Here is a 61,644-nt window from a genome sequence, read left to right on the forward strand (position 1 = left end):
GTGTTTATGGTCCGATTTTAAAAACTTTTTCAGTTTTAGATATTAAAATTAAATTTCCTGACGCTTTAAGAAATAAATCAATGGCGGTCAGACTGCCTTTCAGCAGGTTTTTGGCTTTTTTTATATGCTGTACATATTTCCTCATATCTTTGGTATTTTTGGTCCGATTTTCAAACTTTTTTGCGATGACAGTATCAACTCTATTTTTTCCATTGTTATGCGCATACAGTATGTATAGTAATTTACTTTAACCGTCGTTATCATACAAAATAAAACAAGGTTTCGTGTTTTTTTTTTGCAATAAATCTATTCTTGATTTTAATAAATACACTTTAAATCTACTTGTGCATATTCGATCCCATCCACGATTTTTTGTGCTTCGCTACTTATTGATGTTGTCATCCTTGTTTATACTAAAGCTAACTGTTAAAATAGAAAACAAACATATCCTCCCCCAAAATTTACAACCTAAACAAGCCCGAAAACGGTTAAGATGTGTAGATGTATTACATTTTACCTATTTCTGGCTATTTTTTATTTTCGTGTAATGTAATGTATTTTTGTCGTGTAATGTGTATTTTATTTTTTATTGCGTTATTTCTAAAAGCTAGTTTTAGAAAGAAATGATTATTATTTTTAGGTAAATGGTATCAGAAACAGTAAAAAGTTTTCTCGTATTCATTTAAATCCGGTGGATAGAAACCGGTTCTCATCCATACGAAAAAACTATGTCTAGCATCGTATAATATCCAGCTTTCTACGAATATAAAAATGTACAATCATAAGATTTAAACCAGTTTTTTTAGCCGGTGCCTTCGGAACGTAGTCGCTCTTGTTTGTCTATCATTGAGTTGTTATATCCAAACATAATTAGTTTTATTAAAGCACCAGGTTTCAAGTTTTGGTGATTTAATACCATGAAAAAAAATAAGTGACACTGACTATACAATATAGAGTGGTCAAATATTCTTCATGGTTAAATACTTTTAAACCATTCAAAGCCGTCCCAAGATGGCTGTAAATTCTTGTTTTTTCTCTTGGTAGTTTGAACATAAAAGTCGTATTCCTAATGAAAATATTTTGAAAATTTATACTGAAATTCAACAGTTTTTAAAGTCTCATTTGAATCATGTTACTCAAGTTTTAGATAGAATCATAGTACAGTTATTTGTCGCAGCATCAGCTTTCCGCGGATATTAAAATGAAAAATTAAAACATTAAAACCCCTCGGGGCTAACAAAACTGGATTTAATTTCAGTATTACTGTCAACATATTCTAATCCAGAAGATATTATTCGGTTTCTAAGTCATACTGGAAAGTTTTATCAACTTTTTTTGCTGCGCTACCTATGATCATTATTGTCCTTATAAAATAATAAATAAAACTATTATAATTATATAAATATATTTGTAGATAAATATTACTACAATATTAAATCTTACAATCTATGATATGTTCCTGTATGATATGATTTGGAAAATAAAACATTTTAGCAATAATTATTAAATGAAAATAGATTTTTTGAGCTTTGGAAAAGATTTCATCTAAAAGATTTTTTAAACATTTTTTGGATATGATATTCTCTTGTGCTTTTGAGCTTTGAAATGTTTGTAAATATTTCTTAAAGTGAACGTTAACTTTAAAATTAAAACATAGCTTTATATATTGTGTTGTTTTGCTAAGATATATCTTGAAGTTTTTTTCTTATTAAATATAATATTTACTATAAGCTACAGTAAAACAGTGCTTTTTTACATGAAACTGGTAAATTTTTATAGAATGCAATGAGAATATATTTAGATATACTAATAGTATAAAATCACTTTTATGACTGTAATAGTCTTTTATATATTTACAATTAATTTTTTATTGGAAGTTAAGATATGTTGTTTCATATTAGGTTAGGATATTTCATTGCTAGGCAAATTAAGCAATGCGGCATGATACCAACGATATAACTTAGGTTTTATCATTAAAAAAAATCCAAGAATTTAATATCTAAAATAATAATTTTGATTTTAATTTATTATTATGAATATATCTAAATACCCAAATTTGCCTAGCAAACTAAAAATATCCTTAGATAATAGTCAGAAATATTTTTTTTTCATTCAGAATGATAAATGACATAGGATACAACTGTACAACAACCATTTAATTTAGATTGGTCGGTCGATATGGGGTAGGTAAAGCTAAGCTTGGTTTTCCCAAAACAACGGTTATGCTCCTGTAAGGTTTAAGCCTCTAGGGGCTTGGTTGTTGTTAATTTTTGAAGACCCATGTGGGTGGAGTCTTCAGTCTAGAACCAAGGTTACAATTGGCTGTTTATTACATTAGTCCCCAGTGTATTACGTTTTATTATTCGTTGGCTTAACAACTTTGTGAACTTTTGTTGTATTTGATAGGTGTTTCAAGTTAAATGTCCAAACGTTTCAACCACTAATTATAATCTACTCAAGTATCCCATATCTAGAACATGGGAGCAGACAGGCTGGTATAATCAGGTGATTGTGTGGATTTCTGCTCCTCTGTCAGGAACTTTTCTTCACGTTTATCCTCTTCTATTTGGAACTCAGGACATCTGAAATGGATAATTCTATAAATTTTATATTTCATTAAGAACATGCATGCCCATAAATAGAACAGCATTATAAATGAACAATATTTGATTTTAAAATTAACAGAAAATAGTATATTACGCTTTGAAGCCAAAAACTGGATTTAGCGTATTAAGACTTCACTTATTATGTTATGCCAAACTGTCCTAGTAATCACCATAAACATATAGGCATGAGTATGAATTAATAAAGTAAATAATAATTTTTTTTAATTAGGGTGTTTGAAACAAAATTTGGATTATAGAGTTGATATGCTTTCTAAACTCACCATGAAAAGATTGAAATTTTTACATACCTAAATAAACGATTAGAACTTATCGTAAAAGACGGACGGACAGACAATAAATAAACCAAAGATTCGCTGTTTAAAAATCAAGGAACAAATTTGTACTTGAATGAACTATTTCTTTTAAAAAGATAATGTATTTTACTTCCTTAAGAATTTCCAAACTAAAAATAAGTACAGAAAATATTTAGTTTCTCATTAAATAGCACAACAATGAATGAAAGTATTTTTTGCAAAAATGTCAAAAAAAATGGATAAAGTCAGAAGTGTATTTTTCAGGTGTAAGGAAAAAATTGGGCCATTTATTACACTAGTCACTAGTTAAAGAAAGTTTTCCTATTCGTTGGCCTTAACAACTTTTGGGACTTTTATTAATTTTGATTGTCCAAAGTTGAGTGTCCAAATGTTTTAACCACTAATTATAATCTACAGATGGGGTATTTTTGTGTATCATTATTGGAGATATACATCAATTTAACTTCCATTGTCTTATCCCTTTAGATCCCTGCTTTTCTGCTTTAACATTAAGATCTCAATTATACCAAATTGTTTCCTAATCATTGAACATTGCTTTGTAGGAAAGCCATGTGTAAGTTCAACTGTTATTATTAATATTTGTAAAACATTCAAATGATATATTTGATACATATTAGAGTTTCTTTCTAAATTGAAACTATACCTTTTATGTTGATAAAATTACAGCAAAAATGTGTTTTTTTTTGTAAAATGATAAATAAGATAGTTTTGCTTTTTGTACGCCATTTGTACGGTATTTGCATTGTAATACAAAAATGATAAAAGTACTTGCATTGAAAAGTAATCAAAACTTTTTTTAGAAGCGCTGATGCTCTACAATCAATTTTGTTCCGCCTGAAACTGTATTGGATTTTATGAGAAAAAAAAGATTTCTTAAAAATAAACTAAATTACTAGCTAGAATATTAAATTAAACTATTTTTATATGATTTTCCCTAAAAGCTTTTGAAAAAAATGTAAATATCATAGAAAATATTTTTATACAGCAATAATTTCTCTTTTAAAATTTTACTACTGTTATGATTTAATAGTAGGGATAGGACAATGGCTAATAGATTGAATTACATTCCCAATAATGATACACAAAATTACCCCTTCTGTAGATTATGATTAGTGGTTGTATTGTAACGCTTAAACACTCAAATTAATTAATCAGCCAATCAAGATTCATTAAAATCCTCAAAGTTGTTAAGCTAACGAATAAGAAAATGTATTTATAAAACTTTGGGGACTAGTGTAATAAACAGCCCATTGTCCCCTATCTCAATTAATTATCTTTGTTATTTTGAATGTAAAAAAAAATAAAGTTCTGTTGATAGAGGGTGCAATTACGTTCGAAATAATAATTTAAATAATAAACTTATGGATCGATTTGAAGATAAATAAATTAAAAAGGTATTTATATAGATTAGATGAAACTTAACTGGAACTTTTCGAGAAGGAGCATATCTGAAAGTTTATCTGCTATCTGTAGTCAGAATACTTTAATTTTCATTAAGTCAGTTTTTGTTTTGTTAAATTCCCTTTTAACATCTCTTCAAATTAGCATTAAGCAGTTTCCTATAAGTGCCGAGTCGAGAACAGAAACCCCCCCCCGCACCCCATATTTAGAAATAAATTGAAAATATGGGGTGGATAGATTTCTTATATTTGTTTAATACTTTAATTTAGGTTATATTAGGAACTAAGTATACCTAATGTGATTTACTCCCCTCCTTTTTTTCAATAAATTTACAAATAAAAAAGAGGTTTAGTGATCGCTAGGTACTTTGAGGGGGCGCACCTAGTATTTTTGGTGAAAGTGCGGCTTTGTTAGTGTAGGACAATTTCATCTTGTATAATTATAACCTTATATAAAAGTAACAGAATATTTGTGTGTCTTTAGCTTAATACTTCGCTCGCAGCTGGGTCGCCTTGAATCTGCTTTATAGTGAAGCTCCTTATAGGTCCTGTGAAGGTTTATTCTGGTGTGTGTTTTATAACCGCCAAAGCCCTACCCCCCTCACCACCAAATAATAAAAGCATTGGATACCCCCCCCCCCTTCATCAAGTGCTTCTAGAGGCATCTAGGGGCGTAGCTGCTAGTACATAATATGGTAAATATATATTAAACTCTTCTTTTTATGCACCATTTTCACATGAAACTTAATTAATGAAAAGTAAATGGATTTTAACAATTAGTGCATTAAGTTTAAATCAATTTCTAGAACACAATTTTTAAAATTATTGTTTGGTAGCTAGCGAGAAATGTGTCAGATATTCAACACTATAAACTACTAATGGTATGTCCAACCGACGTACACCAAGCCTAATAAATTTCACTCAAAATAAGATTAAAAGACATAAACAACCTTGAAATAAAAAATATTTCTCTGCTGATTTTTAAAATCTTGTTATACAAGTTTTTGTGTTTTTATTCTTTTTTGTTGTAAAAACATTTCCAAGAAATTTTTAAAAAACTTTATAATTTGGGTCTAACAAACACAACTGAATAAATTGTAGAGTGTTTTTATTTTTATTTTTAACAGTATAATGTGTTTTTTATTGTTTATTCAAAAGCTACGTTACTCAATACTCATGACTATAATTGCCCTTGTTGTGTTGCAATAAATACACAAAAAGTTTGTTAACAAAAATATGTTTCCATTAAGGCGTCAGGAAAAAAAACTTTATTTACATTTTGTGGTTGATAAAAAAATATTCTTTTTGTTTATGCTTTTTAGAACGAAACCACAAAAAAAACTTTTTGTGTATTTTAGCATTAAAAAGATTTGAGATTAAGGATACTTTTTAGAAAAGTGAACAGCAATATTAAGTTATCTTACAAAACAAAAAGATATCTCCAATACACAAAAAATTCGACGAAGTTTCTGGTAAAAGTAAAATTATATTAATTAATCAATAAATTTGTTTTGCGTAATTTTTCCTCTTCTAAATTCTTTTAAAGAGTTTATATGTTAATTGTATCTTATTGTATTATTATGAGAGTGTGTTAGCAAATTTGGGCTGTTTGATGTATGCTTCAGGACAGCAAAAAGAGACAGCATTAGTTAATGCATTTGCTTCAGCTATAATTTAAATTTTTACTTAAGCAGGGGGGAGGGAGGTATAATGAGGTATAAAATTTGCAAACAATTGTTCATCACTTTACACTATAAGACTTTTTTCAGCTTTAAGATATTGTTTTAAAAAACTGTTCTGATAAGGTAAAAATTAAGGCTAGTGGGTGCCCAAAACTTATTTAATGTTCTGATTTTTTTGTTGAGTGTTCATTGACTTCTCTCCCCATTGTCTTTTGTATACCCCCTAAAGGGAAATTTTATGGAAAACTACCCTTCAACCAAATCCCGGCCTAGAAAAGTGCACACACAATCCCCTTCCCTCCCCCCCCCCCCAACCGCTTTTTATGTGCACGCTAACGTACCAGGGAGGGAGGGGTCATTGAGCTGTTTATTACACATGTCCACAAAGTCTTATAATAATGTTTTTTTTCTTGTTGGCTTAACAACCTTGGGAACTTTTATTGAATTTTAATTGGTTGGTTTATTTTGATACAGAATGGGTAATTTGTGTATCATCATTGGGGATATACATCAATTTATTGACCATTGTCTTATCCATTTAGATCCCTGCTAATGTAGAAAATTGTTGCTGGGTAATAAACAAATTTATTTTGCATAAAATAATAAATACCCATCATTTTATCATTTCAAGCTTTGCATTAAAGTTATTAGAATTTATACTTTTGCTAATGAAAAAGTAAGAAGCCCAACCAAAAATGCAAGATTAATTGTTTGTTTCCATGCTGAATAACATATTTTAATCTTATCTATCTATACATCTAACTGTGTATCTCGCTTTCCATCTATTATTTATCTATGTATTTATTTATCCATCTACTTGCGGCTAAACCCCTAGCATCTAGGGGCTCTGTATTCAAAGGGGTAGGAAAGGACCGAAAAATAGACTAAAACCGTCCCAACTTTCTTATTTAAATATGATATAGCCTAAAACAATCCCTGGACCTATGTGAAGCTTCCGTGAAAAAGTGAACTAAATCGGATTAGTAGATATAAAAATCTTAAATTCTATCTATGTATCTATCTATCCATCCATCTAATATCTATCCAACTATCTCCACAATCTATCAATCTATCGATCTTACTTGATTAATAATTGATATGCTTCATGTATATCCTGTAAATGTTCCGTCATTCTCGGAGGTCTATCTGGATCTACAGCCTTTTTACCTGGAAAATAAAAATATCACGTGGTTTCCATCAAAGGGCCTAGTCGAACACGAAACCCTTCCAGCCTTTTATTTAGAACAAAATAAAGAGAAAACAGATAGATAAACTGAATAGCTGAAAAAATGACTTGCACGTATTCACTCCTTCTATAAGATTCTCCTTTACAGTGTAGATCATCATAAATCCTGGAAAAGGTTAATAACCAATTTGGAGGAAGGTACTAATTTCCAAAGTGAAATTGCCCCTAGAAAAAATATCCCACATCAAAAAAAATATTTTCTCAATATTTATTTTGTAAAGCAAACATTTTACGTAATGGTGTTCAATTCACTACCACTACCACCACCCGCCCCCTATCACCCTAAAGGCTGTAAGGATGTAGCCGCCAGTAATAGTAATGAATAATGATACCTTTTGGTAGTTTGACATTCAATGAATCGTGCATGGTACTCACAAAAGCCATATCTAGATCGGCCCTGAAAAAATTTATAATTAAAAAATATTTTTTTGTTTCTTCTTATACAAGAGCTGCATTACATGCAATTTCACTCCAGGTGCCTAGTTGAGCATAGAAACACCCCCATATTCCATTTAATTTGAAATAAATTGAAAATAAGAAGGAGATTTTTTTTCTGTTTTAACTTAGGTTAGGTTAAGTTAGATTATATTGGGTACAAGGTATTAACGCAAGTAAAGTCTTCTTATTTTCAATTTATATTAAGATTAGGAGAAAATGAGTCTCTTTGCTGGCTAGTTACTTTGAGTGAAAGCACCATGTAATTTATAATGGCGATAAATTTAATTACCAAATAAATATTTTCCCTTATTCATCACTTGCAATCATTATATACAAGTTTTAAATTTGAAGTAAAATTATGACTTTTAGACATTAACAAAGCGCTTAACCTTCAACGTCGAATTTAATCAATTTAATCCTGAGGGAATGGACATAAAATTTAATTAACATACCCAATGATGAGAAACAAAATTACCTCTATTGTATATTTTAATTATTAGATGAAAATTTTAGACGTTTCTAGTTTTAGAATAAGAACAATCTAATTAAATCATTCTAATTTAGATTTATGAGAGTTAACAAAGTCTAAATTCTCTAGATGATCATTAACAAATCGAAGGAGAATAGCGCCCTTAAGAGGTAAAGTATCAAGCCTTCTTTGTTAGAAAAAGAAAAACAGTTGTTTTAAAAATGTAAATAATACCTTTGAAGGCTTCTGATGTTTTTTGTGCCGATACTGATACCAAGCTTCGATAGTGCTGAAGTTCTAAAAAATATTATTGATTTATTAAGATTGTAGCGACTGTGCCCTTTGCATCAGAGGCTTTGTATTCTAAGCGGTAGGACTGGGACGAAAAATACCCTAAAATCACCCTAAGAATTAAATCTTGAAATCAAATAGCGTAAAATCATCTTAGGGCATATATGAAGCTTACCTTTCATAAAGAATGTAATATACATTACTTTAATTATGTATGGAGAATAAACAATAATTTAGAGAAAATCTGTGAATTTAATGGATAATATATGGAAAGTGTCATGTGTGACGTCATAAAAATATGTCTTTTATTCATCTCTTTTTTTCGGGGATTTCCTTTCCCAAGTTTCCTCTCATCCTTTCTTTTTAGGCATATCTTTATGACGTCACACATGACACATGACACTTTCCGCTGTTCCAATTTAATAAATTCCACACGACTAAATTTCCTTCTGTTTTATAGAATCGTAGTCATACAGATATTAGAAGCGTCGCTGTTATACAACTTACTTTGGGTCCATGCCGCCCTTCCCCTTGACCACTCTGTCGGGCATGACGGTTTGAAACGGCATGATTTTGAGTAGATTTTACTGGGAACTAAAAACGAATATTCAAAGATTTTTATTTTTATTATAATGGGTTAGTTTTGATGTCGCTTCAAATTCAAGTCTGCTTGAAGGTTAGACTGTGATTTTTAGTATAGCTTTGTATTGATTGTAAATTAATTGGCTTATTCCCGTATAACCCCCAAAGGTTTTTGTTATTACGCATCCGCTTGCTATTGATAAGGTGTCGGGTTCGAGTAAGGAACAAACCACGTCGTACCAAAGACACCTAATGTAACTATGTCTGATTCTTTATGTGTTTAGACACACTGTCTATGATAATGCCTTGGCGCTAAAGCATTTACAAGACAAAGATCATGCAATTAAAGAACTGTTTCAGTTTGTCTATTCGGAAATACACTATTAAATAATCTAAAGTGTCATCGACAGCATTTTAGCACTTATTTTGTCAATAACTACCCTCTCTTTCTTTTCTTATGTATCTGAATTAATAAATAAAAATTCTTGAAATTCCTTGTCAAAAAAATTTAGTTGATATGTTTGTGGTGATTTGTTGAAGGAAACAATGTCCTGGTCTGTACAGCAGCTTTGAATCATACTGAAAAAAAAACAATTGTAGCATTTTATGATTTTAATAACTACAAGGATGACAATATCAATAAGTAGTAAAGCACAAAAAATCATGGACAAAGTGAGTTATAAAGTAGATGTTCAAAGAAAAAAGAGAGAGAATATGCAAAAACAATAAATCACAAAACCTTTAAAGAATAACCTTTACCTCTTTTAAAGCATGACCGTAAAATAGACGGACAAAACAATGTATAGATTAGATATGCACATGTCATAGGAATCTTCACTTAATTCCCCCAAGACTGATGGACAGACAGTAAATTATAGAGTAGCTTGCTTCCCTACTAAATATCTTTAAGGGAATATTTTTTTTATTAATGCCAAGAATGTAGGACAAAGGTTGCACAATCAAAGGGTTAGTGTAATTGCATTTTTATGTCTCTTTTATACCTCTTGAAATTCTTTAATTTACCTGTAATGAAAAAAAATTATAATGTAAAAGTCACTAAACACGTTGCTATCAAATTCATTTTTAAAATCTGTACATAACATATATACGTTATTTATTTATAAAGATAATTTGTAAAGTGTGAAGAAATGGAATTCGTATGCGGAATTTTTAATTATGTATTTACACATTGTATTTCTTACTGTTCTTTCATGATTAAATATATTGTGAGCTGGTTATTTTTGTACACACATGTCTTTGTTTAATCACCATTGCAGTATAGTTTATAATTGCCAAACATCTGTCTAGCAGGGCCCGGCAGCCGCAGCCGCAAGTCAACATAACGCAGATTTGGTAGCTGTTTTAAGAAAATTTGATGGCAGCCAAAAACTTTTTAAAACTCCAGCTTTTTTCATCTATTTTTTTACTAATCTAAAGCCTTAAACGGCCGCAATGAAAAAGCGACTGCCGAGCCCTACTGTCTAGAACTTAAACTTTTAAGGTCATTGCATATTAGAATATGTATGTGTATGTGTGTGTGTTTTATTTATAGTTTATTTCACATTCCCTTATGGGTTGTACACATAATAATTAAAACAAGGATCATACATGTTCATAAGAGGGGCATCATTAACAACACTTTTGATAAAACTAAATTTAAAACAGTTGGAATGGAAAATGGTGATCATAAAATAACGTTCATAAAAGTAAAATTAAAAGGATAAGAAGGTTTAATTTAGCTGTAGAGTAGGTACGCTTTTCACTTTCATTTAAGCGCTTTAACTAAAAAGCCACTTTAAGTTAAAAATTATACTGTCCATTTTTCTATAAATATAAAATGTATGTATACTGTTTTATTTTTGCAATTTTCGTGATTATGCTAAAGTCATTAACAGGCATTGTAAAGTAATATGCAAATTTATAACATTTATATTCATATACATGTAGACTTTTTTTTGCCAAGTTTGCAGCAACAAAACAGTTAGTTTTGAATCTAGTTACCTATATAGTATTGAATAATGAACCGTTTTGATGATATGACAAGTCAGATCATTAAACTTTTGAAAATGTTATTGGAACTGTTTTTTCACTATTGTTGGACCGCAATTACTCTAAAAAGTTTCTCTTTTTAAATCTTTTTGGTTTACACATTTGACAATAACATATAGCATTATTTGCTTCTTAGAAAATGACAGCGTCACAAGATAAATGTTCCTTTATAAATAAATACATCCATCTTTGAGTTGTTTAATAAGTGAGATTAGCCTTTATGGATGGCATTATTCTTGTTAGAAAATTAGAGATTATTAAAATATAAACTTTAAACTGATTTACTTGTATATTTAAAAACTTTTTAGGAATTAAATATAATTTTGTTCAACTCTATTTGATCACTGCAAACAGGAAAACAGGAAACACAACAGAAAATTACAATTTTACAACCTTTACATGTTGTTACCTTCACCAGTACCAAACAACTAACATGAAAATTAAAACGGAATTAATATTACTCCGTGCACAATTATTGGGAACCCAAAATGTGCATTTATTGTGCACACCCCCAGGGAAGGAGCGGACATTGGGCTGTTTATTACACTAGTCCCTAAAGTCCTAAATTGACATTTTTTATTTTGGCTTAGAACCTTGGGTACCTTTAATGAATTTGATTAGTTGGTTCATTTAGTTGAGTGTCCAAACGTTTTAACCACTAATTGAAATCTACAGAAGGTGTAATTTTGTGTATCATCATAGGGAATGTGCACCAATTTATAGTTCATTGTCTTATCCCTTTAGATCCCTGCCACACCCCTATTTTATCTATCTATGCACTACTGCAACCCCTATCTGCACATTAATTGTTTCGCAGCATTTGTTATGATTGTGGTACTTTGGTTATTTAGGGTTGCTGGAAGTTTGTAAGATGATTATAAATGCATGTTTTATCTGAATTTTCCAATCTTTATATTGTACATTTTTATAGATTTCTTGTCTTTGATTCTTATTATCGCAATTACTCTATATTAACGTACATCTAACACTCTATAAATAAAAGTAATGCACATATTTTACAATTTTTATTTCAATGAAACCTTTACATCTCTCCAGTAATGTTTCATAGTAAACTTGTATAAAACACTAGTCTTTTTAATAGCCAACATCTTCATGAAATATATATTCATTTTTTCACTTTTCTTATAAAATTTTCATCTAAAATATTGTGAACTTCTAGAGCACTTAAAGAATGAATTGTCCTTTCTTTCTCTCCCATTGTCAATTGACACAATTTAAAAGTAATTCAGGATTTGAAATTAACAACAATTTAATTCAACAAACAAACAAAAATATTTTTTATGTTGTTCATTAAAATTAATCCAAGCTAATAAAAGTTAATTTGATAGACATTGATGTTTAGGTTTAGGCTCAAAATAACTTCTTAATTTTGTGCAAATTAGATTGAAGGTGAAATAAAAAAAAATATGCAATATCCAAATGTCCAGATTTTAACCCCTCTCTTTTTATATTCATCACCATTGTCATTATCTCTTGGTAAAGCAATCATTTTCTGATGGTCTTTGGAAGTAGCATGAATTGAGACATTGCTTATGATTGAAATTTTCACCAGCTCAAGTTTATGTAGGAGTTTTCTCATCAAGATTTTTATTGTTTTCATGCTACCTGGGAAATAATAATGCTTATGATTCTGTAGCAAATAAGTGAAAAATAAAGAGTCAGTTCTTTTCACTAAAAGACTTACTTTTATCAAAAGTAGGACTTCTAAATTGCAATTCAGTTTAAAGATTTCAATCAGTCTCATATAATCCTTGTCAACCTTCAATGGTCATTTCTGTACTCAAGTTTATTGTTATTTAATGACAACAATACTATGTCTTGACCACTGATTCAACCCTTGAATGAAAACATGTGCAGTTAAATGTTTTAGAGGCATATATACAGGTTTTCATGCAGCAAAAGGATGTTACCAAAAAGTGCTTGTATTTTATTCCGTCATAAATGCTTTACCGGATTCATTTAATATGCAAAGACATTGCATGCCAAATTGCAAATTAACCAAGACTTCTTGGTCAACAATATATTGTATATTATATTTTGAGCTTCTTAGTTGGATTTGTACAAAATTTTATTATTGGAAACATGATAAAAATATTTCAACCATTAAATAAGATTTCTTGGATTCCTTTCATCCATTCAGAGTAAGTAGATAAATAATTATTAATTATAGGTTCTAGCTAACAGACAACATCCCTTTAATGTTAATAACAGATATCTTTCATATCATCAGGAATTTTTCTTATTTTAAGTATAATTATGTTTGGGCATCAAATTGTAACTTTAATACTTATATTTTCAATAGTTAGAAGTAAAAATCTTGGTTTGAAACTAGTTAATTCAGGATTTGTAATTAATAAAAGAGAACAAAAACTGATGGGAAAACATTAATTCCACTCCAACATGAAATATTCCCATACATTGTCTTTTTAATTGAAAAGTTGCAAGTGAATAATGTGCATTTCAAATTGCAATATAAAAAAGTAAACTTTTTAAATTGAAATGTATATTTTTTTTCAATTAGGGTGTTGCCAATATTTTTTAGTAAACAAATGTAAAAATCAAAAATTGAAGGTTGAGTATTATTGACAGTAAATAGTAATAATTTGAAAATAAAAGGAAATTAGGAAAATATGCATTTTTTAACTGAGCTCTCTTAGATAACACTAATTAAAATAGTCTAGAATGTACGTACAATGATTTTACAACACCAATATATTTATATTACTAATTGGAAATTGGATAGAAGACATAAAAATGGCTTTTTTAAAGAATTACTTCACAATCCTAAATCCCTAAGTTAATGCCTTTAATTTGCAAACAGAATTGGGTGCATAATATGCAAGTAAGGTTGGAAATTTTCAATATATGTGTTGTTGTTGAATAGTAACAGTTTCCTGGTTTTGCAACTTTTTTATGAAATATTATTGTATAAGTACAATATTTTAGCACAAGCAGATTCCAACAGCTTAATGTTTAGATAAATTATTTTTCTTTTTTAATAGTGACTTAATCTTTCTTTAAGAGCTTGAAAACCAATAACAATAATACATATTTTTTACCTTCAAAAAAACAAAAATATATAATTCTTTTTATATAAGCTAACTAAAGTTATTTTTAATTGTTTATATCTATTACAACTAGCAATTGGATTTGGACCTCTGAGTTAAATAAAAAAATATTTTTTGCAGGATATATCAAATGGCAAGAGGCTCTGTGTACACCATTGGCATTAGTTTAAAGCATGCCAGGTCTAATAAAAACCATCATCAAGTATAAAAATGTTTGATAAGAGATATTTTCTTATCACAGACTAAAGCATAAACACACATGCAAATCCCTAACAGTTTTATTTAATAAATGCTAAAACACCCTATTCCATATGATATTTTACCTAACTCACTAATTAAAGGAAGAATAAATAAACTAGACTTTTCTCTACAGTTTTTTATGTGTTGATAAAAAGAACTTACCAGTCTGACTGCAAGGATATCATATACATTAGCAATAACCACATTTTAGGTTTCACCAAACTTTTCCACTCAGTCGTAGTGTTATGCTTTTGCAGTAAAAGAGAACTAAGACATTCATGTTTTCAAATTTTACCTGTTAAGATTAGTTAATTTCTTCAATTGAAAATGAAAATCCTAAAATGCTGTATTTGAATGTGTGTTTAGTAAGATTTCAGAATTTGTTGGACTATTTTGTTCGGAATACAATCTTTTTTTCAGGTTTAAATCAACTCACATTAAATTCAAGGCTAAAGAATCCACTAATGATATATTAACCCTTACTAGTTTTTTCAATGTCATTTTTTTACAGGTAAGAAAGAGAGTTGTGACTTCATGACTTTTTAAGTTTAGTAATTATACATCGGCAAGAGTTGATCTTATAAGGATATCTAGTCTGTGTCAGTCGTGGCGTCCTGTCAAAGTCGGTTTGGTGGCACCAAAATTAGATAAAATTCTAAATAAATCTTAATTTCTACATTATGACTGTTGTGTATAAGATAGAGACCTAAAATTTGTTGAATACTTCGATATCAATGAACATCTGAGAATAGTAGTGTTATGACCGTTTGACCGATTGCTGACCAATTTATGACCAATTTTTTACTATAGACATATATCATGAATATCGTGGCTTCTATTACAGCTAGAGACCTAAAAATTTTTGTAGTAAATCCTTGAGCAATAATACACTTCTGTGAGTAGGAGGGTCATGACCAGTTGACTACTCCTTGACTAATTTTTGACAGATTGTCGATTTCTTACCTGTAATTTTGCCATTTGTAAGCTGCCAGCAGCCAAATTTCAGAACAGCTATAGTCCAACCAAATTTTTTTATAAAGTCTTTTATTGTGAACAGAAACAGATAAAAATATTAAATGGCGCTGCCAACCGCCGTTTTACTGCTGTAACTGCTGAAATTGGCGGTTTCCATTATTTGGCATTTTTCAGCTATGGTCAGAAAAAGTTATACCTAAAATTTGATGATCCTAGCTCTAAAATTGGTTGCTCTACAGCTGTTTTAATATTTTATCTACAAATGCACAGGAACTACCACAAAAAAATGTATGTCTCTAAGTTGTAACAGGAGCCAAGATAGAGGGGGGGGGGGCTAAATTAGCCCACTCCTTCCAATCTATTAAGGTGGGAATTGGGGCCCGTTCTGTAAGGGTTAAGAAGGGATCTAAGGGGAAAATTACTCAAAAACAATATTACGAAACTTAGGGGACTAGTTTAATAAATAGTCCATTGTCCCCTCTCTCTGTATATAAAAGCTTACTAACAAAATATATATTGTGTTATCTATTCCTATTATAATCATTTAGATGCAGGCTAAAACACAAATTAATGGCGCTACTCTTTTATTTTGTATCTCCCCAAAGACTTACATTGCCATTAAAAAAGGATATATCAATTTATTTTGTACGTCTAGTCGCTTAAAAATGTAGGAAAAAGTTGCTTTGGTTACAAAGAACAATGATTTTAAAACAAAATTTTTGATTATTGTGTTTTTCTGCTTGATAGACATGCATGTAAGATTATTGTCTATAAAACTCTCCCCACTCAACAAATATAATTCTAACTCCATTTGCTTAATTTGAATTACTCTTTTTTGGCCATATAATAATATCAAACTTATGCAGATATAAGAGTGCTTACAATACAAATGATCGAAAAAACATATAAAAGCAAATTGATCTTGTTTATGTACAAGTAACAACCCTGTCAGAATTGTTGACATTCTATCGATGTGATATTTCGAAAGGGTTTGTCTCGACTTTATAACTTTAATAAAAAGTAGCCATCGACTTGTCATTATGTACATATTTCTTTATAGATGTCCAGATTTTAAACAATTTTATAACATTTATTTACCTATTTAAGAATAATAATATTCTGTCTCAACAAAGTGATGTCTTTCCAGATGTAGTTGACTTTTGTTTGTTCTTGTCAGATATTTAATTCTTGAAATCTTGCGTCGACGTTGCTACTGACAATAATATATATCTACGCATTTTCTAACTTTTTAAATATTTTTTGGTTGTATTGCTTTAGCATAACCGCAGACAACCGCTAGTTTTATACGGATATAAATTAAAAGGTTTAATGCAAAACTTTTCCCCCTATACGTACATTGACCGTATCTTTACAACTTTAGACTGGGTACTTGTACGAACTTTTATTTAAAGGTATTGAAGAATAGTCTTCCCCCTTCGATCCTGAATAAAATAATCAATTTGTCTGGTATGGTACTTCATTACTTAGTACTAGCGGCTGCGCCATTAGCATCTCTGGGCTCTGTATTCAAAGTGATATGGAAGGGCAGAAAAATAGCCCAAAACCTGACTGTGACTTTTTATAAAAATAAAATAGCCTAAAACCATCCCGGGGCCTATAAGAAGCTTCACAGTAAAGGAGGACCATATCGGTTCAGCGGTTAGCAAAAACTTTACCTACAGACAAAAAAGCTTACTCCTACCAGTAGCATATTTCTTAATAAAACCTTAATCCAAGAAAGAAAAAACGCCACTGGAAAATTCATTTTTGCTTGGAACTGGTGGATTTAATATTCTCCCCACCTCTCTATAAAGTTCCCCTACATGAGTCAAGACCTGAAAGACATGGATGATTTATCTTATTTTTTGTGTGTAATAAATAGAAGATCATAACTGTAGGGCACAAGACGCCAGCAAACCTAGATGGGTCATTCTGGTACAGGAAAAAAAAGTTTTTTTTTCTTTTTGACTTTAACAAAGCCATTGAAAACAAAAAAATCTAAAATAGCCAATAATAAAAATTTTGGTTTAAAATGAAATAGTCCATTCCAACTTTTGGTTCCAGGTAAGTTCCTCTATGTCCTGATTCTCAGGGTTTCCAAGAAACGTTAAATAGCTTCTTAGCTTAGTAAGATCGGGGCTGTTCTTTTAGAATTAGGGGTTTGCCATACTGGTTAAAAATTAAAAGGAAGCATGAACATTATATTACAATTTACAATGAAATTATTCATTATAAATAAAAAGTCGTCTTATTTTACTTTACAAATAAAGTTTTATTTTATTTCTAACAAGTTGCTCAATAGAATACAATTCAATACTCTAGCCATTTTCGTGATCTTAACTTATGGCTATGGGGAAAAGTCTTTAATTTCCTTTTATCATAATATATTTTTTTGATAAAATCTGAAGGGAAAAGACAATGACCGATAAATTGGTATAAATTCCAAATGATGGCACACAAAATTACCCCTTCTGAAGATTAAAATAAGTGGTTGACACGATTAAACACTCAACTTAAATTCAAAATTTATTGTGAAACTTAGGGGACTAGTACGTAATAAACAGCCCTTTATCTCATAAAAAAATACTTTAAAGCTTTGTAAAACATTATTAATTGTTATGACTCAGGAATAGAGTTATTTTATTTTAGATGAACTCTGGCCGCAGCGCTCGGCTCCTTAACCTGCCTAGCCGCAGCGCTCGGCCCCCTGGCCTGCCTAGCCGCAGCGCTCAACCCTCTGGCCTGCCTAGCCGCAGCGCTCGGCTCCCTAGCCTAAAACTTAACCTTACCTAAAATAGTTGTTCGTCGTTGTCGGGGGGGGGGGGGGGGGGAGATAACGCCCAAAGGGCTTTCTGAATAGTAACGTGAACCGTTCCTTACGGACGGACATAACCTAATTATAGAAAAGCTTCGATCTACAAAATTAGTCTAAACTTCACCTAGATTATCTCTGAACAATTTGCTATCTCTTTTTTTTAGTTTCTTTCAAATCAGGAATATAGCATCAGCCAAAAAATATATACATATTGAAAAATACAAGTATATATACATATGTGTCCATACGTAACCCACTACGGTGGCTCAACACATACTGCATCCACTTGGCCTGAAACAACGTCATAACAAAAGACGTTAAAAAATGTTCCTACTGCTGCTATTTCAAGTGCACGACATAAAGAGTTAGAGTAGGGGGAATACCTTGGCCCTTAAGCAGGCATAACTCATCAACATGCACAGTTGGGACTTCTCAGACAAAGGTCGCGCAATCAAAGGGTTTGATGTCAATTAACCTAATATTCTAACCAGCGGCGGATGGTGCTGTGAATTCTTTAGATGATTACTTAAAAATCGAAGTAGTATCGAGGTAAGGTAAGGAAATGTCCATACGTAGCGTGCAACAACACTTTAGATGAAGAACATAGGAATAAAATCATACAAAAGAACTGTTTAACTTGTATGGCTTCTTCATACTGAAAAAACTTGTATTGTAACGTAGTGTAGACAATTTTTCACGAATAATAAAACAAAAATCATAATGATATTAACAGGTTTTTTTGTCCAGGGCATACGGCCACTTGGGGTTGATAAAACTGGAATAAAGCCTTTAACTTTTCATTTTACTATTCGTAGAAAAGTGTTTTTAATATCCCCTTTGCAATATCCCTCCAATGTGTGTTTAAATCATGTTATAACTTTGACAATATTTTACCATTGTTCATATTAAAGTTATAAAGTTTGATAGGATAATATTCTTTTGCTTGTCTGCCTCGGGCCAATATCATGGCTGTTAAGGGATAAGACAATGGACGATAAATTGATCTACATTCCATATGATAATAAAAATTATTCCATCTCCTGATTAAAATTTATGGTGGTTAATTTTTAACTCTCCAATGTCATAAAAGTAACCAAAGTCAACAAATGAAAGAAAATATTTTTGGAACTTTCCTCTTATGAAATGTCCCCTGCCTCCCTCACCAAAATAAAGTTAATATTTCCATATATTGCAAGGATATTTATTCTATTATGTAAAGAAGTAAGGCTATTTTGTTTCAAGCTTAATATCTCAATAAGTAATAAACTGATTGAGTTTTCATTGCAATTCTTATAGTTTCCATTTCGTTTTAGATTTAATAATTGGAATGGGTTTAGGCTATCATTCCGGCCCTTTTATACTCCTTTATTTAAAGAGCCCCTAGATGCTAGAAGCACAGCCGGAAGTGTCCAAGACCAGTATAGCTTTTTCAAGAAATGGTTTAAACATGTTAAAATCGATATATATGATTCGATCCTGTATATTATGGTGAAATTTTGTCTTTAAGTTGTCTGTATGGTCGTTAAAATCTCGCAAATTACCAATCGCTGTACAACTGTCAGGCAAGGATAGAAATATACCAAGGCAAATTTTACGCTGCGACGGGTTTGTGATAACTTACAGAAAAAACATTTACTAGGCCCATCCAAAACTAAAATAAGAATTAAACATGCATTTTACTCAAGAAGATTTGTTGTTGTGAATGAAGCTCTTGCCTATAAAAAAGAGGAAAAATAATATAAAACCTTAGGCAGAAGTATCCCGAATTACGTTATATTAGAACAATAAATGGAAAATGACGTCTTTCGAGATGTTTCGACCATTTTTTAAAATTTATCCTTTTTTTATAGGCACTACAAAGAGCTTCTGGTTAACATTGAGTACATGGGAAATTTGAATATTGTATTTTTGTTCCTGCTTAAAACACAATAACTTAAACAACTTTTTCTTCTGCATACTACATTGTTTTAACAATACAACTGAAAAAAACAGTTGATATAATCTGTAGAGAACGAGGGAGGAAGTTTTACTGGCGTTTGCTCCCCTAGCCTCAAGTGGCTCTGGAAAAGGAATGATAAAAAAAACAGAAAAATATCCTGAAACTACCCCAAGTCATAAATCGAAAAATTGAATCACATAAAACCACCCCAGGACCTATGTTAAGATTCTCTAAAATGGAGAACCAAATCGATTCAGTGGTTAGTGAGATCTTAAGCTACAGACAAAATACCATACTACTTTATATGTTTTAATAGGATAGCTTAGTTTCATATATTTTATTGAAACTACAATCAAACAAATGACATGATTTTTCTAAAATCGAAAACTAATATCGGATCTTTTTCAAACTAAATTTTATTTTTGTAGGTTAGAAGAAACATATTTAAAAGAATGCACTGCATAGGTTATACATTTAAAACTTTAAACTAAACTTGCAAGAAAAATAACATTTAAATAAGATTTATTAAAATTATCATCGATATATTACAATTAGATTTTTTTGTTTAATTGTTTGTATGTCACAATATGTAATTTTAATATATTTATAAGTATGACAACTTCCATAAGAAGCAAAGGACAAAAAATGTAAATGTTGGCCTATAGAGAAATACAATAGAAGATAAAAAAATATCTCCATACAAGTTTTCATTTTTGATTGGTTAATGACGGACGGACAGACAAGCTTTCAAGTTAAATTGGATTCAGAAAAATATCGTGAATAGGAACCAGAAAAAGTTTCTGTCGGACGCACAGACATTTGAAATAATAGAGTGCTTTCACAATTGATAATCAAAGATATTTTAAATATTGTAAAATACAATTACAATGTGCGTAATTAAAAATTTGCAATAATATTAATAATTTGATCATTGGTTATTAGGACTGTATTTTGATCTCATTGCTGTTTTTAGTGTACTAGCGGATACGCACCTAGAGGCCTCTAGTGGCAATTCAAATGTTTTTATTTTATTTTAAATATCTAATTTGCGAAATAGTTTGTCTATGTTAAGATAAGTTTTCTGGCGATTTCATTAGTAAGGGTGTTGGTACTCTCCCCCAAAATAGTTATTAACCTTCACAGGACCTATGAGAAACTACCCTATAGGTTCAGCGGTTTGGGAGTTCTTTCTGAACAGACAGACAGACATTCTGAATGGTGTTTTCTGAAACAGTAAGGTACGAATACGAAAGCGTATCAACTCTATAACTGATATTAGAAAGTCCGTAGGTCCATTTAAACTAAGTTGAGTTGATTCTTTGACTTTTGATGACAACTTTTTTACTTTTGATAGGTTTCACGCCAAACGTAGGAGTCCAAAACGTAGGAGTGAAAAAACATCGGAGTGGACAAACGCAGGAGTCCCAAACGTCGGAGTGGGACAAACGCAGGAGTGGACAAACGCCGGATTTTTTGAACAAACGTCGGAGTGGACAAACACAGGAGTCCAATTTTTTTTTTTTAATTCTAATTTTTTTTCTTCAATTTTTTATACAACATCCCCCCCCCCCCCCTTGGTCCCGTTATTTTTCTTAGTTAGGTTAGGTTAGGTTATAGACCAGGGGGCCGATCGCTGCGGCTAGGCAGGCTAGGGGGCAGAGTCCTGCGGCCATAGTCAGTATTTCGTAGACAGGGATATAAAAAAATTTCAAAATTGTCATATTATTAAAAAAGCGGACACTACTAGGTTTTACTTAAGCAATGTCCACTCTGACGTTTGTCTACTCCGACGTTTGTCTACTCCGACGTTTGTCCACTCCGACGTTTGTCCACTCCGACGTTTGTCCCACTCCTACGTTTGTCCACTCCGCCGTTTGGGACTCCTGCGTTTGTCCACTCCGAGGTTTGGGGCTCCTACATTTGGGGTAGGACCCAAATGATAATGTAATTTCACTGATTTTTTTAATGTTAAAATAGTAAAATATGCCATTAAACAGTATCCTGCATTTCATTAGTTTTATTTATAAATACATTTACTCTGCAAGTGTCTAAATAAGTTACTGTTCATCCTTCCCTGCCATCTAGTTTTAGAGCCTTGGTTTTTTGGATGTCGTCATCCTTGTTTCAATTGGGGTCTTCATCTCCTTTTGTGGAATTACGAAAAAAACATATAATAATCAGGATTCAAAAGTTTAATGATAAATTTTTGATAGCATTACAATTGTTTAAAAATAGTAAATTTTATATTGCCTATACCATATACAAATATTTCATTAAATTATATAAGTTTATACTTTTATTGGTATGATTATACATTCTTAACATTTTATATTTATGCAACCTAACTTAATATTCTAACCTATAAATAATTATCATTTCATATAATTATGTAAGAGATCATATTTTTATTTTATTTGTATGATTATAAATTTTTAACATTTTATTTTTATGCAACCCAACTAAATATTTTATATTACCATGTTATATGAATTTTATTTATCAATCCTAATTGATTATTTTTGATGATGAATATTTTGCACAAATTTCTCTTGAAAATATTATACTTCTCAGCAAAATTTGTAAACCTGCATGAGATACTTTTGTTCAAAAAAATGTCTATGGTCAATACTTTAACTCTCAAAATTAAGATTTATATGTTAAACTATGACTAAGAAAAACAGACAAAAGATTGCATAGAAAATGGCGGTAAAATGTCCAAATTTCGTCTTTGCACCATGAGATTTGAAATTATTGTGCTCTGTTGAAATGAATGTCTGCGGGGGCTGCTTCTCTCCCAGAACAACTATGTATACCTAAATAAAAAGTGAATTGATTATGTCTTAATGAATAAACTAGAGGCTAGGTCCCTGAAGGCTTCTAGGGGCACTTGAGGGGAAGGGGGGAACCCAACTTAGAATTTTAATTTTAAAAGAAAAAGTAGAATTTTTTTAGGGCAATTTCTCTTGGAAGGGTGGTGATAGCTTCCAACCAAAAAAGTTATAAACCTACCCAGGACCTATGAGAAGCTACACTGTACGGGAGAACCATTTCGGTTTAGTGGTTAGCGAGATTCTTTCGGGCAAACAGATAGACAAACAATATCCTGTTACTTTTTTTAAAAAGATAATAGGTACTTAATAATGGAGGATTTCTAGCTCAAACACCTAAAAATTAACTTCACGTTCCAGCCTCCATTTTTATACCTGAGTCTTTTGACTGTAGACATCCAAAATCTTCGCTTCGCAATCAACCACAAAACCTAAACAAAAAATATAATAGTGCAGTGGTAGGCTTTAAAAAATTGTAAAAGAAATCCTTAATATTAGTAACAAAACCGAAAAATTATGGAGTCATTCAATTGGTATCTTAATTCCAAAGAATTTGATTGCTCTGTTCAACAAGTCCATCATGACTGCCCCCCTAAAAAAAAGTTGGGCTAGCTATGTAGAAGGTGATTGACATAAAATAACCATATTGGACTAAAAAGAAGGTTTCTAAAAGTAAAGAACAAAATTCTTATGAAGCTTATTTAAAACCTTATTGGTTCAGTACTTATTAAGATCTAAAGCTTGAGACAAAAATCATATATTCATTTTATTATTATTAAAAAATTTTAAAACCTGCAAAAAAGAATAAATATAATAAATCACGTTTTTAAAATAAATTAAGTACAAAATACTGTTAAATAAAATCTTCAAATATCAAGATAAAGGGCAAACTATTCATTTTTATCATTCATGTCATTCAAATATTTTGTTACTATTTAATTTTCAGTAAAAAATTATACTATCTATAATACAAAGTAGCTTGATGTCTGTCCGTCTCTCCGTCCGTCTAAAGCTTAAGATCTCGGTAACCACTGAACCGATCGGATTCTACTCTTCAAAGAATATACCTACTGGTCCTGTGGTGGTTTTAGGCTATTTTCTTGGGGGTTGGGACACCTCCAATCCCCCAAAAAACAATTTTACGAATTTAACCGTAACTTTTTTTGATCACCTCTTGGGGCAAAGCCCCTAGAGGCTAGGGGCGAAGCCGCTAGTATAACATGTTCGGGTAAGTATTGTATTTAAAAATTGTTAAGTGACTTTTGGTAGCAAATCTACTATTTAAAGCATTTTGTCTGTCCGTCCGTCCGTCTGTAATTCCGTAATTCTATGAGATAAATTTAAAAAAATTATTATTTCAAGTTAGACGGCTGCAATTTATTTGTGAAGATTCCCTATATCAACGAGCTTCCATTATGTAATTTACATGATCTATCAGTCATGCTATAAAAAAAATATAAAAAGCATATATGAAAGGGGTTTCTTGATTTAATACCATTAAACATGCTCTTTATATCTTTTTGTCTGTCTTTCCATCGATGGTTTTATTGTGCTTCGCTACTTATGGATGTTGTCATCCTTATTGAAGATAAATAAGTTGATTAAATACTTTACCTCCAGAAAGGGATTTATCAATATCAGTTACCAGCCTCTCACGTGATATTCCCCTACAAATTGGCCTTTAGTAGATTTTTAAAAGCAAAGCTTTTCTATAATTAGGGTCGGTCCGTCTGGACAACAAATTTTTGTATGTTAAAATCATTCTATTCATCTGTTTTTTGAAACACTGATTTCTAATAATACAAGGTACAATACTATAAGCGAAACATCTCTATAATCAAGTCCTAAAAATGTAAGTATGACCTTAACAGAATCCTGTATTTAACTAGTTTTGCAACAAATTTACTTACAATTTTATTAAAACTTGTACATTTCCATTCTGCTTTACAGTTTTGAAACTCTACAAGTGTTATTGTTCGTTTGTCCTTCCGTTTCAGAGCTTAATTTTATAGAATGTTGTCATTCTTGGATATAGAAAAAATTTACTTTTTTAAATGTAAAAAGCAATAAATTAAAGTATTTTCAAATAATTCTTTAGTTAACATTTTTTGTAGACAATTTTATATAACTTGATCGATGCAATTGATTTTTTAAGAAGCTACATACAAACAACATAATGCTTTATAGGATTGACTAGCGACTTCGCCCCTATCCTCTAGGGGCTTTGCCCAAAAAGGTAATTTAAGAAAGAAAAAAAATGAAGGATTTCTGGTGCTGCCACTTACTTTGAAATAACTGCTTAATTTTTTTTTTTTCTGGGGGGATAAATTTAAATTTTGGGGTTGGGGGTGTCTCACACCCTAAAAAAATAGCTAAACCACCACAGGACCAATAGGTATATACCCTGAAGAGTAGAATCCGGTCGGTTCAGTGTTTACCAAGATCTTAACCCTTACAGCTCGGGCCCCAATTCCCACCTTAATAGATCGGGGGGGGGGGGGTGGTTCATGTGTATTTTTAGAGAAAATTACTTTTACTAGTCATAGCGGCCAGGCCGCTCCTTAGCCGCTTTTTAGCGGCCAGCCGCTAAATTTTAAAACAGCTGTAGAGCGGCCAATTTTGCAGCTAGGTTGACCAAATTTTAGGACGAACTATCATTTTTTATGACAAAAAAATTACTTTTTCTGATCATCGCCGATAAACGGCAAATAACGGAAACCGCCATTTTCGGCGGTTACGGCGGTAAAACGGCGGTTGGCGGCGCCAATTAATATTTTTATCAGTTTGATGTTGCTCAAGGATTTACCAAAAAAAATTATAGGTCTCTAGCTGTAATAGAAGCCACGATATTCATGATATATGTCTGTAGTAAAAGCCGGACAAAAATCGGTCATAAAGTCGGTCAGGGAGCGGTCAAACGGTCATAACACTACTTTTCTCAGAAGGTCATTGATATTTAAGTATTCACCAAAAAAATTTTAGGTTTCTCCTTATACACAAAAGTCATAATGTAGAAATTAAGATTTATTTAGATTTTTTTTTCTAATTTTGGTGCTACCCAACCGACTTTGACCGGACACCACGACCGACACAGACCAGATATCCTAATAAAATCAACTCTTGCCGACGTATAATTACTAAACTTAAAAAGTCATGAAGTCACAGCACTCCATCTTACCTACAAAAAAAATGAGATTGAAAAAACTAGAGGGGGGGGCTCTTGGAGCCCCCCCCCCCCCCGATCTGTAAGGGTTAAGGGACAGACAGACAGACGGACGGACGGACAGACATCATTATACTTTGTATTATAAATATAATAAAATTACCTGAAAGGACCTTTGTACGACTGAAAGATTGGCTCCAATTTCTGACAAGAAGAGAAAAAAAATTAATTACTAATGAAAATTAAATGTTTCTTTGACAAAAATCACCCCCCACAGTTCATTACTGTAAAAATTTAGTTTATAATTCCCAATCTTAACCAGACCACTGCCATCTAGCCATACAATATGCGTAGATTTCATATCTTGCAACCAGAAAATCCAATTAAATCTATTTTTTTTTTAAATTAGATTTGAAAATTTCAAGTTTAATTTTCATCCCCTAGGAGTTATCATGACAAGAAAAGCAAAGATTATTTATTTAAAATTTTGAACAAGTTTGCTTTTATAAAGTTCTTCATAAAACCACTCCTGAAGGGAGTTAATCAATAACCATTTTTATCAGTTGCTTTGCTAAGGTCACAGAAATTCATCCTTCAATAAATCATATATAGAGTGGTTTTATGAAAGACTTCATAAAAGCAAAGTTGTAAAGAATTGAAAAAAATGCATATTAGTTTTTCTCATCATGGATGAGTGTTAGCTCCTTGGGGATGAAATTTGAACTTGAAATTTTTAAACTTAAATTTTTCAAAAATTAGATTTCGTTGGATTTTCTAGTTGCCAGATATGAAATCTACGCATCTTGTATGGCTAGATGGTAGTGGTTTGGTTAAGATTGGGAATTTCAAACAAAATTTTTATAGTAATGAACTGTGCCCCTCCATGCGATCTTATTGAAAATAATAAAGTAAAAGGTTCTCTTTATGGTCCTACCCCAAACGTAGGAGTCCCAAACGTCGGAGTGGACAAACGCAAGAGTCCCAAACGCAGGAGTCCCAAAAGTCGGAGTGGACAAACATAGGAGTGGGAAAAACGTCGGAGTGGACAAACGTCAGAGTGGACATTGCTTAAGTAAAACGCAGGAGTGTTCGCTATTTTAATAATATGACAATTTTGAAAGTTTCTTATACCACTGTCTACCACTGTCGGCCCCCTAGCCTGCCTAGCCGCAGCGCTCGGCCCCCTGGCCTATAACCTAACCTAACCTAACTAAGAAAAATAAGGGGACCGAATAAAGGGGGGGGGGGGAGGTGGATAAAAAATTCAAAATTGAAAAAAAAATTCAAAATTGAAAAAAAATTCAAAATTGAAAAAAAAATCAAAATTGAAAAAAAAATCAAAAATTGAAGAAAAATTCAAAATAGAAAAAATAAATTGGGACTCCTGCGTTTGTCCACTCCGACGTTTGTCCCAAAAATCCTGCGTTTGTCCACTCCGACGTTTGTCCCACTCCTGCGTTGGCCCATTTCGACGTTTGGGACTCCTGCGTTTGTCCACTCCGATTTTTTTCCACTCCTACGTTTGTCGTGGAACCCTCTTTATGTATGTGTGTGTATCGAAGGATCTCACTAACTGCTTTACCGATATGGTTCTCCTTTAAAGAATATCATCTTAAAGGTCCTAGGAAAGTGTACAGCTATTTTTAGGGAAGGGTACAGCCACCCTCAAATAGAAATCGCCCCTAGAAAAGAATTAACCCCCCCCCCTCAAAAAAATCTTTAATTTTCATTTTTTAAAATTGTGTTGTCAAATACAAACCCACCATTCCCAAGTGCCACTTGAGGCTTCTTGGGGGCGAAGCTGCTAGTTGAAAACACAAAAACATAATTCATAGATAACAACAGAAAAAAAACTCCATGAAAAGCTAACCTGAGATCCAACTGTTATTGTATGTCCTTCAATTCTCCAGATTAGGTCAGGAGGAGGAGATCCTTAAGATTCAGTATATTATTCATTCATATATGTCTAATTCATATAATTTGTTTCATACATATTTTCTTTCATATAAATACATACTTTCATTTCATAATTATTTATTCTTTGTGCCTTACCCCTGCCGGGAACCCTAACCATGTTGATATATAAATCTGTAATGCAAAACTAACAAACCTAGGAGATGCTGTCCCCCCAGGCATCATAAGTGTTAAGACAATGATTATAAACAAAATTAACACTTCTAGTGGAAATCAAACAATTTATATTTGCTAAAAGTATATCAAAATAATAAATTTTATTTTTTAATTGTGCTTTTTCCCTAAATGCTTTACTATTCTGTACATCATTTTATAAGTCAGTGTTTGGCTTTCATACATAAAATCTTACCAAGATCACTTTCACATGTTATATTCAGTACATCTCCTTAAACATTTAATATAATTCTTAAAATATTTTGATTAACTTTTTTAGAAGCTCTTTATAGTGCCTATAATTTTTTTATTTAATTGGCTAAAGTATCCGGAGTGACATCATATTAGAATAGTTAATTATTTTAATGTGACAATATTCAGAATATTTCGGACTCTGTTTTCATAGGAACTGTAAAGAGCTACATTCTTAAATATAGGATTTCACTTATTAGAAGATTTTTACTTTCAAAAGAAAATATAAAATTAGACATATCGCTAGATAAGATAAACAATAAACATTCTGACAGGAAGAACGGTCATAATACCCATACCATAGAGTAGCTGCAGTTTCACCAAATCATGAATTTCATTTCCTTATTACCTGGTTTATACGCCGGGCGAACACCATAAATTCTTGGGGGCATTAATGGCTCTTCTAAAAGTAAAGTTCTCTTCAAAAAAAATCGAATGACCATTTGACATATTTTGACATATCATAGGTATCCCTATTATATCCTGTTAGCCTATTTAGTTGGGATTTTTCTGAACTTCCCATTAAAAATACTATTGGTTGTGTGGGTAACTCTCTCCACCCTTCACTTCTATCTACAAGGGATTAAAATGGAAAAATTAATCAAATAACCAAAAACTTGTTGCATAAATGGGGATGGGGATTTCAAATATGATACTGAATTAATCCCTCTCCCCTCCCCCTTCAAAACAAAAAATATAGCCCATCCCCCCCCCTCCCAAACAAAAAAAGAGTTATTTAACTTACCTACTACTGTTATGATGGCATTTTTTACAGCAGTGATAAAGGTTGGAGGTCCACCTGATACCTAGATACAAAATTATAAAGTTCAGACAAAAAAAGGTAATTCTTCTAAATAGATGTTGGGAGTCCCTTTCGTGGCAACGCCCCTTAAGGGGCGATTCGTCGTAATTTTAAAATGTTTTTCATAGGTTATTTTAGGATAGGTTAGGTTATATTGGGTTAGGCTGTTGCCTCAAAGGGTTAGGCAATTTGCCCCGCAGGGTTAGAGCCCCCCGCAGGGGCTAGAAATAGGAGGAAAGCTACTGTGAAAAATACGAAAGGGATTATACTCGGTTTTGAAATATTTTATTGATATATGATTTATTTGTGTCCTCTCTCAAAGAGCCTTGTTAAACACAGAACCTTCCCCCTTCATTTTGAAATTTGTTTTATTATTATTTTCGGTCATGATACTTAGGAGAAATGCAGGGTTGGGGCACCCCACTAGAACCCAGTAATAGTGTCGGACTGATTTTGACGCAAAAAAAAAGATTAGCCAATGAGAAGCCATTATTGACCAATGGTAAAATTTATAGTGGCCTCTCATTGGCTAATTATTTTTTTACGTCATAATCAGCCCGACACTTTTACTGGGTTCCCCCACTAGGGTTAGGAATAGGAAATAACTACAATGGTTGGACAACTTCATAAGGTATTATAGAAAAGCTTTGCTATATACTAATCAATTTTCTAGCTCACCTCACATTTATAATTTCCAGAGTTTGAGGGATCAACATTTTCAAGAATTACATTGGTTGGCTTAGAATTATTGGATATCTTAACAAACAAAAAATATTTTTGATCTACCAGAATGTAATTAGAAGCGGAGAATAATGGTTTTAGAAGACGAAGAAAGTTTCTCAATGACGTCATAAAAATGAGGGATGAGGAGAGGAGGAGTGGGAAAGAAAACCATAATTCCTCATTTTTATGACGTGACATGCTGATTTTTTGAGGGACTTTCTTCGTCTTCTTGGTTTTATCCATTTACAAAACAACTCCCTCAAAATTTATTAATTGCTAATGGCAGAAGATTTTTAAAGATGATTATTTATCCTGAAATTTTATTATTAGTTTCAAATGCTTTTCTTAAGTTAAAAATACATTAATTACTTAAAGAATAATGCATCAATTCTAATCCTATCATCTATATTGAATATAAATTTGAATATAAGGATATTTTTTTGGATAGTAAAAAAATCAAGAAAAGAGGGTGAACAAATTGAAATTTATAAAAAAAAATCAGTAATACATAAAATAATATTTCTAATATTACATATTGGCAGAATATATAGTTGCTTCGCCCAATAATATTATAATATTAAAAATGCCAAAACCTTATTTTAATAATTCCCCTTAGAAAACTAATACATGAATTATATAACACTTTAGCGCATAATCAAATCAGCTTATTTCGTGATTATTTCATAACACCATGTTGATAATTGGCCTGTAACACTTATTTTAAAAATAGCGTAACTCAGGGATCTAAAGGGATCAGACAATGGCCGATATATTGATATGTATCTCAAATATATACATAAAATTACCTCTTCTGTAGATTACAATTAATGGTTAACGTTTGGACACTCTACCAATCGAATTTCAATTAAAGTCTTTAAAGTTGTTAAGCCAAAAAACGTTATTATAAAACTTTGGGGACTAGTGTAATAAACAGCACATTGGCCTCTTCCTTCCTGAGAGCAACTACTCTACGTATTTACATCTGTTCGAGAGTATATACCTTCAATTTTGTTAAAATCCTTATATTTATATATAATTGTAAAAAATACGCGGAATGACCTTAATGACCTAATGTCAACTTAATCCTTGTAATAAAGTAACAGGATCTCTGATTATAAGTCTGCAACGAAAGATCACGCTAACTGCTGAACCGACATGGTTTTCCATTACAATGTTTCTCATAAGTCCAGAAATGGTTTAAAACTATTTTGGGGGAGGGTAGCGGCAACCTCCAAAGAGAAATCGCACATAGAAAAAAAAAATCCCCTAAACCCCCGAAAAAAAATTGTTTTTAATTTTTCTTTTTAAAACTAAAATAATAAATTGGGTTGTCTAATTCAAATATTATCGTCTATGTTTAATTACTACGCTACTTGTGAATATAGCATTCTCTGCTTATTTTTTAAAAAAGCTTTTATTTACTTTATTTTTACCAACCAATCTTAATTACTTATTGTAAACTCGCCTGGAAAAGCAGCAGTTACTAAGCTTTTTTATAAATAGTACCTACAAAAAATTATGACATTGGCCTACGATTGGTCAATTAAATTGCATACTGGCCTGCTATAGGTAATTTATTCTGTGTATTGGCCTATCTTTAGTCTTTGTACTAAATGACGTCATTTTCTATAGGCATTATAAATAGATTCAGCAGTTACTAAAAATGGAGAAACTTACCATCATACCAGACATAGAGAAAACTGTTATTGGCGGCGAATCTGAAATTATTAAGAGTACAATAATTAATTGCAAAGGGCTAAATCCTTTAAAATTTCTAAGACTAGCCTAGAAGTTCTAGCTTCTAACGTAAGGCTGAGTAGACAACTAGGCTGAATCCAACATAACTCCTATACTAGCCTACAATGTCTTACATATTTGTTTATTTGGTATGGCTTAGGAATCACTAACTATGCATCTAGCCTAGGAATTTCTTTCAGGATTTGTCCCAATATTTATAACTACACTGTTAAAAATATTTTTTTATTTAGTATCAATTGATACTCTGGAGAGTATTGGACTCGTAAGTATGCTACAACTATATAATTAATATATAACACTATGTAATACTACATAACACAATAATTATTACTATACAGAACCCATACATTTTTTTAGTATCGATTGATACGCTCTAGGGTACTGGAAAATACGCTACAGAAATGTTTATTAAAATAGTACTATTTGATACACTCTAGGGTACTGTAGAAATGTTTATTAATTCAGTACTATTTGATACGCTGTAGAGTATCAGACAATACGCAAGAGAATAGTTTATTAAAATAGTAACTATTCATACCTTCTAGGGTACGAAACTGTACTGTAAAGAATAATTGAAACAGACACCATTCGTACACACCTCTCATGGAAGTGTTTCAATGCTTGGTCGTTTTAGACAAAGATGAAATGTTACTATTTATGCTCAGATTTATAGTTTTGATTTTTGTAATTATGGCTGACCATAGTTTTTTATTTTTAAGGATCATGTTTAGTCCTAAACATCTTTAAAGTCATTTTTTTACTAAATTTACATTTAAATTAATTTTTTATGGCTCTGCTTGGTATGTTTGTTGATATAATAAAATGTATATGTACATAAAATAATCATATATTATAAACTGATCTTTCATCCAAAGTAAAACAGTTTCATACTCTACAGAGTATCAAAAATTATGATAGAGGGTATCAAAAATTGCGAAGGAGAGTATTAAAAACTTACTTCTACCATATTGAATATTATTCCAAAGAGCGTATTGGATAATACTATACAGACAAATACATTATTTAGTACTACATGTTACTCCATAGAACACTAAGTAATACTCAATACAGTATTGGAATCTTCCTTGTATCGTAATAAGGTTTTTTTCCTAGAGCGTACAGATTGATACTATACATTAATGTGAAGAATATATAGTATTATCTGATGCTAAAAAAAAATTATTTTGAGCAGTGTACTACAGACCCTAACCAAAGATATTTTCTAATAAGTTAAATTAAATAGAAATCCTATTCAACTTTGTCATAACATATTATCTTTTTTGATTACAATACCCCCCAATTACAATAGTTTAGTGTAGGCTCTCAGAGCATACAGTCGCATGCACAATGTGAAAGCTGCAGTAAACTCACTTGTGACTTAAGTGAGTAACTTCACACAAAAAAAATTTAAATATCAACTTTAGTTATAAAAATATTTATTCCAAAACATATCTTCTAGAATCTACAACTCAAAATGGATCTAAGTGATAACATCTACAAACCCAATTCAATGTCAACCACATTTCCTAGACAATATCAACACTTCATCTTCAAAATTTCATAATCCTCATAAATTAAAATCGCTACTATGTCATCTCTGCCTTCATTTATCAAAATAAAATTCTTCAAATTTAAAATATTTTACCTAAATCGGCCACTTATTCCCAAGAAAATAAGCAATATTTCATAGTCAACTTAGCCTTCAAAAAATGATATTCCATCAAATCTTCTAATATAACTTAATCTGCCAGACATTAGTTGTAAAATTATACTTACATCACTCACTTCTGTAATATTCATAATAAAATTGGCCTAGCATCAGAATTCTGCTAGCTAAGGGAGGGGTTAGCATTTTTCTAGGTTTTATGTAGGTCTCCAAAAAATTAGTCCTTAGATTTACACTTAATGAGATGGGGCATGAATCTATATTGACTACATATAATAATTTAAACTTCAGAGGTGTTTTTTTATTAAGTAGATTTAACAGCAAATGTCACCAATATCAACTGTAAACCTAAAATAATGTATCCTAATCGGCCACCACGTTCAATTCTTAATCTGCTAGACATTAGTTATAAACTATACTTACATTATTAAATTTCTGTAACAACATGACAACAATGGCCTAGTATCAGAATTTTGCTAGCTAAGTAGTGGGGTTAGCATTTTCAATTATAAAGGTCTACCAAAAAAAAGTCTTTAGATTATGCTTATTGAATGATGGGCAAGGGCATTTATCTATTTATGACTACATATACTAACCTAAACTTTCAGGAATGTCAATATGATTTAACAAAAATGTCAGCAATGTAAACTTCTCCAAACCAAACTACCGTATCCTAAACGGCCACCACATTCCATTCTAATAAATCACAGCTTCAAACAATTTAGACATCTAAATATAGAGTAGCTTCCTTCTAAATATCACAATAAAAAATTTTTATTTATGATACGATCAGCATAATTTTCTTCTAAACACACAAATCAGCATATTTTTTACATTTTAGAACTCATGACATTCATTATTTTTACAATTGTTTTACTTACAAAAATTCATTATAACTACAATAATAACTACATATATAACTACAAGGTAACTACATTTATAACTACATTTCTATATATACAAACAAATTCCAATAGAAACACATAATAAACACCAGTTAAGTCACATTTAATTTAATGCAGTGTAAATAACTGCAATCATATCTCCAAGGGGTTATTTTTACTCCCTTATCAGATAACACAAACAGCGGCTTGGGTAAATCCTCTAACTTGACTAATGGTCATAAATGAGGTGTCAAGTCGCAATTATTTACTTATGACTGACTTTATGTTCTATTTTGCATTATGATTAATTGTAATTGTTTTTTCTTCTATAAACTTACATAAACGTTGTCATATGTATAATAATTGAATTTGAAATATACATACATACATAAAGGGTGTTTAAAAAAAAACCAATCGCTCACAATTTGAACCATTATAAGTACTTCAAATCTTGGAGATAGACCCCATAACGTTTAAAGTTTTTGATGGGGCATGTAAAAACCTTTCTTTAGACACCTTAAACAGGATTCTACCTCAATCCTAGCCGATTTGGGATAAAAAAGGCAGACCCAGCCAACATTGAGGCATGGCGGCTCTGTTTAAATCTAGTTCTTGATGTTTGTCAGGTCTTTCTTTTTGATGCCAAATTGGCTAGGATTATGTTAGAAACCTTGTTAAGGTGTCTAGAGAAACGTCTTTACATGCCCCATCAAAAACTCCAAACATTATGGGGTCTATCTACAAGATTTCAAGTACTTAAGACGGTTTGTTCTTTTTTTAAAGAGACAAATTTGTCTTAATTTTATTATAAAATATGCACTTTCGGCGTAGGGCAAATATCTCTGCAAGGGCTAGGTTTCGAGCTCTAGTGCTCTGGAAGGGTGAGTAGATTTTAAATTCAATATTGTTTTATTATTGTCATTGCTTGGGCATGAATTGTACTATTTTTTTATTAGTTTTGGACTAAAACTGTAAGGTTTATATTGAAAAAAGTGAAGCGATTGGTTTTTATTTAAACACCCTTTACATACATACAATAAAGATACCTCCCATCCCTTTCCCTGCTACTGGATGAGCAAACTGACAAATAAATGAGGTCCATATTAGCAAGATAAATTGACGACAAATGTCAATATATCCATTATTGATTGTTAATCTCTATGCAAAGCTTTTTTCTTTATGTCTCCAATTAACCTTTTATCAAATTAACATTGATCTATATCTTATATCGACATAACAACAGCACACGTGTCTAGCATTGTGTATTACTAAGAACAAGTTGTATTTAACACAAGTTTAACTTTATTCAAGTTTTGTGTGTCTCCAAGGACTTTCTGTCCAAATTATTTGAAAGAGATGTTTACAAGACAAATTAAATGGACAGTCTGATCTTTTAGATTTTTATTAGTACAGCTATCTCTTTATAAACTATCCATGGGCTTAGATGCTAATATAAGATGACCACAAGACCCCTGTTAAGCTTTCCTAAAGTGAAGAACTCAATCAGTTAAGAAATTATAGAAATTGAATAAAAACCTTACTACTTTAATCAATAGGATATCGAAAAAAATTGGGAAAAATAGAGAGAGATATTTTTTTCCAGTAATTGGATTTAATACATTTTCTACCTATCATCCTTTCTTTTTAGTTTATATATGTAGCGGGACAAAGTGCCTCAAAAATCAGCCATGTGATGTCATAAAAATAAGGGAGATGAGATGAGAAGTAGGAAAGAAAACCTCCAAAAAAAAAGAGATGATAAATATGGATAATCCCTCATTTTTATGCCGTCACATGGCTGATTGTTAAGACACTTTGCCCCGCTACTTAATATATCTAAAATTGTTGAAGTGTCCTTTTGAATGAATAATCTTCTAGCTTTTAAAGAGAGCCACGCTAACTTTACTCTCGCCCCCCTTGGGGAACAAAAAGTATTCTAAAAACATTTACAACCATAAACAAAATAAGGAATAATTTAAACATCAAAATATAAGAAAGTAGATTTAAAATTATTTACAAAGAATAAAAACACTATCAGTGGAAATATATTCATGGCTTTTCATTGATGAAGTAACTTTTTAGTTATCTTTTTAGAGAACATCCACAATCATCAAAACTAAATGTTGTATCGCATACATTAGTTTAAAAAACATCCTTAAACGCTTTTGATATTACAAAATATAAAGCCGAAGAGAATGTTTAAAGAATATGTAAGATAAGTATAACAAAAAAGGACTGAAATTTAAATTTGGTTAGATATAGTTTAGTGCAGATAGTTTATTTGCTAACTAAACACTTGTAAGCGCAGCCAAGGTGACTAAAACTAACTATAACTTGAAACTTTTGGAGAATTTTTTCTTGTATTTTAAAATTATCTTAGACTTACTCTATCAATTAAATGTTAGCTGGTTTATATTGTTAATGACGAAGCTACTCTACAATTTCCCTCGTCTGTACGTCTGTACATTAGTCAGTGCAAAACGTTGTGGATGACATGTGATTTTTTTCAGCTGCTATTAAAATATTTATTTTTATAAAGTTTTCATGATTTTTTATGTAATTGATCGCACATTCTCTCTCTTTTTGAACACATGCACTATAACTCACTCGGTCCGTTTGTCCGTCTATGCCTCGTTACTTAAGAATGTTGCCATCCTTGTTGTCATCCAAACTATAATTATCAATTTTTTGCTTCGCTATTTATGAACTCACTGTTTAAGTATCTATTAACTAGAACAGAAGTGACAAAAGTTTAAGAAGAAAAATGTTATTTTTCCATGTATAGTTACATATACATATATATGAACATTAGGTCTGTTCATTTTTTATTTAGTCCTTTAGACAAAAAAAAATAACATTTGTATTGATACATATCTTTTTAGTAACCAATCAGCATTTAAAATAATCACCAAAGGAAAGCGCAAACGAAAAAAAAGTATGTATTTCGAGAAAGACTACACAGCATGCATGTAATGACATTAATATGAAGCAATTTTGCGCAAGGCTAATTTACATTCATGTTTATTTACATATAATTGTTACTGAATTAAATACTGAGCCATGCTACTGATCTAAACATACCAAAATGTGCATAAACAAGGATAACATTCATAAAAGCGAATCTCTAAAATGGAAGACAAACTAACATTAACATTTGCAGAGTGCCAGAATTGAATAAACTGAAAATTCATGCATATGTCCACACAAAATTGTAAGTAAATTTGTTGCAAAACTGATTAAATACATGTTACTGTTTAAGGACATACTGACGTTTTTAGGACCTTAATTTAGAGATGTTTCGTTTATAACACTATACCTTATTGTAATAGGAATCAGTATTCAAAAAATCAGATGAATTGGATAAATTTATCATTCAAAAATTTGTTGTCAAAAAAGTAAAAAAATAGCTTAAATGGTAACGATTATTGAGTTGCTGCGTTTTCTAAGTCGTACCTAGCTGTTATAGGAATCAGCATGCAAAGTTTGAAATCGATTGGACAATTCTAACCTGTATAAATTAATAAAAAGAGCTAACTGTAATGGACGGACGTACGGACGGACGAACTGACAGACTGACCCTAATTATAGAAAAGCTTCGCTTTTTAAAATTAGATTAATTGAGTTAGGTTATTGCATAGAAAATGTATTTATATTTTTTGATAATATTGAGTCAAACTACTGCATAGAAAAATATTCAAATTTTGAGTCAGGCTTCTGCACATGCAGTTATGTACATAAAAAAGTAAACTTTTCAAATAACTTTTCAAGGTTCACTCACTCGAAAAAACAACTTTGTGTATTTCTGATTTTTAAATCTGATTTTTAAATCTTTTTACTTCAAAGAGTAAATTTGTTAAAATTAGTGAAAACCTTAATGCATAGATTAGGCGGTTTTGTCATCTTATTTAGAGAACCTCTGTTATAATAGTATATTCCAGAGAATGAGATCTTATAGGAGAAGTTGAAAAGTTGAAAAGTTTGGACACTTCAAGTTTGTAACCAAAAACTTTGGGTACAGATCAGTTCCTCCCTGGTTTATAACAATCGAATTAAAAGCTTTACTTAAGTCATAAAAATACATTTTGCAATATTTATAAATATTTTGCTAGCGTTCAAGAGTCATCCTAGTATCTCTTGGTAACTCAACAAGTAGCGCATCTGCTCGTCTTCAAGGATGTGATAGGTTCGAATCTCGGTCCGACACTGCGCCATAACTAAAGACGTTAAAAATGGTTGCTACTACTGCTATGCGCACACTGTACAGTTAGGACCTCTTAGACCAACAATAATAACATTATTAGAGTAGATTGACTGTAAAAAAAAATCGTAATAAATACGTCTATACTTATGATTGTAATAAAAAGATAATATATAGTAATTCATATTATTATTAATATACAAATAAATAGTTTTCACTTTTCCTTGACCTCAGATTATCAAAGTGCATACAATTCCGCATAAGAATAAATTCAATAGAATTACTACTAGCAGAAAGCGTCAATATAAATCGATATATTATTTCTTGGATGTTGCACTAGATTTTCATATACTCTGATAAATTGATGCTCGCAGCTGTCTAAAATAATGATACCCCAATCCCCTCTTCTGGATGAACGAATTATTAAAAATGAAATATCAAATTATCAGAAAATCTTTATATCAATTATATATATTATTCATGAAGTGATGGGACATTAAAATATTTATTACACTAGTCCCCAAAGTTGTATAATAACATTGTCTTATTCTTTGGCTTAACAACTTTTAGCAGGGATCGGAAGCCTCACGTAAGCCGCGCATAAGCCTCAGGTTTAAACCTGCTTGTGAGCAGAAGAAAAAAATTTAAGAAAAAAGGATTGTCTGCTAAAGAGCCGTTTTATACATCCAGCTGAATTTTATAGTGATAAAATCACGATTTCACTGAGGCTTACACGCGGCTTACGTGAGGCTTCCGATCCCTGACTTTTAGGACTTTATTATTGAATTGTGATTAATTGGTTTATTAAGTTGATTGTCCAAACGTTTCAACCAATAAATTTAATGTACAGAATTTGGTAATTTTGTGTATAATCTTTATGTATTTACATCAATTTATCGGCCATTGTCTTATCCCTTTAGATCTCTGACTATGTTAGTCAAAATTAGTTACTATTTAACTTTTTTAAGATTGCGATCTTCACAAATTAGTAATTATTGGTAAATTTAATAATTCAACTCTGAAAATGGGTTGATTACGATACCTACCTAATTATCTTTCATAAGTTAAAAAGATCATGTAATAGCTAAAATGACAATGTGACAATGTAAGCATTTATAACTCATGCGGTAAGTAAGGCACACCAACAAGATTAGCATATCAATATAATTGCCATTGTTATATGTATATATATATTCTAGAATTCTTAGATTCATCCACTTATCAAGGACGTCAAAGCTTTTTTATTTAAGGGGGGGGAGATAAAAATTGTTTAATGGGGTATTGGGGAATTTGGGGGGGTAACGAATTTTTTTTTTAAATTATGAGGGGTTCGTAAATAAACCCCCCCTCCCTTGAAAGTCCATGCCACTTATTAGTAACTTATTAAAATTACAAGTGTTTAAAAGTCGTTTCTAGTTTGGATTCGAAACCAATTAATATCCGCTGGATTAGAATCGGTTCTCAGCCATATTGAAGAATTATGTGTAGCAACGTATAACAGACAATTTCCCACGAACAATAGAATAAAAATCATAAGATAAATGCCAGTTTTGTTATCCCAGGCCTTATGCCTCTGGGGGCTAACAAAACTTATTTTAATCTGTAATTTTGTAATATCGGCGGAAAGCTGTCTATAAAACGATGCGATAATAACTGTCTGTCCAGTGAGTAGCAAGAATTTAAGGTACATATATACATCTAGGCCTCTAGGGGCACTTGAGGAGGAGAGAGTCGAATTTAATAATTCAATTTCTTATTTTAGATTTTAAAAGAATAAGTTAAAAAATATTTTACGTTTGACGTTTATTTTTCGTTGAACTCTCTTTCTAAAATTGGGAAATTTTTAAAAAATTTAATTTCTCTAGGGAGGGTGGTGGTACCCTCCCCCAAAATAGTAATAAACCTTCCTGGGACATATGAGAATCTACCCTGTTAAGGAGAACCCGATCGGTTCAGCGGTTAGCGAGATCCTTCGGTACAGACACACAGACACACAGATACACACACAGACAAACATCCTGTTACTTTAGTATAAGGATATACATAGATATTTTCCCAAAAATAATAAAATTATTTTAAGTATTTTTTTTGAAATTCTAAATACCAACATAACGATTTGGTATTAATAATCTAAATTTAAACTTTAGCCATAAATACCAACCTTTTTTTATATTTTAATAATCCTAAATTCTATGAAATACACAGAAATATGGTAAAGCGATCCTTATTCACTGTAATGACTTTAGAAAGGCAGTTACTGTTTATTTAGGTCATGTATTTTACGTTCGTTATATTTAAAGTTAAGGTTATAATTGGATATAGAATATACGTGGTTATTATGACAGAGGATATTGTCGTCGATTGAGATTGCTAATATGAACGCCATTTAATGGTCAGTTCGTTATTTCAGTAGGAGGGGGAGTGGGTAAAGGAGGTGGATGGCGGGTTCATTATTTTAGCCAGCTACAAATTTCACTTCATTAGAGTACATGACAATCTAGTGTAAGATCCAATTAATAATAAATCCATTAGGATATAACATATTTATTTTAACAGCACATTTGATATATCATAAAATTTTAATTTATTGCATAACAGTTTATTTTTCTTTAGTCTAATTACAGTAAACTTGTTGTTGCTTCGCTACCTATGGAAACAATATCATTGCCAGCTTATTTATCAAGGATTTATAGAGTTTACTGTTATGGATATATAGTTTCTTGTTCATAATCGTAATACTAAAAAGTATATACAGAAAAAAACTTTGGTATAACTTTCATTAAAATCAAAATATATATATATATCAGTAAAGTCAATTACATACATTTGTAAATACTAATAGCACAGCAATAACACTTGGACAATAATGAAGCATGACTATTAATTTGTAAAATGGTGATTCCTTGGAAGATTAGGCTCAATGTTATATAAATTATTACCACTTTTAAACAGGCAAACCCCCTTCCGGACCTTTATCAGCTTTAAAGTCCCTCCCCTTGTTATATCAGCTCCTATTAAAGATTGAGAACTCCCCTTTTTTGACAAGGAAATATCCGACCAAAAGTCAGAGTCTGTTTTTACTTTTTAAGTCCTTTTTTACTTAAATACTTTGAAAGGCTGTAATTTTCTTTTTTAGGTTTTTTTCTATAAATTTAAAATTTAAAAACTTTGTTTAAAGTAGCTGCGTTACTAATACAAGAAAACTTACCATTTGGAATATATCTATAAATTTCTCTATCATCTTTATACCATTTCAAACTGTAAAGCTGGTCTCCCTATAATCATACATATTATACTTTTAGAGTTATGGTATCTAGATATCTGTCTATCTATCCATCTATCATATTTGTACCATTTCAAACTGTAGAGCTGGTCTCCCTATAATTATAAATAATATACTTTTAGAGTTATGGTATCTAGATATCTGTCTATCTATCCATCTATCATATTTGTACCATTTCAAACTATAGAGCTGGTCTCCCTATAATTATACATATAATACTTTTAGAGTTATGGTATCTAGATACCTGTCTATCTATCCATCTATCATCTTTGTACCATTTCAAACTGTAAAGCTGGTCTCCCTATAATTATAAATAATATACTATTAGAGTTATGGTATCTAGCTATCTGTCTATCTATCCATCTATCATCTTTGTACCATTTCAAACTGTAGAGCTGGTCTCCCTATAATTATACATATAATACTTTTAGAGTTATGGTATCTAGATACCTGTCTATCTATCTAGCTATCATCTTTGTACTATTTCAAACTGTAGAGCTGGTCTCCCTATAATCATGCATATTATACTTTTAGAGTTATGATATCTAGCTATCTTTCTATCTATCCATCTATCATCTTTGTACCATTTCAAACTATAAAGCTGGTCTCCCTATAAGCATTTACATATTATACTTTTAGAGTTATGGTATCTAGCTATCTGTCTATCTATCCATCTATCATCTTTGTACCATTTCAAACTGTAGAGCTGGTCTCCCTATAATTATACATATAATACTTTTAGAGTTATGGTATCTAGCTATCTGTCTATCTATCCATCTTTCATCTTTGTACAATTTCAAACTGTAGAGCTGGTCTCCCTATAATTATAAATAATATACTATTAGAGTTATGGTATCTAGATATCTGTCTATCTATCCATCTATCATCTTTGTACCATTTCAAACTGTAGAGCTGGTCTCCCTATAATTATAAATAATATACTATTAGAGTTATGGTATCTAGATATCTGTCTATCTATCCATCTATCATCTTTGTACAATTTCAAACTGTAGAGCTGGTCTCCCTATAATTATAAATAATATACTATTAGAGTTATGGTATCTAGAAATCTGTCTATCTATCCATCTATCATCTTTGTACAATTTCAAACTGTAGAGCTGGTCTCCCTATAATCATACATATTATACTTTTAGAGTTATGGTATCTATCTATCTATCTATCTATCCATCTATCATCTTTGTACCATTTCAAACTGTAAAGCTGGTCTCCCTATAATTATAAATAATATACTATTAGAGTTATGGTATCTAGATATCTGTCTATCTATCCATCTATCATCTTTATACAATTTCAAACTGTAGAGCTGGTCTCCCTATAATTATACATATAATACTTTTAGAGTTATGGTATCTAGATACCTGTCTATCTATCTAGCTATCATCTTTGTACTATTTCAAACTGTAGAGCTGGTCTCCCTATAATCATGCATATTATACTTTTAGAGTTATGATATCTAGCTATCTTTCTATCTATCCATCTATCATCTTTGTACCATTTCAAACTATAAAGCTGGTCTCCCTATAAGCATTTACATATTATACTTTTAGAGTTATGGTATCTAGCTATCTGTCTATCTATCCATCTATCATCTTTGTACCATTTCAAACTATAGAGCTGGTCTCCCTATAATCATGCATATTATACTTTAAGAGTTATGGTATCTAGATGTCTGTCTATCTATCCATCTATCATCTTTGTACCATTTCAAACTGTAGAGCTGGTCTCCCTATAATCATACATAATGTACTTTTAGAGTTATGGTATCTAGCTATCTTTCTAGCTATCTTTCTTTCTATCCATCCATCAATCCATCCATCAATCCATCCATCAATCCATCTATCCATCCATCCATCCATCCATCCATCTATATATCCATTCATCCATCCATCCATCCATCCATCCATCCATCCATCCATCCATCTATATATCCATTCATCCATCTATCCATCTATCTAACCATCTATATATCCATCCATCCATCTATCCATTCATCCATATATCTGTCCATCCATCAACCTAACTATCTATCTATACCTGTAAAGTATAAGAGCAAGATAGATTGATAGTATCTCCTGTATACGCCACTGTAGGGGTAGAATAGTCCTCTAGGATTTGAACTCCCATACATGCTAAAATAAAGAAATAGGCATGTCTAAAAGTTTCGGATGACAATACCCATATGAAACAAAGCACAAGAAAATACTGAAATGACAAATGGACAAAGTGAGTTACAGAGCATTTGTTTGGTGTTCATAAAAAAAAGAATATGCGATAATCACGATTCCTTCTGATAAAAAAGGGCATTTTTTTTATTTTCTTATTAGTCAGGGCAATTTACCCAAGAAATTTAAAAGACTATAAATAAAGCATTTAAGTAAATAACATTTCCCCCGTAAACTTTTTTGTATAGGGCAAAAAACATAAAATGTTTTTCCAACAGTTTATTGTGTTACTGAACTGTAAAATTCATAAATGTTTATAACGGATAAAATTTAAATTTAATGATCTAAAACCATAAATCTGAAATGTATTAATTAATAGCTTAATTTATAAATTCATTCATCTAATATTTTTAAAACCAAAAGACTCCCCTTTTGTTTTATGCTTTTAGCTTATGTAAAATAATTAGTTTTAGAACTCTTTTTCTCATAGATATCATAAATTATTATTTAACATCTACTAAAGGCAGAATTGTTCTTTTGATTGAAATCTTTGGAAACTGTTAGTTTATACAACCTAATCACAATTCCTCCATGATTCCTCCTCCTTTACAAATTAATCTTTTAATTATGAATACTTTAAAAAGTTTTAATTATAGATTAATAGCATGCAGGGAATAACTTGGCCAATAAACAGCTCTTAAAATACAAGTAAATATCTTTAAAGTGTGTTTTTTCACCAAAGGAACTCTAAACAAAATTAATTTAAACTGTTTTGATTTTCTATTGTAACTCTATTATGTTTTGCTCGGAAAGAAGAGAGCGGGACAGGAATGCTAAAAAACAATATACTTAAAATTACAATCTTATCGTAAACACTGTAAAATACATATGTTTATACTTAGCGAAGCAACATTATGCTAATAAATTTACAAAGAAGATTAAGATATGTTTGGCCAATTTGCTATATTAGTGACTTCTACTCTAGCTTTTATAGCCATATTTATTTTTAAAGACCATTATGGGGACATATACATATAGAGCTTTCCTAAAATTGGTGCAGTCGTTAAGATCTTTCAGGACAAACAAAACCATATTTTTTATATGTTAATAATAGCTGATTCACCCTTATCATTTAGGGGCTCTGAATTCTCTGGATTAAACAATGATTTGCAAGATTTTAACGAAGAAAAAAAATCATTTGTATTTGTGTCCCCTGCCTAAGAAAGGTTATAGTACTGGATATAAAATACGTGGAGAGATTCTCCCCTACCCTGAAAAAATGTTTCTCTTAGCTTGCTAACATAACAATTCCTCCCCCCCCCCCTCCATTTATGACTTTTTCCCATCCCCTCCATGCAGAATTGAACAATATCTGAGGACTTTTTTAGCAATCAAAATTAATTGTCCTGTGACAATATCCAGGTATTGTATATCCATTGTTTGAGTATATTCACGGTCTCAGCTTAATTTTCACTAATTATATTATTAATGCAATTTCTATGCTACTAAAACTAGGGAAATAGGGATAGATCAAGGGACAGTAAATTTAACCCCTAAAAAAAATATTAGCGCAGCTTAATTTTAAGAAGGTATGTTAATGCGTCCGTCATTACATCAGAAAGTCACTTTAGCACTAAGTTATATAAAACTAGCGGCTGCTCCCCTAGCCTCTAGGGGCTTCGCCTTATAAGGTAATGGAAAGTCAACCTTCCTATATAGAATTTTTCTTTGAGTTATAGATATTTTCAAAAAGTTATTTTTTGTCATATTACTTTTTGGCAAAATTAAACCTAGGTTGTTCGCCTTATACACAAAAATTTAAATTTGTAAAAAATAAACCCAGGTTGTTCGTATTTTGGGGATGATTTTTTTGTTTTAAGGGAGAGTGTGGGTGTGTCACCCCCTCACGAAAATAGCCTAAAAACACCAAAGGACCAGTAGGCATATTCCCTGAAGAGTAGAATCCAATCGGTTCAGTGGTTACTGAAATCTTAAGGGAAAAACGGAAGAACAGACGGACGGACAGACACCATTCTACTTTGCATTAAAGTTAACTAGCGGCTAAGCCCCCAGCATATTTTTTTCATTTATTGACCCATCCCTTTATCCTTGTATAATTTCACAATACCTTTATAGTGCTGGGAAGGGATATTACAAATTTCAGTTTTTTTCTAAAGAAATTTTAAAAATTATAGGAAAAGTTAAAATTTTCTAAAGGGGGAATGAGATATTATGAAAAAAATTATTTGTTGAAAAAGTCTCCTAAAACATTTTGAAAAAAATCATCAAATTTATTTTGTAAAAATTATTAGTATCTTTTTAGATTTAATGAATAAAATTGAAATAAAAACGTAATTTTAAGAGAAAAATAGCATAAAAACATCAGAAACTTAAAATCATTAGATAAAATTTTATAAGACAACCACTGCACTGTATATACATAATCCTTATTAGTGTATTTATTCATACTGTTAGGAAAGGGATACTTTTAAAAATGTATTAAATATATGGTTTTGACATATTTTTTGTATATTAAAATATCAACTTTACTTTCAAATAAATCCCCTTACTTATGATTAAAAAAGATGGTTAATTTCAAATGTTGATCCTTGAAGACTAAAAGTGAAGACTAACAAATTGCAGATCCAGACAAACAGAAATTTTAACATTGTGCCTTATCGTACTGTGAATAAAAAATCAACATAGTTAAAAAAAGCATAAAAATTCAAAAAAAAAATCATATTACTTTTTAGTGCTAATAGATAATATATCATATTATAAATTCAATAAAAAACCAATCAAAATTATATTAATAATTAACACTTTAAGTTTAAAGTTAAGTTACTGTTTCAGTATTTTACTGAAAATAAATTAATACGAAGAACGCATTTTAAGACATAATCTTACTTGTTAAGGAAGTAAGTAAAAGATAAAGAGTTCAAGAGGAAAAGTAAAAGTAAAGTGGTTTTCTTAAATACGACCATCTAGGTTGTTCAAATAATGTAACCAAAAAAATAAAGGGATGATTTGAGTCTTTTGGAGCTAAAATACAAATGTACCCAAATAAAATTATGTATCTGTTGATAATCCTATGGTATTAACGAATATAAAAATATCCAAGTAAAATTGTATTACCTTAGAAAGAACATCAATGACAAATTAACAGGTAAATTATAGCATTTTGTAAAGGTTTAACAAACTGACCCCTCTCCCCCTTAAGTTGAAATAAATTGTAAGGGTAGACCTGTGGTTTTGGGAATGAATAAGCCCCCCCCCCCCCCCCCCTGTTATTTTTTAATACTCCTATAAGACAAGAAAATTAGTTGTTATAAAAGAAATTGTTTTTGCTCATAATCTTCGTGATTTTCTGCTAAAACATTAAAACACCGCTTTTCTTAATTAAGCAAGTGTCTAAGTAAATTATAATAAAGGAGAGTTTATGTATATTAAGCTTAACAAATGTTTAAATTAAAAACTAAATTAGAAAATGAATAACTTAACCTTTACAAGAAAATAGCTTACTTAGTATCTATTACTTGCACCCCAAAGAGCCTCTAGATGCACCTAAAGGGGATGGGGAGTACTAGGTCACACACATTTAGACATCATACCACATTTTTATATTAGGAATAGTTGCTTCGCCCCCCTAACAACTACGAGACCTCCACCTATCTACCAAAAAAAGCCCGAAAACCGTTGTACTAACTGTAGGTATATTTCCACAAAAGCAAAGCTTAATAGGTTCAGCGGTTAGTGAGATCTTACGCTTGAAACGAACGGACGGGTATACTAACAAACAGACGGACAAACAGACGGGCAGACGTCGTTCTACTTTGTATAATAGATTAAAAAATACATATATTAAATATCTAAATAGATGGGCAAGACATTACCCCTAATCTTATTTTTAATGTCACGCACCGGACATAAATGAGACCATATTTAACTTCTTTTCTTTGACGAAGTGTTGTCAAAACTCAAACTTGTTACCCATAAACGCTATTTCAGCAAATAACTCGATTTGTTGTGCTTTTTTGACATATGTTTTTATTTTCATAATAAAATTACTATTTTTATTGAGGTTAATGTCCTTATTTGTATTGTAATACTTGTATTATTTTATTTTTCTTGCAAAACAAAAATAAATTTGATATTTTAATCTAGACATATTTTGCAAATAAACTTTTGTTTATTGTTATAATTTTGATCAAGCAACGTAATTTTAGAGTCCACATCATTCTTTTTTTGCGCATTTGTGTGCGCTGCGATATAACACTATTTTATTGAATATGGCTATTCCAGATTATTTTTAGGCCTTCTTTTATCATTTAAAATTTATGTGTGAACATAATACATAGGTTCAGCAGCCTTTAAAGTTATCAGATCTTCCTACCGGTGGACCTATATGACTCTTCTTCCTTATGGAAAGCTTATTATAGGTCACAGAGAGGAGAAAGGTACCTCTTACCCTACCATATAAATTTATATATTAATTTACCTTGTAAATATAACAGAATACTTAATTTACACGGATTCATTGTTATCTATCTATTTAATCATTCTGAAACAAAATAATGTTATATGTATAAGTTTGTAATACAGCGAGGCTTGTCTTAAAGCGAAGCTTGTCTAAGATTAGGGTCGGGTCGTCCGTTTGTTCGGAACGGCTAACTTCTTATCGTATATTTAGACATGTTAGAATTGTCCTATCGATTTCAAACTTTGCATTATGTTTCTTTTAACAGTTAAGTACGATTTAGGAGAGCAAAGTGCAAAGCGAAGCATCTCTATGACCAAGTCCTAAAAATGTAAGTAATGTTGTCCTACTGTTTCAGAGCTTCGCTTTAATGGATAATGCAATCCTTGTTTTTCAAAAAATATTTACAGTCGGGGGTTGCCGTTTTTCGCCCATTTGAGGAAAAAATTTTAGATGTTAGGGGCGACGCCACTAGTATTGAGTGAATAAATCTATGGTATATAATAGACGTTTAACCAGACAACTACACGAATAACACTGTTAGGGACCTTTTTTGTCTACAAGCGAATTGCTTTTTGCTTTTGTAGCGACTTAGATGTAATAATTTTCAAAGCCCCCGTCCCCTTCCTTGTTTAAATTTAATATCATATGTATAAGTTTGTATTTTTTCAACAAACATTAATAGTTGGGGGTTGCCATTTCCCGCCCTTTAATGGAAAAATTCCTAGCTGTTAGGGCCAAAGTCACTTGTAATGAGTCGTCAAGGCTGACACATTATTGTAACTAATCTACATCCTTTCGTCCAATACATCTTACAATGATATTATTTCCCTCATTTTAATTGAATACCTTGATTAACCAACCCTGAAAAAGGCAATCTTTGTTAATTTTGAATGAAAACAAAAGCCGAGTTTTAATAATTGAAATCCTATAATTGAAAATAAACAATGATTTATCAGAATGTATAATAACCAACAAAATTTTAGATTTATGAATAGATTAATGAAGCCAAAATGATTAAATGATTTAATTTAACCCCAAATTAAAAATTATTAAGCGCCCCCCCCCCCCCCCTAAAAACAATAGAAAGCTTGGACGTCCTTGTACCTCAAAACATATAATTAAAAAAGTGTTTTACTTATCAACTTTGTATGGTGATTCCTGTAAAAAATTTGATAAAAAACTATCATATTTACAAAAGTAGATGGATGTATGTCCGTATGTGTATATGTGTATCTGTCTAATTTTATACACTTTTGGTTTAGCACAATGCCTTTCTTATTATTCGTTCATTCGTTTGTTTAATTGACTAAACTGTAAGAGGTTTGTTTTTATGTATCAAGTAAAAGCTGTAACCAACAACAGAATAAATTCAAAAAAATATTCGCAGAGATTTTGTGATTTTAGGGGAGGGACGCTTCGTAGTAATGACGACCTTTGTACCCCCCAATTATTACTTCGCTTGTTGGCTATACCTTATTCCTGGTAAAATAATTATTTTTCTTCATTAAAGCTTTTTTTGTAACCTCCTTAAATGTAATTGGTTTGTTATCGAACACTATATTTTAGTCAAAAATACACAAATTATTTAAATACTTTACTGTAATTAAAACCTTTATTTACAATATTAGCGGCTACGATCCTCAGGGGAGCAAAGTAAGTGGGCTTTTCAATCTAGTTTTTTTCAGGAGCGATCTTTCTTTTCAAGGTGGAGGTACTTTTCCCCAAATAGTTATAAACCTTCATATTTGTTTAAGCTAAGCAAGCTTTACTGTAAAGAAGAACACTATCGGTCGAGATCTTAAGTTACAGACATCCTATTAGCTTTACATAAGTGTAATGTGAGTTAAGGACTAGCTTTGCTCCAAATGTATTTGTAACAAAACAGACAGCTAAAATTAGGGTAATGGCAAAAGGGGATAGCTGACATAATATTGCAAGGTGCTGCTTTAATCATAATATGCAAAGCTAGATAACTTTAGTTGGATTTTAGACTTGGCATTGTTGAGTCGCCCCTTAGAAGCTTTGGTTTGAGTCCCTAGGTGTAGACCCCAGAGTTACATTTTATCCAACCAGGATTCATTTAATACCTATATTTGCGACAACTTTTATTTAATGAAATCATCCAATTTGTAACATGTACAAAAGGGCCTGCTTTATTGCATCAAGATCCATGACAGATCTATATAGGAAATAAACGTCTATAAATGAGCTCGAATCTTCCAAGAGTATGGTGTATAAAACTCATAGTGCTCCAATAATCCCTATTAAATTCTCATTGACCAGAACGTTAAGACCCATTATTCTACTTTTAGCATCATAAATTCAGTTTTTTTAATTCATGTTGCTATTTAAATAACATTGACGTATTTGATTTCTATTCATAAAACAGAAAACTTAAATTTATAATATAGTAAATCTAAGAAAACTTAGTTTTAAAATGAAATGATTCATGCGACACTCCCGTAATGTGGTCAGATATGAAACTAAACATTTCAACCCTATGAGGACGATAAATTGAAATGAAGAATATTAGGATTTCAATCTTTAAAATATGATAAAAAATGGAGCAAAACGTTAAATCGTTTATTGTTACATTGGGTGTAAATATAAAACTAATAATTACTGATTAAATGTATATTAAACAGATATTCTAACGTAAAATGTTAAAGTCGAATCAATATGTGTAACGTATATATGAAGAGAGAGAAAAAGAGAAGAAGCGAGAGAGATAGAAAGAGAAAGAGCGGAGACCGAGAGAGAACGGGGGAATGAGAGAGAGAGAGGTTGGGGGGAGGGAGTGAGAGAAAGAAAGAGAGAGAGAGAGAGAGAGACGGGGGGGAGGGGGTAGTACATAATGAATCATAGGCATTCTAATTTTATTACAAGCTGAATTTGAAGAGATGATAAAATGGACATTTAATTGAAGAATAAGAGAATACAATTTTTAAGGCAAAGAGCGATAGTATTTAAAAAGAGTAATTATCTCTGATAATTAATAACATTAACAAGGATGACAAAATCCGTAAAAGAGAAACATTAATCAATTCTACTAAAGAACATTAAGAAATATAGAGTAGCTGCACTTTGATATTTAGATTTAAGCAAAAATTTAAGTAAATATGTCATTTAATAGCTTAAATAAAAGTTATTTTATTTGGACATACTAACGTCATGGTGATAGGGCTATCAGAACTATCTGTTAGGGACGTATGGATTGACAGATCAACCCCCACTGTAGAAAAGTTTAGCTTTTAACAAGAAATAGATCATTAACATTATACAACCCTTTTACCCCATTTCCTTCCCTCTTACTGGATGAAAGAACTAACCAATAGATAAGGTCCATACTGGCAAGCTATATAGGGAATATTAACACAATTTTCAGCCATTGAATAGGAAATGAGAAAATTACTTTTTCCTCTAATCCTAGCCAACAGACGAACGGACGGACATTTTGAATTATAAATAAGCAATAAGCAATTATAATAACAAATGTCTATTATAATCTTGATTAAAAATTTAAGCCATCTAATTTTTATAGCAGCTGAGAAAACAAATATTTTAGAGTGAATTATAGAGTAAGAAGGATAATTTCAATTCCAAAATTTCTTTTCCTCAGGGAAGAGGGTAACATATGACTGTAAATTACACTGTTAACCAAAGTTTAGTAACCACTTTGACTAAAAAACTTAATCAGTGTTTCGTCAGTTCTAAACAAGAAGTGTTCAAACTTTTAAATCAACCGAAGGCTTACCCCTGTTTATCATCATGGGGGATGTAAAATAAATTTAAAACATTATTTCCTAAGATCCCCGAGTTTAAAAATCATCAACAAGGATGGTAATATCCATAAGTAGCAAAAATCCTAATAGTAAAAGTAAAACTCAAAAGCAAAAAGAAGAAAACGCGGCATAACCAACAGACAGACGAACGATGATCAGTGCAGTGGTCATACAAATCTTCACACAAAATATTAGTAGTCTATAGACAGAATAACGGACTAAGTAAGAAATAAAACTTTTAAAGTTTAAATTAATTGACTTCGCTACTAACATTTAACAGGTAAATAAGGATGACAACATTCATAACTATAGAAGCTCTTGAATTTAAAAAAAAGCAAAGAAAATAAAAGCAAAAAGGGTGTACAACATACAGACATATAAAGTAATGATGCATAGTGAATCTTTATACAAAAAATATCTTCGATAAAAGCTGGGAAAATTATTTAAGAGCATTACCGATAGACCGACAGACAATATTATTCTTAGAGTAGAGGTGCATTGGTCAGCAAACATAAAATAAGTCTTCTGTCTTAACCCTGAAAGATCGGGTCCTCTACAAATTCTTAACTGATCGGATTTTATACCTTAATAATTGCATTAGCCTTCTACCTTTCCAGTACGGATATTTAATATTCTCAAGAGCATTACAGACCAGCGAACAACGTGAGCTGTAGGCTAGTATAAATATATACTATTATTTAGTTAATATTATTGCCTTTTACTTATTGTTAACAATAAAGAAATCTTGTATTAAAAAGTGGAGTTTATCTCTGGTAAAGTAGCGGACCTTCTCTATAATTAGGGTTTATTTGTCCTACGTCTATAATACATAAGGATTATCATTTAATTAAAAATCAAAGAATTATTGAAGAGGAAAAGCTCAATGAATTTATTGTATATCTCATTGTCGATAAGATAAGACAAGTAAATAGAACTGATTTAGACTTATCATCAAGGTAAGACTATACAAGATTTTATGTATATCCACAATAATGATAACCAAAATTACAGTAGATTAAAATTTTTGGTTTAAAACTTTAAATACTACTAGCCTGAACTATTTATTCAGGATATCAAAAAGTGCCATCAAATAAGAGAACAAATTTATAAGCATTGAGTATGAATTTTATAATAATTCTTTAAAAACGTGTTAGAAAAAATCTAAAAACAGCCTCCAAAAAGTACTACATACAAATAAAATTTAAGTCGTTTTATGAAGGATAAAGATGTCTATTTGTCGAGGAAATGAGATATTTGATCGATATTGGGTGTCTTAAATGTATGTAAAAACTGTTAATTTTTGATCCATGGGTTTATACATCTATATAAAAAAGCTTATTTCATTTTAAAATACGCAATTTTTTGTTTGTGACACGCAACTCATTGTGTACTCGTTTTTACCTCTAATAGAATATACGATAAATAAATGCTGAAATATCAAAAAAAATAAGACTTTGATATTATTTTTTTGTCCAGTATATAATTAGAAGTATGTTTTTATCCCTAAAATAGTGGGCTTCTCATTTCATATCCATATTTAGTTATTGATTTCCCTTTAAGATACAGCTAATAAACACAGAACAGAATTAGTTCTTTATTTCTTGGAAGCTTCACATAGGTGCTGAGATGGTTTTAGACTATTTAACCGCTTCACCTACCCTTTTAGTTTTAAAAATAAGTTGTTTTTTTAGAAGGTTTGTTTGTTGTTCACTGTCGGTTCAAGTTAAATGATTTATTTTCACTAATTTTCCTTGATTTTACAATTTAGCCATTATATACTAGTAAAATTTAGAATTATTGTTACAATAATGCAATTTTAAGTAATTTTTGTAAGTTAAACATCATTTATTTTCAGTTTTCATAAATATGATTTTTCTATTGTACATTTTGAGTTGCACACGTTTAAGTTTTAAAGTAACAATTTTATCTTATTTTAAGAACGTAACTAGCATTAACATTTGATTCATTTTAAATCAAAAATACATTTTCAATTTCTGTCTTTAACATTACACAATTTCTAGCAATTAAACTTATTCAGTTGCGCAATTACTATATAAATATTTGTATTCTTTTATAAAAAATCTAAAAACTTATTAGGTTAGGTAAGGTTGAATGGGATTTAAAATTAGTATTTAAAGCTACTCTATAGGTGATATTTTGTGTCTGTCTTTAATTCTAAATTACTGGTCTCTAGTCGGTTCTCTTTTACTGCGAGTTTAGACTGGATACAAAAAAAGATATATTACTTATTTATCTTTCTTTCAAATTACTTTCTCTCTCTCTAGATCTCTCTCTCTATCTATCTATGTATCTATCTATATATCTATCTATATATTTATCTATCTATCTAACCTGTCCACATAGAATAAAAAACAAAAGATTATTTGTAAAGCATCATGTTTCATGCATAAAGCAATCTTCATGCAGTTACACATACATATATATCTATCTATCTACATTTAAACCTTTAAATTTGAACATGTGATATTCTATCAATTTTTTAAATGTTCTGCACTTGAGTGAAAGATATTGTTCTTGTCGCGAGTAACAACTTTTTAAATTTCCTGATTGATGACATAACAACAAAATTAACAAGGATGTCATGCACCATCGCGTTATGTATAAAATAAAGTGTTACTATTTCCAGAGAGAAAGGGAATAATGGGTTGTTTATTAAACTATTCCCCAAAGTTTTACAGTAACGTTTTCTTACTCGTTGGCTTAACAACTTTTGGGGACTTTTGATTGGTTGGTTTATTAAGTGTCCAAACCTTTCAACTACTAATTGTGTACCATCATTGGGGATGTACATCGATTTATCGGTTATTTTCATATCCTTTTCGATCCTTACTATTTATTGGCATTAAATTTTGAGCTAAACACAGGGTAAGGATAGACATCCAAGGAGGAGGGTAAAGGTGTGTTTTTTTTATTGTGTATTTCCTCAAAATTTTAAAATACATTAGATTAATAATCCTCTCTAACCTTCGAAACTTCTCATTTTATAACACCCTTAAAATTTTGAAAATAAATTAGATTAACCCCCCAATCCTTTGTAAACCCATTCTACCCCATTAAAAAAGCTAGGACGTCCTTGTTCACCGTGAAATTCAAAATCAGTTCTAAGCATGGCAATAAACAAGTAAAAAATATTATAACAGTTAAGTATAATATAGTTTAAATAAGAAATATATAAGTAGAAACATAGTTATCTAAATTAAGTGTTAGTGTATAATGGATGCTGTGTGTAAACTGGAAATGTAATTTATTTAAATGGATATTATAACGTATGGACGGTAGTTAGAGATTAGCTGCGACACTAAAAACAATGATGACGTTTAAAAAAATGGTGTTGCCCAGTGGGGGATGGTACAATGGACTATGAATAGTACTCATGCCCCAAAAAAAGGTATGTGAACTTACTAAAATTCTACCATTCATTAGATTAAAACCTTTTGTATGTTACATTTGACCTTGATTGGGTACATACAAAGTAACAGTGTCCGAACCAAGACACTTAGAATCCGAATTTCAGGATGAAATGTTGAATGAGTAATCCTTGGTAGGTCTATTTCCCTAAGTCGAATAAATAGTTTGAAAAGTAAAGGCTAACGGCTGCCGGCTTAGCCGTTTTTCCGTTTTGGGAGTTTTTTAGAGCAAAGTTATTTTGTACAAAAAAATGTAAAACTATCACCCAAAAAGTTCATTCCTCCGTAATTACTGATGGATTTGCCCTAGAAATAGCCAAAAAAACGACTTAACGGCTGAGCCGCCAGCCTTTAATTTTCCAACTTTTTATTCAATTTAGGAAAAATAGACCTACCAAGGATTACTCATTAAAAATTGCATCCTTAAATTCATATTCTAAGTGCCATTTGCGCATTGATTGTATAAAAAAAACCTTATTTACTAAGTATATTTGCGATAACTTTTATTTAATAGATTCTTCCAATTTTTAACATTTACAAAACAGCCTGCTTTATTGCTTCAAGATCCATGTCAGATCTATATAGGAAATAAATGTCTATAAATAAGCTCAGGTTTTCCAAGGAATAAATGTTTAAAACTCATAGTGCTCCAATAATCATCATTAAACTCTCATTGACCAAAGCGATAAGACCTTTATTCTATTTGTTTATGGAATGGATAAAGTTTTTCAATCCATGTTGATATTTGAATTACATTGAAGTATTTAATCTTGATTTAATAAACAAAAAATATACGTTCATAATATAGAAAATCTAAGAAAACTCTGTTTTAAAAGAATTCGATTGTGGCGACACTTCCGTAGTGTTCAAATATTAAAACTAAAATTTTAATCATATTAACCCTTTGGTGATGGTAATGTAAATAAAAAATACAATTGAAGAAATCTTTTCAAAATCATTTAAAATATTAAATATTTACTTCTTTCTTTTAGAAAGTAATGGCGAGGGAGGAAAATTGAAATAGATAAATAGTTATGTACTTATAGAAAACTAGCCAATAGTGAGAGAGTTATATCGAGCCAACTCTAGTTTGAATATAAAAAGGAGATAATTTTGTAAATCCTAATATTTTTGTAACCCCATCCCTTTATATCCCTAATGGTTATATTTACTGTCTCATAATGAATAGCTGGTTTTATCTTTAAGTTACTCGTTTAAAATTTAATCTTTTTTATTTTGAAAGGTATTTAAATATGTTTACAAACTAAGCATTCATTCAAGATTTACTTTAGAAACAGCGGCTACGCCCCTAGTTTTAATCTTATAATTTTCCATTTAATATCCGCTGAAAACTGTTTATAATACGATGATGTAAATACAATTACAACATGAGACATTCTATAGTGTTTTATACAAAGCAAAATATTATTAAAAATATTTAACTAGTAATAGAAATTTAAATGTAACTTCACCAAAATATTAAAAGTAACTAAAAGGCTTTTTGTACTAATTTGTTTAATATCTTTATTGTGTATGTATACCTCTACCGCCGTTTTCTTACTTTTTCTAAGAGAGAAAATGTAGAGAGGGGGGTGGAGGGTAATATTCGGATAATTTCTTAAATTTCTGACGGAGGATTGGGCGACGGAGGTTGGTTGAGGACTCCGTGAAATTGAACAATATTGTAAATTCTATTTTCCATATGAATTCAGGAATAGTTATTTATCGCATCGTATTATTCACGGCTATCTACGGATATTAAAATGAAAAATTATACGATTAAAACTGGTTGCATAATATTAAAACTGGTTTTAATCCTATAATCTTCATTATAGTTTTAGTGGAATATTGTTTGTAATACGATGCTAAACCTATTTTTTTGCAGTGTGGCTAAGAACTGATTTTAATCTTGCGGATATTAATCGGTTTTGAAGCCATACTGGAAAATATATTCTGAAATATGATAATATCTTAATGCTAAGAGGTTTTTGATATGCATAAAATGTATTCTTAATGTAATTAGCGTCTCTATGTTATAACGAGACCTTCAAATCTGTTGTATGGAATAATATGACCGTTTTGAAACCTGGTATATGTTTGAAATAACTTAAACTTTTTGCTTAAGATAATTGCTCATTTTACCTACTTTTTTAGTAAACTAACTCTTTCATCCCCGAAGAAAACATCTCAAAACCCTCACAGGATCAGTAGGTGTATTCCCTGAGAAGAACCAAGACCTTAAGCTTTATATTACGGACAGACAGACACCCTTCTACTTTGTAATATAAATAAAGACTTGTAATTTACTATTTAAACGGGAAAATAATTATTATGTAGAAAATTTGTTGAGAAATTTGAAAGAATGCTTTTTCTGTAATGGAAAGAGATAAATCACTAGAGGCCAGTTTTAAATATGATTTTGTGTTTTATCTCATTTTTTTCCCTTAAATTCTTTTTGACAGTTCCCTCAACTGGATACAGGGACATAGGGGTTCGTCAAAGGAAAAAAACGACCCCTTTCCATTTTTTCAATTTTTTTAAAAATAAGGGGCAGGGGATGTTTAGTATACAATATGCACTCTAAGGGAAAGCATCAATTTCTGTATTTGGAACAAATACATTAGGCTGTCTTTAATAGATACAGACATGCTGATTGTGTTCTGCTTTTCAAGAATTTTCCTTAACTCCTAATTGAGCTTTTAAATTTCACCAAAAAAATTAAGATGTGGTATAAATTCCATCTTTTCGATAGATAGCGGAGCTTCAAGAGGGGCGGGGGGGTAAGGGACAAGTCAATGTTTATTAAGAGAATCCTGCCAAAAATTTTATTTTGATAGACTTTAAAAGGGATATTAAAATTATCATAAAATATCAAAAAGCTTCAACTAGAGAAAATCTAAAAAAGGTGCAGTAAAATTTCATTTTACGCGCGTTTTATTTTTAAAATACAGTCTGAATTACTTGTATGAAATAGTTGCAATTCAGATTTTTTTTTTAAATTGATACAAAAAATATATTTAAAAACCTGAGTTCAGTTTGTGTTGAGTCAGATTGGGATTTACATAAGCATAATACGAATATTAGCTTTAAAGTGTTCTCTTCATACATTCGCAAGTTTAGGCTTTTCATTATGATTCCTGTACCAATCAGTTCATAGGTTTCATATGATTTTTAATGATTAAATTCTGGGACAATGAAGCATTATGGTACTAGGAACGGTTAATTTGTTTCATACAAAATTTTTATACACTTAAGATTTATACGTAATGTATATCTAATTGCATATTCATAAAGCTTTCAATATTGAAAGCATAGCAATCCTATAATAATTACCAGAGAGTTCATACTATTCCATTTTAGGTTCCAGGACAAATGCAGAAGTGACAAACGTCGGAGTGGACAAACGCAGAAAGCATAGCAATCCTATAATCATTACCATAGAGTCCGTACTATTCCATTTTAGGTTCTAGGCAGGGATAAGGGCTGGGAAACGTAGGAAAATATTATTCAGGCCTATTTCAAGCCTAGGCCTAATAAACCAGTTTTGGGATGGCGCAGTGGTTCGTTATAAACACTAATGAAAAAGCTGTGTGTGTGTGTGTAGATAAAGTATAGAATCAAATTCAGGTAGCTAGTTTAAAGTAAAAAACTTAACTTTTTATAAACCTATATATTAATGGCTTTTGTTAAAATGAAGTTTTTTCTCTCCCAAAATTTTTTTATCTTTTACTTTGGTAATTTGAACTGTCAGAAAGCTATCGTTGGGTTTCCCTCAGACAGATTTTAGTTTGTATTATTTGCATTTTTATTAATGAGTAAAAATTTTATTTAAAAATTTCATTGCTAATTAAAATTCAAAATAAATAAATTAATATGCACTTGGGTAACATTCTATCTAGTTCTTTGGATACTATTATGTAGTGATAGATTTGTACTGTGTTGTATTGTACAAATATTAGGGTTAAGGTGTTGTATCAATTCCGTAATTTTTAAAATTCAAAATACAACATCTAATTCATAAACTACCAAATGAAAATTCATAGCTACCTTATTTCCAAAAAAAAATCCCATTATTTTTGTTTTTTCTATATGGCCCTTTTTTAATGTTTAACTCTAAGCAGATTTAATAATTAAGCTAATGTGATCTAACACCATTTATATTTATTTTTTAGTAGCAGACAAAATCATTATTTTTTCTAGAATTGTCTGCTTCTAAAATTTCCGCCAATTGGTGATTGGTTGTTAAAAACAGGCCGATTCTTATTGGTTTAGAGCGATAGCTACTTGGGAGCGTCCGCCAGTTTGATAGGAATTTGTAATAGTTGCAATATCCCTTTAGAATCTAGGCTGGGACATAATTAATGGCCAGGTTTCCTATCGCTTATCCCTGGTTCTAGGTCAAATGCAGGACTGATAAACGTAGAAGTGAGGTTAGGTTAAGTATCCATTCCGAAGTTTGTCACTCTTGCGTTTGTCCCAGGACCTTATTTTAGCCTTAATTTTCTTTTAAGAATCTACATATCAAGAAAAGTGTTGGTTGTAATATGTAAACATCTTTTTTTCACACCCAACTAGGCATAAAGGCCCAATTTAAATTAACTCGTTTTATCCTTTTAAAGAATTTTTGTAAATTGATTTTTGTATGTGCTTGTAATGTGTAGTAAAAGATATCGTGAACTGCTAAAACTGAAACAGTATTACACAATTGGTTCAACAATTTACGAGATCTTTTGTTTCATTGAGGACAGAAATGATTTATTATGGCTGTTGTTCTAGTTTTTAAAGCTACAATCATTTATACTATCTAAATATTGAATAAAATAATGTAAAAACATGGATGACAACATCCATAAGTGGCGAAGCTCAAAAATTATGAATGGATATCCGGAAAAACTGAACTATAGAGCAGTTTCATAAAAAAAACATTAAACTAAAAAAAATCACGATTTATAACATGAAAATTTAGAAATCGATCTAGCACCTTAACCAATAAGCAATACAGTGATATGTATATTGTTAACTTATTAAATCCCTTAAAATATTAGCCGTCTATCTCGAATAGGAGTAAAGAAAATCATGAAAACTAAAAAATCTAGGAATCGAACTAGCACCAAAACCAATAAGCAAATCTCGAAAAAAAAATTTATAAAAGTATGCAGAATATAACAGTATTCAATCCCTGAAAATTTCAGCCGTCTATCTTGAATAGGAGTTGAGAAAATCATGAAAACTGAAAAATGTAGGAATCGATCTAGCACCTCAACCAATTGATGAATCTTAATGAAACGTAGTGAAAATATGAAGAATGTTAACATAATTAATCCCATAATTAAAATTTAGCTCTCTATCTTTTATAGGGGCCTAGAAAATCACGTTTCTCCCTTTCTGTCAGACGGACGGACGAACATTTTGAATTATAGAGTAGCCTCGCAACTAAAAATTGGGAAGAAAATAAGAAAAGCAATTAATTTTTCAATATAATCAGTTTCCGTTTAGATTTCCGCCATTCCAAAATACTTCACAAATATTCCAATTAACACAAGCAGGGAGGAAACATTAAGCAGTTTATTATACTAGTCCTTAAAGTTTTGTAATAACTTTTTCTTATTCGTTGTCTTAACAATTGGACTTTTATTAAATCTGAATGGTTGGTTCAGTAATCTGATTGTCCAAATGTGTCAATCACTAATAGTTACCTACAGAAAGGGTAATTTTGTGTATCATCATTCGGAATTTATCGGCAATTGTCTTATCCATCTCAAAATAGTCTAAAAATCCACTCCAATTATTTAAAATTGGATTTAATAACATTTTTTTAGGGGAAAACAAACTCACAGTTATTGATCCTGTTTCCTTTTAACTCTAATAGAACGTCTTTTATTAATTTTTAAAGCGAAGCTTTCCTATAATTAGGGTCAGTCGGTCCGTCTG

General features: G+C 30.9%; 2 protein-coding genes across 2 annotated transcripts; both read right to left on the reverse strand.

The window, feature by feature from the left end:
- Window positions 1-1,388: 1,388 nt before the first annotated feature.
- LOC145327767 (uncharacterized) lies at window positions 1,389-9,068 on the reverse strand. Its single transcript, XM_080171323.1, has 5 exons — window positions 8,975-9,068; window positions 8,411-8,473; window positions 7,602-7,666; window positions 7,106-7,190; window positions 1,389-2,582 (listed from the first exon to the last, which is right to left on the reverse strand). Exons 1-5 carry the CDS (start codon window positions 9,034-9,036, stop codon window positions 2,471-2,473), a joined length of 387 nt encoding a protein of 128 aa, XP_080027449.1. The 5' UTR covers window positions 9,037-9,068; the 3' UTR covers window positions 1,389-2,470.
- Window positions 9,069-22,628: 13,560 nt separating this feature from the next.
- LOC145327768 (nephrin-like) lies at window positions 22,629-48,586 on the reverse strand. Its single transcript, XM_080171324.1, has 13 exons — window positions 48,522-48,586; window positions 43,896-43,990; window positions 41,766-41,832; window positions 31,729-31,769; window positions 30,007-30,084; window positions 29,272-29,332; window positions 28,876-28,929; window positions 28,471-28,506; window positions 28,018-28,079; window positions 26,311-26,351; window positions 24,599-24,651; window positions 23,360-23,415; window positions 22,629-22,969 (listed from the first exon to the last, which is right to left on the reverse strand). The coding sequence occupies exons 1-13, from the start codon at window positions 48,559-48,561 to the stop codon at window positions 22,814-22,816; spliced, it is 840 nt and encodes a 279-aa protein (XP_080027450.1). The 5' UTR covers window positions 48,562-48,586; the 3' UTR covers window positions 22,629-22,813.
- Between the last annotated feature and the right edge of the window lie 13,058 nt (window positions 48,587-61,644).

This window comes from Acartia tonsa, chromosome 9 (assembly GCF_053477335.1).
Source record: "Acartia tonsa isolate MP-2025a chromosome 9, ASM5347733v1, whole genome shotgun sequence".
NCBI lineage: Eukaryota > Metazoa > Arthropoda > Copepoda > Calanoida > Acartiidae > Acartia > Acartia tonsa.

Bases quoted from the DNA above. Each gene is read 5' to 3' on its own strand.
- LOC145327767 (XM_080171323.1), bottom strand. From the start codon at position 9,036: ATGCCGTTTCAAACCGTCATGCCCGACAGAGTGGTCAAGGGGAAGGGC. The intron at 8,474-8,974 runs GTAAGTTGTATA...AATATTTTTTAG, and splicing joins AAGGGCGGCATGGACCCAAA to AACTTCAGCACTATCGAAGC. The intron at 2,583-7,105 runs GTAAGATCGATA...TATCCATTTCAG, and splicing joins GCATATCAATTATTAATCAA to ATGTCCTGAGTTCCAAATAG.
- LOC145327768 (XM_080171324.1), bottom strand. From the start codon at position 48,561: ATGAATCCGTGTAAATTAAGTATTCTGTTATATTTACAAG. The intron at 41,833-43,895 runs GTATAGATAGAT...GTATGATTATAG, and splicing joins CTTGCTCTTATACTTTACAG to GGAGACCAGCTTTACAGTTT. The intron at 24,652-26,310 runs GTAATTTTATTA...GCCAATTTGTAG, and splicing joins TCGTACAAAGGTCCTTTCAG to GGGAATATCACGTGAGAGGC.